General features: G+C 41.2%; 3 protein-coding genes across 3 annotated transcripts; 2 read left to right on the top strand and 1 right to left on the bottom strand.

Annotated features, from left to right (window-relative positions):
- Positions 1-17,143: 17,143 nt before the first annotated feature.
- Positions 17,144-19,464, bottom strand: LOC109199397 (uncharacterized). Its single transcript, XM_019354732.2, has 2 exons — positions 18,808-19,464; positions 17,144-18,355 (listed from the first exon to the last, which is right to left on the bottom strand). The coding sequence occupies exons 1-2, from the start codon at positions 19,462-19,464 to the stop codon at positions 18,236-18,238; spliced, it is 777 nt and encodes a 258-aa protein (XP_019210277.1). The 3' UTR covers positions 17,144-18,235.
- A 14,337-nt stretch (positions 19,465-33,801) lies between these two features.
- On the top strand, positions 33,802-42,157 carry LOC102076921 (uncharacterized). Its single transcript, XM_013266076.3, has 4 exons — positions 33,802-33,841; positions 40,109-41,119; positions 41,285-41,574; positions 41,682-42,157. Exons 2-4 carry the CDS (start codon positions 40,936-40,938, stop codon positions 41,697-41,699), a joined length of 492 nt encoding a protein of 163 aa, XP_013121530.1. The 5' UTR covers positions 33,802-33,841; positions 40,109-40,935; the 3' UTR covers positions 41,700-42,157.
- Positions 42,158-49,296: 7,139 nt separating this feature from the next.
- On the top strand, positions 49,297-50,747 carry LOC102077875 (uncharacterized). Its single transcript, XM_019354742.2, has 2 exons — positions 49,297-50,297; positions 50,391-50,747. Exons 1-2 carry the CDS (start codon positions 49,590-49,592, stop codon positions 50,583-50,585), a joined length of 903 nt encoding a protein of 300 aa, XP_019210287.1. The 5' UTR covers positions 49,297-49,589; the 3' UTR covers positions 50,586-50,747.
- The last annotated feature ends 21,342 nt before the right edge of the window (positions 50,748-72,089 follow it).

The following is a 72,089-nucleotide window of genomic DNA, read 5'->3' as shown; positions in this document are numbered from 1 at the left end:
ACTCTGGTCGTGTCTATCGCGTTCGGTGTGAACACACCGTAAGAGCACTATGGCCATGAGGTGAGCAGAAATACAACCAACAAATATAACAGTTGTGAAAAGATGTTTTAAGAACCCAACCTGAGAGGAATTGGGTCGGGAGCTTCCAAGGCAGTAACAACCAGATCCACAGGTCGGAGGTTTGTTTGGTCCACTCAGTGCCAACACAGATGTCGGAGAGGAGGGGATTTTGCAGAACCCTTCTCGAGAGATCCCACAACAAGAACCAAACAGGAGTCCACCGGGTCCAAAGCACTCAACGGCACCAAGAGTCGCGGGCAGGATCGATAAATGGAGTGAAGCTCATGAGGAAAACAAGAAATCCTGAATCTCAGCTTGACAAGGCGACTCCTGTGCCGCTTCCGCACATCCAGTGACAGTGGTAAGGAACGCCAGTGTGGTGGTGTTAGTTCCAAATAGGGAGGCAGAAAGCCTTGGTTGTCATTTCCAAACCGAGCTTCAAACCAAACTTGGGTAGATAAACCTATTTCCAATAATATCTGGCGATCATAAAACAATGTAGGGCTGACATGTTCCACAAAATTAACTAAAAGCAATAAAATAAAACAAATAAAAGAGAGCGATAGATGGCATGCCAAACACACAGGAGCCATCTTGGATTGTAACATTGGACTGGTTATCCCTTAGTGCAGGGGTCCGAAACCCCGGGCACGCGTGGGTTAACTGATGGCCCGACCATAGCTGGACTGGCCATCGGGCATACCGGGCATTTGCCCGGCACTTCCGGTAGGATGTCAAAATAGAATGAACAGTGCCCCAGAAACAAATAAAAATTGCATGAACTTATATAACACTACATAATGTGTGGGGCGACTCTTAAGGAGACAGAGCAGTCCAACTGGACGTAGCGTTTTCAGTGGGAGAAACGTATCATCACTAGTGATGTGCAGATCGATACTGAAATATCGATTCCTCCAATGCCAGTCATTTATGTTCTAGAATCAATTCTCATATTAAAATATCGATATTTTAGTAATTTGGGGTAAATTTGTAGTTTAACATTAAGAGGGACACAGTGGAAAGAAATTATATCTTTCAGATTGTCTACATTGGAAGGAACTACTTCCTCTTCTGCCTTTCATAGTCATGTGCAAAATACGGCTGTATAAATGTGTTGCAGCCCCTGGCGTGCGCACTCACAACAATGGCTGAGCGTAAATAGAATCATGTGCGGACGTGGTTTGTGATACATGTGGCAAGAAAGTGAGGTGTTGTGGCAACACCACTAACCTCGTCAAACACCTCAGAGTAAGTAAGTAAGTAAAGTTTTCACTTTTCATAGACAGTCACAAAGCGCTGTACACAAAGATTAAAATAAACAGTACGATAAATAGCAAAATGCACAATATACACAATATAAGAGGTTGAATGTAAATTAAAAATGTAAAAACCATTGGTCAATCGAAGGCTTGTTTAAACAGTAAAGTTTTTAACTGCTTTTTAAAGCATTCCACAGAGTCAACCAAACGTAGTTGTAGTGGTAAACTGTTCCACAGCCTTGGTGCCACAGGCTGAAAGGCTCTGTCCCCTTTTGTCTTCAGTCATGTTAAGGGAGCAACCAACAAACTCTGAGTCTGTGAGCGGAGACAACGAGCAGCAGAGTATTTTGTGAGAAGCTTGGATAAATAATCTGGGGCTTGGCCATTTAGTGCTCTGTATGTTAAAACAATAATTTTAAAACGAATTCTAAAATCTATTGGGAGTCGATGTAAAGAATATAAAATAGGAGTAATGTGAGCGCGCTAGCTAGAGTGAGTTAGTAGTCTGGCTGCTGCATATACAGTGGCTTGCAAAAGTATTCGGCCCCTTTGAACTTTTCCACATTTTGTCACATTACAGCCACAAACATGAATCAATTTCATTGGAATTCCACGTGAAAGACCAATACAAAGTGGTGTACACGTGAGAAGTGGAACGAAAATCATACATGATTCCAAACATTTTTTACAAATAAATAACTGCAAAGTGGGGTGTGCGTAATTATTCAGCCCCCTGAGTCAATACTGTGTAGAACCACCTTTTGCTGCAATTACAGCTGCCAGTCTTTTAGGGTATGTCTCTACCAGCTTTGCACATCTAGAGACTGAAATTCTTGCCCATTCTTCTTTGCAAAACAGCTCCAGCTCAGTCAGATTACATGGACAGCATTTGTGAACAGCAGTTTTCAGATCTTGCCACAGATTCTCGATTGGATTTAGATCTGGACTTTGACTGGGCCATTCTAACACATGGATATGTTTTGTTTTAAACCATTCCATTGTTGCCCTGGCTTTATGTTTAGGGTCGTTGTCCTGCTGGAAGGTGAACCTCCGCCCCAGTCTCAAGTCTTTTGCAGACTCCAAGAGGTTTTCTTCCAGGATTGCCCTGTATTTGGCTCCATCCATCTTCCCATCAACTCTGACCAGCTTCCCTGTCCCTGCTGAAGAGAAGCACCCCCAGAGCATGATGCTGCCACCACCATATTTGACAGTGGGGATGGTGTGTTCAGAGTGATGTGCAGTGTTAGTTTTCCGCCACACATAGCGTTTTGCATTTTGGCCAAAAAGTTCCATTTTGGTCTCATCTGACCAGAGCACCTTCTTCCACATGTTTGCTGTGTCCCCCACATGGCTTGTGGCAAACTGCAAATGGGACTTCTTATGGTTTTCTTTTAACAATGGCTTTCTTCTTGCCACTCTTCCATAAAGGCCAACTTTGTGCAGTGCATGACTAATAGTTGTCCTATGGACAGATTCCCCCACCTGAGCTGTAGATCTCTGCAGCTCGTCCAGTCACCATGGGCCTCTTGGCTGCATTTCTGATCAGCGCTCTCCTTGTTCGGCCTGTGAGTTTAGGTGGACGGCCTTGTCTTGGTAGGTTTACAGTTGTGCCATACTCCTTCCATTTCTGAATGATGGCTTGAACAGTGCTCCGTGGGATGTTCAAGGCTTGGGAAATCTTTTTGTAGCCTAAGCCTGCTTTAAATTTCTCAATAACTTTATCCCTGACCTGTCTGGTGTCTAAATCCAATCGAGAACCTGTGGCAAGATCTGAAAACTGCTGTTTACAAACGCTGTCCATGTAATCTGACTGAGCTGGAGCTGTTTTGCAAAGAAGAATGGGCAAGGATTTCAGTCTCTAGATGTGCAAAGCTGGTAGAGACATACCCTAAAAGACTGGCAGCTGTAATTGCAGCAAAAGGTGGTTCTACAAAGTATTGACTCAGGGGGCTGAATAATTATGCACACCCCACTTTGCAGTTATTTATTTGTAAAAAATGTTTGGAATCATGTATGATTTTCGTTCCACTTCTCACGTGTACACCACTTTGTATTGGTCTTTCACGTGGAATTCCAATAAAATTGATTCATGTTTGTGGCTGTAATGTGACAAAATGTGGGAAAGTTCAAGGGGGCCGAATACTTTTGCAAGCCACTGTATATAGCTTGGAGGCGGGAAAGAGATGATTTATCCAAGCTGGTAAATAGGGAATTACAATAATCTAAACGCGATGACACAAATGCATGGACAATTTTTTCCAGTTCAGCTAAGGAGACCATTAGTCACAGTTTAGAAATGTTCCTTAAATGACAGAAACGAGACAGAGATTTCACGTGTGAGTCAAGGCCCAGAGAAGAGTCAAATATTACTCCAAGATTTTGAATATTTGGCTTATCAGAAGGACAGAAAGGGGCAAGAACCTGACTGATTTTAGAATATAGATCAGGAGGAGCTATGATCATGGTCTCTGTCTTGTTCATGTTTAAAACAAGGTAATTGTTAGAAAGCCAGTCAGAAACCTGAGTTAAGCACTGGACAAGGGTGGACAGCCTATCCAGCTGATGAGGCTTAAAGGACATATACACCTGAATGTCATTGGCATAGAAATGATAACACAGGTCACTAAAAGACTGGATAATGCCAGCTAAAGGAAGCATATAAAAAGAAAATAATAATATAAAATAATAATGGATGCAAAACTGAACCCTGTGGAACCGGGTTCCACAGGGTTCAGTTGCTGAAAAGGTCTGATAAATAGGAAGAAAAGCAGTCTAAGGCGGTGCCAAATATACCAGCCAGAACTTTCAGCCTGTTAAGTAGGATTTTGTGGTCAATGGTATCGAAGGCTGCGCTAAGATCAAGCAAAATGATCACAGAAAAACTCCCTGCATCAGATGACATTAGTAGATCATTATAGACCCTTAAGAGAGCGGTCTCTGTAGAGTGCTGCTTTAGAAAGCCAGACTGAAAAGGGTTGAAAATCTGCAGTCTGCATATTAAGGCCCTGAACTGATTTTCTACAATTTTTTCTAGTGATTTACTTATAAATGGCAATCTTGAAACAGGACGATAATTACTAGTTGAGGTATCCATTCCACTGCTTTTGTCGGTAAGCATCCCTCCCTTTTGCATTGAAATGTGAACACTACCCACCGTTCACCGTTTTCCGCTCCCAGTGGCACACACACCAACACAGCACTTCAGGAGCCAACTCACTCTGATATGCGCGTGATATGATTGTCTGTGTGTAAGGGGAACATTTACAGTTAAACATGTTCTGGAAATCCAATTCAGGTTCAACATTTGGGTCACATAGAAACATCTCATCGTATCTTTATGTTGAGCTTTGAACTGTATCATCTTTGGATTTCTGTTCAAAAAAAATGCAGGACTGTAACTAATAATTCCACTCACTAACATGTCTGATTTCCATTTGCTTGCCCTCTGCAGCCATCAGAGTCCTCTCACTGGACATGGATCACAGTCCTTAAAATAACAGCCGTAACATCTGGGATTGCTTTCCTTTTGGGCCGGAAACGGAGTAGAGAACCAAACAGTTCAATGAGGGAGTCGAACCGGTGCCATAGTAATCACTTATTAAGAGACTGTCTCTACAAATGAAACATGCTTGCTCCAAAGCAGAGACATCTATCAGTGAGTCGTGCCAAACAGCAGATAGATGTCAGAGTTATGAATCCCATGTAAAGTGCAGATTAGTTGCGCGTTACTGTCGGACCCTCCGGATCATAGAATGCCGCTCGCGGCGGTAACACAGGCTTGGAGCAAAGGCTCCAGCCCTCCATTCCAGCCCTAACCTTAACCTTATCAGATATTGTTTTCTAAAGTGATTCATGATCAGAATGTGAAACACATTTACATGTATAGATTCATTCCATTCGTCTCCCATTCGTCCGAACACGATTTGTCACATGCTATGTTAGGTGTTGAAGAGTTATTGTATGACTAAATTCTGGGTGCTCCACATTCCACTGTGCTGGAAAACGATATAAATAGTTGACAGCAGAAATAAATAAAATACATACATACAAAAATAAGAGAAAGATGCACATTAGAGAAAATCCTTTAAGTATTCTCATGTGACACCATTGCTATCTCAGCTACACTGGCTTCCTGTTGAATTTAGGGTTCATTTTAAGATTCTGGTCTTGACTCTTAGAGCCTTGCATGGACTGGCACCAGCCTACATCTTCCATCTCCTACAGCCCTATGTCACGAGCAGGTCCCTGAGGTCATCTGATCAGGGCTTACTTGCTATAAAACAGACTAAGATGGGAACTAAGGGTGACAGAGTTTTTGCCACTGTGGAACTCTCTCCCCCAAACCTTAGGAAATGTGGACTGTAGTTATTTTTAAAAAACAACTCAAAACTCACCTTTTTACAACTACTTTTGATTAAATTTGGCCTCTTTTATATTGTCTGTTTTACCTTTTTATTATTTGTTATCTTATGTCCAGCACTTTGTGACTCTGTCTAGAAAGGTGTAATTTAAATAAAGTTGTATTATTTATTTATTTTAACAAGTTCACAGTGTTTGAAGCAGTGCAAAGGAAAGACGTGGTCTGAGTACACAGTCTATGTTTAGTGGCTGCCTGAGTGATGACGATTACTCGGACCATAGCTCAGATTAGTGGGGTGTGGGAGGATGGTGTTTATTGACATTCCGAAGGGTCCAAGGGAAGAAACTAATTTGAAATGAGCTCATTTTGCGCATAAAATTGTCATATTTCCCAACTTAAACATGTCCTATGTTATTTATGTTGTGTTGTGAATAAAATGTTGGCTCTTGTGATTTAAAAGTCTTTTGGTTTTTATTTTGTTCACATTTAAAGAACTTTTGTAGGTTTCGGACGTGTTGGCTGAAACAATGCTAACATATTGTTTACTGTTAGAAATGAAGCTAACTAATACTCCAACTATAAGCTTAGTTTCCACCGGTGTTGCTTCTCTTCTTTGAAACCCTGACGTCACTTTTCACGGAGCCATCCTACCGTCATCAGCTGGCTAAGAGCGCGTGCACCTGGACCAAACCAAAACAGGAAATTTAAAAAAGGGGGCGGGGCGGGGTCGGAGGAGGACTGGGTTTTAATCTTTGTTATCCAAAAGAAAAACTAATGCTAGCAAACAACCACATTGTTTTTGAAGCAAACAATATTTTATGGTGATAAGCTCTCCGCTGCTGGCACGTAGTCTCTGCGCCTGTCTCTGCATAGTCCAATAAACAAACCGTGCTCCTTTCTCTGTTAACTATCCTACTCCAAGATACCAGATTAGGCACCATTGTCGACCTTGAGAGAGAGAAAGTGAAAGAAAAATAGAAACACTGTAGAATCAATCTTTAGTCGATTAATACCACACCAGGACTTACGGCATGTTCCCGTAACAATAGAGCTAAATGTAAATGTTTTGTTAAGAGACAACGCATTTTAACACGTCATTGTGAGGTTGGTTTTTTATGAAACCCCCAGCATGATGTTTCTCATCTCATACACAGTTACGAGGGTTTAAAAACTGTTGAATTTGAATTATTCTTCCCAGGAAGCCAGAAAGTAGATAATAGTAGAAAACAGTTTTATGCAATAAAACTATGATCATCGGGCTGGAAATATATTTCAGCTGAGCAACAAATGTTCTTGAAATTGTTGTAAAAATCACACAAACAACGGTTGTGTCGACGTTGTCTGCATTCTCACGTGGATCCATTCCATCATTTCATCAAAGCCCTCGTTAGTAGCTTCTGTAATATCGGAAATTCCAGAACTCTTAAAATGAAGCTTCAATGTAACTGAACTATATGTTATGGGGAAGAAAAGTATCAGAACTTGTATTTTTAAAAAGTGCAGACGAGTCAAAACACCAAAACCTAACACAGTGATCACTGGCATATCGTGATGTAGAAGGAGATGATAATTTGATGTTCACTGAGTTCTTCCTGCCTTTGCCTTCAAAAATGAGACTCAACACATCAGGCTGATAATCGTTTAAGGAGCGTGGAAAGAAGACTGATAATCATCACTGCTCTGACTGCTTTTCCAATGTTGATGTTCACTATATTCATGCAGTTGATTTTTTTCACATCCAAGGATTGGATGACCAATCAGACGCCAGTAAAGATGAGCTAGTGTGTGGAGGAAGGTCACTCTCCTTAGGTTATATTAATCCATCGTTCCCCTGCTCCACTCAGAAGGACAGAGACTCAGGATGGCCCGGCCTCTGCAGCTCTTTGTCGTGGTCTCCTCCTTAATAGCTGCCTCTCTGTGTGATGTCTGTGTGGAAGCTGTTTTAGGAAGGCAGTTCACATTGCCAGAAAACTGCAGCAATGATGGAGGAAAACTGTTCCGGTGTGAGCCGCATGGGGAGGTGGAGGTGGCTGTTCACCAGCAAGGTGTGTGGACACCTGCTCAAGGCTACGAAGACCGTATCAGTACCAATTCCTCCATTACCTTCTATCACGCATTTTACAATGATAGCGGGGATTTTGTGTTAAGGTGTAGAGAAGGCGCGCAAATTAAAATTAAAGTTAAAGTTCTGCTTCCGTTTAACGTAACAGTCAAAGAGGGAGAAAATGCCACCTTCCCGTGCTTTTATCAAGAGCAAGTCTGCAGCAAGTCCGAGACTGTGCAGTGTGTGAAAAACGGGAAGCAGAATTCCACCACAAACGAAGGAAACAAGTGTGCTGATGGCCAACTCTCTCTGTTGCCTAAAGGACACGTAACAGGGGCTAAGAAGCAAGACGGAGGAGATTATTTTTGTTACATCCAGTGTGAAGGGAAACGGTTTGCAGCTGTTGTGAGGCTAAAGGTCAACGGGGCATCCACTCCACCGCCTGCGTCGGTAAGCAGCCCTCCCTTTCAGGCACGTGCAGAGGGGGGGCGGAAGGGGCTTGAGCACCCGCCCCTTTCCTGATGGGTGCCCAAAGTGCCCTTTTGTTGAGGCAATTTTTTTTTAAATGTTTAATAATTTTTTTTTAAATGTGTGTGTGCGTGTGGAGTCCTGTCTGTGCCCCTCAACAATAATATTTAACTATTAATCACATTTTTGCTAAATAAAAGGATCTGGCTTGCATCAGTCACATGATCACCATTAACCAATGATCGCCCTTGACGGCAGAACGCGCTGGTTACGAGCCGGGAACGAGCTCACAAAGTGCACGCGCATTTTTTGCGGTCCGGAGCTGTAGGAGAAACACAAATTAACTCAGAGACCCAGACTGATGCGACAAAACCAGTAAGTAGGTGTACAGCGTACACTGTAGTGTATAGCACACAGGAGTATTAGCTTATTACGTACACGTTGGTAAGCTGTCTTGTGGCAACTGACGAACTGAAACAAATGAGCGTGCTGTGTGTGCAACAGCGCGACAAACTTTACCTGTCCTTTTATTAACTGCACAAGTAGTGCTGGTCATAGCTGCTGGCTAACTGGGTAAGGCTGTCATGGGTCTGTAGCTCTGTCCACCGTTTTAGGAACATATTTAGTTTTAAAGTAAGTTACAGGGCTTTTCCTGCCTTTCTGGGGGGATTATATTTCACTTAAAACGATCTAATGTGCATGTCCACATAATAATGGATTATTATAATTATAATATTTTAAAAAACACGCTGTATTTTAAAGAACATACATTAAGAAACAGATTATATTAGATTTATATTTTAAATAAGACAAAATGCTGATTTTACAGCAGCAAAATTATTGTATCTCTACAGTTTAAAAATGTAATAAGCTTTCTGCCTGCACAGAGTGGATAGTGAAACAAATGGAATCATCATAAATACATTATTATAAATTTGTTACTTTTTTCCCCTCATTGCTTTATTATTGTAGCTCTAGTAATAAATAATAAGGGAAGGATTCTGGATCAGCACCATGATGGAAACTTGTGCCCACAGTATATACAGTATTCTGAAGAAGGTCTAAAATGTCACTGTGTGTACGTGCATGTGTGTGTTTTATGTATATGGATTTTTGAATTATTACTCATAATATAACATTGTCCAGACATGGCTGGTATGGACATGAGGAGGAAACAGTAGGAGCTGTGTGAGGCTACTAAAGGCAGTGGATCCCTCAGCAGCTGGATTACAAAGAGCACAGGTAACATTAACACATGTACCAGTTGTTGGAGAGGTATCCCAGTATAAAAATAATAATAAGCACAACTGAAATGTTTTGCTTCTATAACATTTTTCTCTCATCATTTTATTATAGATTAAGTGTAAGAGTTGTTAAGTGTGGATAATTAAATAATTGTTTATTGCAATAGCAAGTTGTGCCTTGTTCTCAGATGGACAGCAAGTGGAGAGTGATAGATGAGATGAGGAAATAGAAGGAGGAAGAGAGGCAAAGAGTGATTCACAGGCAGGGTCTAGTTTATTTCTCAGTTTTTTGTTGCCTTATGGTTCCAAGCTTTGCATTTTGTTATTATCTCATGACACTTGTTTAATCAGCTACCATCTCTCCTATGGACTTTTTAATGTCTACAGTCTCAGATCAACACAGCCCTGCCCTCCAGCACTATCAGCAGCAGGAGCAGCAGCAACCCCTCAACAGCAACATTGTACCCATCAGGTAAAACATAGGCTATGTTTGCTTTGCCTCACAACAGTGATATAGTATGATGCGATCCCATATTAGATTCTTGATGAATGTGTGTTGTTGTTATTCAGCCTGGTTCAATGTGCCCCTTTTTAGCTTTGAGCACCCGCCCCTATAAACATCTCTGCACGGCCCTGCTCCCTTTTACACATTGTTACGACCCGGCTCATAGCCGCAACATAAAAGAAGATGGATACCAGATTGTGGGATGAGAAGAGGCTTTATCTTAAAATGGACAACCAGGTTGGCTAAAAATGGCTGAACACGAATGACAGCGAGCAGAAAACAGATGACGGTTGGGCAGCAGGGAAACACACGGACGAGACATGGTGGATACACAGACAGACCGGCCAAACTACAAAGACAGAGGACGCGACTTAAATACACACAGGGAAACACAGGGAGATTACACACAGGTGGGGAACACAGCTGGGAATAATCAACAAGACGAGACAGAGGTAAAACTGAACACACTCACATGAGACGCAGACCTTCACAATAAAACAGGAAACGAGAACAAATCCTTAAACATAACATAAAACAAAACACTGACAACATTAAATCATAACATTTCCCCCCACCCAAAAATCAAACATTTAACCCCAAATGAAAATGTTTGATCCATGACCTAGAGAGCCATGAATGCTGTAGTCCTGGAGGACCAGCGCACAAGGCACTGGCCGCTATTCTGCGGGCGACGCTGATGGCTGGACGGGCTCCTCCAGCGAAGACGAATGGTTGAAGCGGTCCCTTGGACCCTCCAGCGACGACAGAGTGCTGAAGCGGTCCCTTGGGCCCTCCAGCGGAGACAAATGAATGCTGAAGTGGTCCCTTGGACCCTCCAGCGACGACGAATGAATGCTGAAGCAGTCCCTTGGACCCTCCAGCGACGACGAATGAATGCTGAAGCGGTCCCTTGGACCCTCCAGCGGAGACAAACGAATGCTGAAGCGGTCCCTTGGACCCTCCAGCGACGACGGAATGCTGAAGCGGTCCCTTGGACCCTCCAGCGACGACGAATGAATGCTGAAGCGGTCCCTTGGGCCCTCCAGCGGAGACAAATGAATGCTGAAGTGGTCCCTTGGACCCTCCAGCGACGACGAATGAATGCTGAAGCGGTCCCTTGGACCCTCCAGCGGAGACAAACGAATGCTGAAGCGGTCCCTTGGACCCTCCAGCGACGACGGAATGCTGAAGCGGTCCCTTGGACCCTCCAGCGAAGACAAATGAATGCTGAAGCGGTCCCTTGGACCCTCCAGAGGAGGGAAAGAGGAGGATCGCGTGCCGATTGTAATTCTGCGTGACACTGGGGCTGCCCAGTCTCTCATTTTGGAAAGCGCGTTGCCTTTTTCACGTAACTCGTTTTGTGGTGCTGATGCTCTGGTGTGGGGAGTGAAAATGAGTGTGTTACGAGCTCCGCTGCACAGAGTCTTCCTACAGTCACCTCTCGTTTCGGGCCCGGTAACAGTTGGGGTGCGCGCTCGCTTGCCCGTGCAGGGGGTTACTATGATTCTGGGGAATGATCTAGCCAACGGAAAGGTTTTCCCAATCCCTGAAGTAATGGGAAAAACCTTAAACATAACATAAAACAAAACACTGACAACATTAAATCATAACACACATGACATTGAAATGTGAACACCACAAACTCAAACTTGTGTCTGAGTTTAACTGAATTTATGTTTCATGTTCTCTGAAATCCTGTCATTAGAAACCACAACAAGCCTGAGCTGCTGTCAGCTTAACAAAGGAGCAGTGCTGTGCTGTGCATCCAGTCACACGGACCCTCCTTGTCTTTAGCTCATCAGTGCCACCCGTTACACATATTTCTCATTTTTAGCGTCTAAAAACAACAAGTTAGAAGTGCCAGATTAGCTTGGAAACATTAAGGTTTTTCAGACTTATTGTCATAAGAAATGTTTTCTAAGAGAACATTCATATCTCTTTATATTTTGTTCATTTTTTCTTTGATTTTTAGTTTATCATTAGTTTGCATGACTTTTACATTTTATCGATCTGCCCTTGTATTTCTACTCATCCTGTAACTCGTTGGTTTCTCCAGTGTCTTCTTTGGTGCCTTCAGTCTACATACAGTCCTTCTGTTTATATTAATAAATGAGTTTAAAAGCCTAAAGTGTGTACTTGTAGCATTACATAATTACCTGTGTGTTTTCCCTATGTGTAACCAGACTTTATTATTATTTTTTTTAGTTCCATCATAGTTGAAGATTGGAAGATTATGTGATCTTGAAATAATAAGATAAAATTATATTTTATTATTTTTCTTCGCTCAAAATAAGTGTTACACTCGCGGAAAGCGGTATACCGGCCAAAACGCCATGTATTTTTCGAGACTTTCAACCCCAGGTAAGCCAAGTATGGAGAAATATAAGAGAACAAACGTATCTGAAGAAAATAGAACATTTAATGATGCCTGGGCAGATTCCCAGGCGTCATTAAATTATCATTAAATGGTTAAATGATTCTACCAGTACGCCTAATTTGTGGAGAGAGACTGGCTTACAATAAAACTTCAAATGTCGCAAGACATTTCCAAAATAAACATACAGCCTTCGCTGAAAAATAGAAGGGGGGGGGGAAGTACTTTCAGAACTCATGCGGAAGGCTGATCTGAGGATAAATAAATAAATAAATCAATTCAGTTGGATGAATTCTGCAAATTAACTACATATGCAAGTTTTGTGGCCACAAAGGCACGGTAAGCCGTTCACGGACAGAGAATATATGAAAGAATCACTCATTAAGATTTCAGAACACCTACCCCCGGACTTTGAAAGCAAGTGTGAAATTGTGCAGAAAATCTGAGAGATGCCTCTGTGCGAAGACTGTCAATGATGGATATTTTCTGCCAGGGGGAGGGGGCATCTGCAAGGCTATGCTTGATTGTTTAAGAGTAATAAATAAAAACAGTGTCAGTGGCTCACTGATGGGGCACCAGTTATGGGTGGATCGTACAGGCACTTTGTGACCTTGATGCAGAAGTCACTGGATAGTAAGCTGCCGACGTGTCACTGCATCCTGCACATAGACACACTGTGCACACAAACCTTCCCTCCAGAATGCACAGAGATCGTGAATGTTGTCATTCAGATTATCAATAAAATAATGGCAAAAGGTTTAAATCACCGTCACCACTGTTCGCTACTAGATGAACTGGAGAGCGTACTCGGATCTCCTGCTGCATAACCGAGTCCGGTGGCTGTCCAGAGGAGAGGTGCTGAAACGCATTACTGCATGTCTGGGAGAGGTGAAAACTTTCATGAGCAGCAGAGCTGAAACAGCCAGAATGGCTGGAAAAGCTTCATTTCATGGTGGACATGACAGCGAATCTGAACAAGCTGAATACAACACTTCAGGGGAGAGGAGGCACAGTGCTACACATGCTGGAAGAAGTGTCAGCGTTTGAGCGAAAAATGATTTACAGAGAGGCACAATGTCTCACTTCCCCTCTTTGCGGGAGTTCAAACACCCTTAAAGAGTTTGGTTGGTTGGTTTGTTCGTTCGTTCGTTTGTTTGTTACAGGCTGGTCATTTTTAGGTTCTTTTTTAATTCTTCTACGTGTGCCAATGCTGGGCCATCAATCCTTTCCACATTTGCAACAGCTGCATTCTACAAGGAGAGAAAACATGGCCATATATTCAGAAGTTAGATGTTTGGGAGATCACCTATTGACAGAATTAATTTCCATCTATAATTAGCCTACAAATGATCGTTGACCTTAAAGGCATACAGCAAACATGCTGCATGACTTCCACGTCTACTGATTAAATTAATGCGACTGTGACTGTTAAATGTCAGAGGTAATCAGAGACATGTTGTTTTGTTGTATTTTATTTATTTATTTTGTATTTCTTTCATTTATACAACAGGGACACTGCATGTATGCTGCATCGAAAGCTAACTTGAAGACCTTAAGAAATTCAGTGACTCCACAACAACAACAACAACAACAACAACAACAACAATTCAGCTAACAGGCGAGGAAGTGTGAAACCCTACGTGTAAGTATTCTGAGCAGTCTGAGTGTTTGGAAACCAGTGAGCACCACCAGACAAGCTGCTTTAACAACCAACACCTTCTCACTCCTTAAGTGTAACTTTTTACGCTAGGTGACAAATCTTCATTATGTTAAGCGTCGGGAATTAGAACGGTCTCAAAAATCCACATTACTAGATTCAAAATATGCGCTCATCAATCAGGATCTATAACAGCAGTGCGATTGCACTTTTTTTTTTTCAAATTCTTTGTTGTCCCACGAGAGGAAAGTACTTTAGCAGCATGATAAAAATAAACAGAACAATAATATAAAATAACACTGACAATAATAGTGGTGTTTTTTTTTATAACAGGCAGTGGTGTGTCTAGAAAATGTTTGTTGGGGGGGCCAGGTAGGGGCACAGATTTTGAGAAGGGTGGCAGATGTAATTGGCAGATAATGTTTAAAAAAAATCTACCAACCGTTAACCATCATTCAATAACCCTGTAAACCTAATAACCGAATTAGCTTTTGACTCTTATTAGAATGAGATTTTAACCACTACGGTGCAAAGTTTTTAGATACTGCGCTGATGAAGTACAAGAGATACAATCAGTGCTTTGTCAGTGTTTACTCAGCATTCAAGGACAGCAATATTTGCATAGTATTTTTACTGACATATAGTGCACATATGTTTTGGGCAAAAACATTTTTGAATATTAAAATACGAATATTTTTAACATACAATTGGCAAATTAGCCAATGCAAAACTTTATCTGCCTATTAAAAAAAGAAGATAATCTTCCCACAAACTGGTGTTTGATTTTGAAACAGGAAAAAAGTGGGGAAACAAATGAAAAGACTAACATTTGAATAAAACCTGAAAGCAAGTAAATACTTTCTATGCTGCCTTATGATAAACTTTGGTAATATTGATGTATAAAGAACAACATTGGCTGATGATGAAATACAGTCAGCTGACATGGTGACACTGCCAGTATTAACCTGCAGGGCTGGACTGGGACAAAAAATTTGACTACAGACCGGCCCACCAGGTATTAAAACCATAAAGCCTTTGAATGAAAACAAACGCTGTTGTGACAGTGATGTACACGGTCTTGTTGGTATATGTATGATTTCTATACATTTTACATCAGATAAAAACTTTGTTCGCAAGCTTTTTTATAAAAGCTAGATATAAGAAATAAAATAAGAATAAGAAAGTAAAGTATTTCTTTGTGCCCCCCTTCCCTCTTAAGCTGTGAGCCCCTGCCAACTGGCTGAATTCCTGGCCACATCATTTTTAACTAGAACAAACACAAATACAACATAATTTAATTTCTGACAGAGGAAATTTGTTTGGGTGTTCAGGAACAACAAGGCACAAGCCTGCCATGAACTGGAAACTGCTGGAACACCAGTGTCACCGTGGGTGCCCAAAGTAGCCTTTTGTTGAGGCAATTTAAAAAAAAAAAAAAAAAAATTAAAATTTGTGTGTGCGTGCAGAGTCCTGCCTGCGCCCCTCAACAATAACATTTAACTATTAATCACAGTTTTGCTAAACAAAAGGATCTGTCTCGCATCAGTCACATGATGACCATTAACCAATGATCGCCCTTAACGGCAGAGCGTGCTGGTTACGAGCTGGGAACAAGGTCAAAAAGGCGCACAGGTGCATTTTTTGCTGTGTGTGCAACAGCACAACAAACATTATCTGTCATTTTATTAACATAAACAGTGCCATCTATGGCAGGCTTGGCCCATATCTGGATGACGTACCACTTATCATGCCAGAAGTCAGCCAGCAGTGCCGGCTTGATACCAAATCCATGCCAGACCTGCTTGCTATGTGAGATGATGCAAACTTGTGCCCACATTATTTACAGTATTCTAAAGAAGGTCTAAAATGTCACTGTGTGTGTGTGAGTGTGTTTTATGTATATAGATTTATTTTACTTATTACTCATGATTTAACATGAACGGGAAACACGAGGAAGACACAGCTGGGAGAGATTAAGGCTTATGAGACAGGGGGGATGTAAAACTGAACACACTGACATCAGACAGGAACCTTCAAAGTAAAACAGGAAACAAGAAACAATTTACAAAGACGCAAACTGACACTGAACTAAATCTAGAATAATAATCAAAATAGCACAACTAAAGAACCAGAACATAAATCATGATACAGAAATATACCAAAATACAAGAAAGTGAAAAAGCTGGGTCAAAATGACCCAGAACCGTGACAGTATAAGGATGTTTCTATAACATTTCCTATCATTATTTTATTACGGATTAGGTGCGAGAGTTTTTAAGTGTGGATAATTACATAATAGATTAATGCAATACTAAATTGTGTGTTGTGGATCAGCAGCTGGATTACAAAGAGCACAGGTAACATTAACACATGTGCCAGTTGTTGGAGAGGTATCCCAGTATAAAAATAATAATAAGCACAACTGGAATGTTTTGGTTCTATAACATTTTTCTGTCATCATGTTATTATAGATTAAGTGCAAGAGTTGTTAAGTGTGGATAATTACATAATAGTTTATTGCCATAGCAAGTTGTGCCTTGTTCTCAGATGTGCAGCAAGTTGAGAGTGATAGATGAGATGAGGAGATGAAGGAGGAAGAGAGGCAAAGAATGATTCACAGGCAGAGCCGAGTTTATTTCTCACAGTTTTTTGTTGCCTTATTGGTTCCAGGCACTGTCACCGATCTTTGCATTTTGTTATTATCTCATAACACTTGTTTAATCAGCTACCATCTATTCTATGGACTTTTTACAGTCTACAGTCTCACATCAGCACAGCCCTCCAGCACTATCAACAACAACATTGTACCCATCAGGTAAAACATAGGCTACGATTGCTTTGCCTTGTTGCCACCTCACAACAGTGATATAGTATGATGCCATCCCATATTAGATTATTGATGAGTGTGTGTTGTGCCTGGTTCAATGTGCCCCTTTTTAACTTTGAGCACCTGCCACTTCAAAGATATCTGCACGGCTGAGATGAAAATTGTCATGACATTTATGCCCATGATGCATGATGTAAACTCCTGACTCCACATGTAGAGGTCAAAGGTCTATCTCATCCTGGTTGTTGCTCTCTTTTTCATTAAAGATGTTTCTGTCTGTGTATAGGACTCCACTAAGTAGGTGATTGAGTCACTATTTCTAGAAGAAGCTGAGTTAGCCACACATTAAAATCACACAGATTTACTGAAGCATAGAATGATTAAAAGTGGACTTAATTCAAAAGACAGAATGTATGTGTAACTTCATGGTATGGAAAATGTATAAGTCACAGTTATTAAAGAAAAAACAGAATCCCTTAAAGTTTTAAACGTAGAAGAAGTCCAACTGTAGTGTTTTCATCATGCAAGCAAATTCACCACATGTTGTCACTGTGGCCTGTAAACAACCATAAAGCAAACAAATGAAGGAACATAAAACTGTAAACCTTTAATTAGCTAGAAACTGAAACCATGGCTGCTGGTTTATGGTTTCAGCAACAGCCTCTCGTATTTACTAGCAGCCCTCATAGACTGCAACCAACTGACCCACAAACCTCATTTATTTGATGAGCACAGGGTGTCCTCATCAAATAAACTAAGGAACTAAATTAAACTTGTTAGCATCAAATCATAATAGAAACCTTACCCTACAGCCAATAATCTAAAATGAACATTTATATCCACATTCAGTCTCCTGCTCAGTCACACTTGGTGGCACCTGGAACCTTTAAAAGGTCTTTTGGAGGCCTGAAGACTCTTTTCTCCTCAACACAATGATAATAAATTCAACTACTCGACCCAGACTGTTGAATTCATTAACCATAAGCTCCAGCCTCTTACAGATCAATGAAGAAATCAAATAAATTGATTATTTGCTGTTGTTATAACCAAGCTATACCTTCTCTCTCAGGACAGACTTTCAACTGTACCAAGTGAAGAGCTGCCAAGAAGAAGAAGACACAAATAAATCAATAAGTCAAAAGTCAGAAAGAAATCTCTGTATGTGTATTCTTTTATCTTTATACTGTAAGTTAGCAGTGTGCAGATATCTGCTGTTTATTTTGCCATGATGACTTTCATTACACACTGAAATAAAGGTTTGGGTTTGGACTTTGGTACTAAAAGTAATGCACTACAAAAAGCTATTTCTATTTATTTTTATAGGCAGTATAACATCAGAAGGCTTGGCAGGGCAATTTTTAGAGATGTGCTTTCCTCCTGATTATAAATGATTGGTCATTTAGTGGACTGTTTCAGGCACTGTCTCCTCTGCTCTCTTCATGCATGTACACCCTTGGTCTTCTCTCTCCAGCCCCAAAAGAGCTTGAGAGCAAAACCAATCACAGATGTCACAGCTGCTGTTATGATGATTGTGATCCATATCCAGTGGTAGGACTCCTGCAGAGGGCAAGAAGACATGAAAATCAGTGTTAGTCAGTGCAGTTTGTTGGAGCTTTAAATGCCTTTCAGTTTACAGCAAATCAAAGATCACACAGTTTACAGCAAAACATCAAGACGAAATGTTTATGTGCAATCTGTGATCTGAGTAGGGGAGGGGAAAGGGTTAATCCCAGTTTAAGCCACAAAATCACCTGCAGGTGCCTGTTATCTTGTTAAATTCCTGAACGACATAATTAAAACCTGAACTGTGAGTCTTTGCTGCCAGGACAGAGATCAGTGTTGTTGTAATCACTGTTGTTACAGCAGAGTCACCCTGACACAGTATGGTAAAGTTATTCACACGCAGAAAGTCACTGACTGGCAAGGCATCAAGTGCAGATGTTGTATTTAAAGCGTTTCTGCTGTAAATCAATCAGTTTGCCAGATAAAGCAGGGTGTGGTGCACTCACCGGTGGTTTGCGCACTCGCAGGCGGACAGCAGAGCGGTGTTTCTCGGCCTTCTCTATATCACAGTAATAAACTCCTCCATCTTGTTGCTGAGCTCCCTTTATGGTGAGGGACAGGTCTGCCCGTCGGTCCCAGTCAGATGGTATCGATACCCGGCTTCTGTTAAAGTCATTCCCGTATGTGATTCCCCCTGTCCGACCATTCAGCTCCAGCAGTACTTCCCCGTTTCTCCTCCAGCGCGCAGACTTCACCGACTGGCCCGCTGTGACGGAGCGACACGGGAGGATGGCATCCCCACCCTCGGATACAGCAACTTCAGAGGGCACAAATACCTCCAGCTTGTAAGCTTCCAAGTGTTTCCTGTTGCAGGTAAACTCATAATGTCCGTTGTCATTGAAGTTAGCATTTGTTAAGATTAAACAATCGCGTCCTACGACCACACGGTGAGTGTAATCTCGCCCTGGCTTCCAGTAACCATTTAGAGATGCGATGAGCTGAGTGCTGGCATCATCCAGCCGCTGATACAGTGTGCCTTCTCCCTTCCTGCACTCCTCTGAGAGCGGAAACTCGACATCTGCCCCCACAGTGGTTTGGATCAGCGCTCCCAACCCCTCACAGATAAAAGGAAGAAAGAACACAAACATTGATGAAAGGCTCATCCTGACGATCTGACAGTGAAGCGTTTCCGTTATCAACCTTCTTCTGCGTTATCGCGCAGCTCCGTTAGGTTTAGAAACTGAGAGAAATGAACGGTGCGCATGAACTGATGTGATGTCAGGGTTCGTCCAACCGGCGTACGCCGTCATTGTAAATGGTGCTAGCCTAAATACATTTCTGCCCCGTGTAACTGAAGCTGGCAATAAGACGTAACACAAGGTGCTAATATTAAACAAACATATTCTGATCATCACTTTCTGTTCAGTGATGCTTTAAACCAGGGGTGTCCAAACTTTTTTCGCTGAGGGCCACATACATAAAAATATAGGAGGGGCTGGGCCACTTACTAGAAATTAGGTATATAACCTTAACTTTACTGTATTAAAAATCACTTAAAAGTGGTCAAATGTGTTATATTGTTTAATATAATTAAAGACAAAACTGCCTTCATCACAGTTTTCCATAAATGGATCTTTATTGATTTATTCAGAAAAAGCTTTGGTAGCTCATTCTCAGAACAGCAGCAGATTTCTTCTTAGACAGAAGATTTACAGCACAGAGAAAAAACAATAAAGGGGAAAATGGGACGGGTACATTTCAAGTATGTTATTTAAGTTATTAGGCTTAGCAAAACATCTATTAACGTTCGTTTGAAACGATTATCAACATTAACAGACTGAACTGGACTTAATAACAGGAGTGCATATAATTTTAGTAAATTATTCTGGTGAGTATCAGCTGCGCTGGGTATGTAAATCGGGCCATCCAGCCGCGGTGCTGATCGTACGCCACTTGTGGCAAAAATCCGGACAAATGTCACTTGATCAAGGAGCAGATCTGCATCAGATGAGATCAGCTGACTTTGCGTGTGCATGCGCTGTGCACAGCGGAGTGTACTCTGTGTGTTAACAAGATAAACGCATATAAGAAAGTGGTGCGCAAAAGCAGGGTAGTGACAGAATTGATGCGCATTATTGATATTTGAAGCATGTGTACCTGCACATGCATGCACATTAACACACGGGTACTGTGGAATATATTTTTTACTCACCTAAAGCGCTCGTGCTCTCATCCACTCCCCGCAAAAAATTAGCAGCTGTGCGGTGTCTGTGGCATCGGTGCTCGGATCGCATGCGATGGAGTAAAAATCAAAAGCACAGTTTTATCAGACAGTTGCAGTTTAATGTTGGCTGACTAGTCTTCAGTGCGTCGCACAACTGGATTTCTGGACATGCTGACGTTGTTGAAGTCCTGCATTTTTTCCAGGCACGTTATTTCGGTGACTTTAACGAGGCAGCGTTTTATGAGGTCTCCATCTGAAAAAGGTGTGCCATGTCTTGCGATGAGTTGGGCAACCTCATAGCTGCTGTTGGAGCCTTTTCCTGGACAATTTGAGCACGAAAAAAAAATACTGTTGCTGACCCCGCAGGATAGCTACCCTTTGCTTTAATTTCTGCTCTCGCTCAGCACCAGTGTAGGATGCACAGGCCTGATGTTTGGTTTCATAATGACGTCGTACATTATACTCTTTCATAACTGCCACAGTTTCAGTGCAGATCAAACAGACACACTTCCCCTTGAATTCTTTGAAGAAATATTCACTCTCCCACCGTGTCTGAAATTTTCTGCACTCACTTTCTACCTTTCGCTTCTTTGGTTCTGCCATGTTTAGTAACTTGGGGTAAATTTCTTCTGTGATTGTCCTTTTTGGTGGAGCAACTGCCTTGATCAACAGCAGCTCCCCCTGGTGTTAAAACTAAGAAGTGCAATAAACTCAAGCAAAAGTTGAAGTGTGGGCCATTTTCTATTCTATTTATAAAATTACTTGCGGGCCAATTAAAACTGGACCGCGGGCCGGACTTTGGACACGCCTGCTTTAAACACCGTAGACAATACTACTACTACTACTACTACTATAATAATAATAATAATAATATTTGTTATCATGAATTTACGTGGGAAAAATCACGGTGAGCCAACTTTTAAAATGTGTTGGCCAGACATGACTGGAGGAGCCTGCAGTGCGAGATTTTCGATGCTCTATTGGGGTGATACAGTACTATGAGGTCATTGATACCACTGAGTCTGATTAATCAAGAACGTATAGTTTCACGCCCCATTAGGGCAAAAAATAGGTCATGTGACTTCTGCTAATGTGTTGGTGACTGAGGCTCAGGAGGTCAGCAGATTGTCTACTAATCAGAAACCAGTAGCGGTTTTTGGTATGGGCGATGTGGGCGGTGGCAAAGGGTGGCATCCAGGTGGGGGCGGCATTACGAGCAAAAAAAAGTTGGTCGCACACGTGCTGCCCCGACATCATGCCAGCAAATTGTGGGGATGGAATAGGCACCGGTCGGTTTTGCAAGGAGTAAGGGCGCCTCCGTGTGCGAGGTGCGCCTGCTGCTTGCGGCACAGGGAGGAGAGGGCGGGCACCAGGGGATTCTCTGGGTGGCTGAAGCGGTATCTTATAACTTGCTCGCAAAATAAATAAAAAAGTAAAAACAAACCAAAAAACATAAAAACACCATGCATTATGATAAAGACTTATAATTTGCACTTAATGTGCCCTTGCATTGTATGTTTTTCTAAATTCTTTTTGCGTGAGCGGCGCGAGAGCCCTCGGTGCGCCTGCTCGCTGCTGAAGTCAAAGTAAACTTTATTGACATCTCCGTTACATACAGTCCAGTATATAGAGAGACGAGACGACGAGGCTCCAGTTACAGCAGTGCAAGTAAACATTAAATATAAGAAGAGTAAGAAAATAAATATACACTTTAGGACTAGGGGTAAAGAGATTAATAACAATTAATAATTTACAGTTTGATGATTTCAATTCTCACACACAACCTGTTGAAGCGGGGTTGGGGGGCGGCTGCTTCCAAATAGAGCACATTTCATTCCTAATGTCGTAAATCCAAGTCCATTATGTATTCATGATTTGAATCCTGGGTTGTGCGAAACAAGCGAGTCTGTGAACTAAGGTGTAGGTCTATTAGGTTATGTTGTGGTGATCCTCGGGTTGGGGGATGGGTGTTCATACTGGAGTGCAAAATTAAAACCAATGGAAGATGGACAAGAAAAGTTCAAAGCCATCAGGTCCTCAGAAAAAAGAGAAAAGAGGAGGAGAAGAAACGAGCAAAAGATACAGGTAAGCAGATGTGTGATTGGATAATGGCAGGTCATCCTGAAACAATCAGAGTCAGAATACTTTATTAATCCCTAAGGAAATAATGTGGGTTACAGTTGCTCCAAGAAGAAATGGTAAAAATAGTAACAGTAACAGACTAAACTCCAAACAATACATTATTATGGCCACAGGCAGGAGTGTTGAGATGTAATTATTTGAAGTGCCTCAATAATGCTATGCTTTTTATTAATAAGTGCTATAAAGTTATATGGTGTAGTATTAAGTGGACACGACCCTGAAAAATAAAGGCTTTAGACTACGTGTCCTTGGGGGTTGAATGCTGTAGACTCTCACTCACGCTTGTCTGGGGAAAAGTACATAACATGGGACCATCTTCTAGTGGAAAGTTACTGGAACACTGTTGTTTAGACTAGAAAAAGAGAGCTGGTAATAAAACTGTTAAGCGCGCGTCACGATTTTGAGATCTGTGGCATGCAGAACGCATCTCCCTTCTAGAAGTAAATTTGTTTTAGAATAAAGTGTGAAATGGCCTATGAGCAGTGTGTCTTCCATCGGATGCCTCTGAGAAATCAAAAGAACTCGGTGAAGTGTTGATATTTAACAAATGATTTCCTGCATCGGTCAGTGTTGCTTTTTGGTAATCTCAGTCTCTCACTGAACGTGCTCCTGTGATAGCCAAACAGGCCAGGAAAGCCCCTGAGAGAAAGTTGGTGTCTCATGTCCTTCAGTCCACATGACAGTGAGCCTTGAGCAAACAAACATCTTTATTTGTCACATACACAATCATACAGAGTACAACATGTAGTGAAATGAAATGAACAGGTGAAGCGAGGAGAAAATAAGAACTCCCCCCAGACTGAGCTTCAACAGGGAAATCAGTCTGAGAACAGAAAAAAACCACCTCAGCACATAGCACATGAATCGTCACATCTCACAACATAGAAGCTTCGAAGGCGTTTGGAGGGGAGGAGTGAAGGTCTGTGTCAGTGTACACGTGTGTGTGTGTTCCATGTTTAGCCAAGAGAAAGTGTCCCTTCACCCGGTTAGGCAAAAGTCAATCTTCGGTGAATGCAGGTGGCCTGGAAGGAAGATCGTCACAACAACAACAGTCTTGTTATCTAAGCGAGAATTGTTATTCCTGTCAGCTTTGGCTGTGAGCATCCAGCTGGCGCCAGGGCAGCTGCATGAGATGAAGATGGTAGTTATTTTGGTAAGTGCAAACAAACTGCATCCAATTTTAACATTGATCTAGTGTCCATCACTGGTGATCAGGTCTCTCAATTCCCAATTGCTGTGAGCAGTTGGGTTGAGAGAAGAAAGACAGGATAAAGACATGCTGTGGAAGAGAGCCAGAGATTAATAGCAAGTATGATTCAAGGCAGAGAGGTCTGTTAACACATAGTGAGTGAGGAAGCTGACTAAGGAGAAATACTAAGTGCATCATGGGAATCCCTCAGCAACGATCTTAGCAATCTGAGGCCCCACATCAGGTCAAAGCTGTGCTGATCTGTTGTTCTCACTGCTTGTTTTCTATGTTTTGGTCCAAAGCTGAGCTCGGCTCTAAGCTGGTTCACATGTCTGTGCTCCCTCTCTGCAGGTGCTGTATTCAGCTGACACGATGATGCTGCTCATCTTCATCTTCAGCTATGTAGGTGGAGAGGCAGCAGAGGTGGAGGCTGAGGATGGTGTGGCTCATCAGGTGTGTTTGGCTGCTAAGACACATACATGTGTCTCATTCGTGTAGTCTTCACAGCACCAGTATGAAGATTTTCTGTCCAGTTTAAACATGAAAGCAGTTTGTGATTTATACAGCAGGACAAACAGAGGAAATACACAATAGCAACTCTGCTCAAGCTCTGTCTTGTGGTCACATTGCCACACTGTGTTGACTCAAATACTTAAAAAGGAAACAAGGACTCATGCTTTCTCGTTTTTGAAGGTCTGTATGTTTAAGTCAGCAACGAGTTTTATGTTCCATGCCCAAAATTCAAAAGGAAGGTTTACAAGATGGTGAGAGCTGCTGTGATGTTTGGTTTGGAGACTGTGACATATAGAAAAAAACGGAAGGAATAGCTGAAGGTGCAGAGTTTAAAATGTTGTCATTTCATGTGGAAGGCCACAGTGGAGAATCACAGATGGAGGGAAGGAGGACATGCAGAGGCTTGGTGTGGCAGAGAAGCATGCTGGGATAGAGCGAGATGGAGTGGTGACCTTATGAAGAAGAAGAAGATTGGGGACATTTCTAACACATTTTATTCGGAAAGAAGGGGGACAGATATTTTCAGAAACTGATCAAAGGAATCCTGACTAGGAAGACATGAGTAGATTATTGTATTAACATTGATATCATCAAAAAAGAAACCTGATACTTAAACAATGCACTTGTCTGAGTTTTTCGTTTTTGTTTTTAATTAAGAGAAACATGGCATCTCTACATTATAAGATTTCCCTGCATGGTTTGAGCTAGTTTGTTAAGGAGCGCTCGTGTCCAGTAGCGGTTTTAGATACGGGCAACACGGGCGGTTGCCCGGGGCGGCATCACGGGCATCGGCAAAAAAAAAAAAAATGCTCGTACTCATGCTGCCCCGACATCAGCCAGCGCATATTGGGGATGGCACAGGCACCGATCGGTTTTCTATCGCCCATTTGCTGGGAGTAAGGGCGCCCTCCGTTTGCGAGGTGCGCCTGCTGCTTGCTGCATAGGGAGGAGAGGGCGGGGCGGCGGACGATTCTCTGGCTGGCTGGAGCGGCATCTAATAACCAACTCGCAAAATAAAACAAAATAAAAACAAACACGAAAACACCAGACATTATGATACAGACTTATAATTTGCACCGATGTTTTTTCGAAATTCTATACGCGAAAAGTGAGCGCGAGAGCCCTCGGTGCGCCTGCTGCTGAAGTCAAAGTAAACTTTATTGTCATCTCCGCTACATACAGTCCAGCTATATAGAGAGACGAGACGACGAGGCTCCAGTTACAGCAGTGCAAGGAAACGAACAATAAATATTTAAGAGTAAAAAAATAAATATACACTTTAGGACTAGGAGTAAAGGGATCAATAACAATTTAAAATGTATATTTTATATTTTGTTGATTTAAAGTCTCACACACAACCCGTTTTTAAAGTTTAAAAAAAAGAGAAAAGAAGAGGAGGAGTGGAGCGACTTCCACAGTCGCTAGAGGCCGGGGACTGAGCCTGCCTATTTGCCTGACGCGCTGTCAACTTTATGCGAGAGGTGGAATTGCTTGCTTGTTTATTAAAGTGCTTGAAAAGTTTACAGAGTAACGTGATCGGCTCGCGATTCAGACTCTTAAAACATCACAGGCTCTAATGCAACAAGGGGAAACTCGTTGTGCTGCGGTCAACAAAAACTACGGCTACCCAGCCCTGCTCTGTCAAAATCAAACCAGTGAATGACAGACTGACAACGTCCTCTTAATGTCACCGCTAGCACCCACGTGACTCCCGTTACACATCACCATAGCAACCAAACAAATGAAAAACCAGTGATCATTAAAATTCAACACATTTAATTATGACTCCTACAAGGAGAAACGAGCAAAAGATACAGGTAAGCAGATGTGTCATTGGAAAATGGCAGGTCAGAAACAATCAGAATCAGAATACTTTATTAATCCCTGTGGGTTACAGTTGCTCCAAGAAGAAATGGTAAAAATAGTAACAGTAACAGACTCAACTCCAAACAATATATACGCCAGAGGGAGTGTTCGCCCAGGACCGCCACTGCTCGTGTCCATGCGGTGCCCACATTTGACTGCCTTTTTAAGATGTATTTATTTTTATATCAGGTTTGAGTTAGTGTTTACACTCTGGAGTTACTCAAGGCGTTATCAGTGACCTGAACCAGGGGCGATTTTAGCCCATTTTTGGGGGGTGCTTCAGCGCCCCCAAAATGAATCAAAGCACCCCCAAAGATTTATTTCTTTTTTTTCTTTTTCTTTCTTTTTTTTTTTTTTTTTTACAATATTTGCTGTTTTTGGGACACACTACTAAAAATATAAAAGCATACAGTACTTAATTGAGATGGAACATTTTAACAACAAAAGTATAGATAACCCCCCCCCCTCCCAAAATGGTTTGTTGCAGCTCGCCTCTCCCCTACTCTGGCTGTAGCGCCGTTGCTGCCAGAGCGATGGTGCTGAGACACAGCAGAGCGGAGGTGTAAGTGCCTGGCTTAAAACAGGACATGTTAGCTGCATTTAACCTTCAGTAACTCTTTATATAGTTAGGTAGGAGTCAGGCCATGTTTCATTTTAGCTGAAAAACGTTACACCCAGGTAACCTGCAGTGTTGGAAACGTGTTTCCCTACGATGTTTGCTACCCTACAATCCGTCCTGCTCTGTAGTAAAATCAGCGATATTTGACCGTCCTGTTGCTCCCATTGAAATTTATATAGCCTATTTAAAAATCTAAAACTTAACATTGTCCGTAGCCAACTGTTGTTACCACTGTCCTGTTTGAAATGTAGGCCTAATGAGAGAAACTGGTTATTTTGTCCTATGTGTATGTGCCGATATTGAACCCAAGGTACTAACTAGCTGACTGACTGGATGCCCATTAACCTTATAACTCCTGTTGTGTGTGTGTGTGTGTGTGTGTGTGTGTGTGTGTGTGTGTGTGCAGAGAGACAGCCAGGTTCATAATGGATATGAGGAAGTTTTTTTCAAAAAAAGGAGCCACATCCAGGTAAAAGTGTAAGATCATTAAAGGATAATGTTGGATCAGTGTTTCAATATTTATATCCTTTATTAGATGTACATGTGGTTTGGTTATTTGCCTTTTGGTTGAAAGTACACTGAGAGAGGACTTTTTTATTTGTGATCTTTATAGTATTTTTTTCTTTAATCTAATTGAATACAATCTATTTGTGTATGATTGTCAGTCCAAAGAGGGAGAGAGGAAAGAGGGGAACATGAGGAGAAAGTACAAGGTCAGGAAGAACCAGGTAAGAAAACAGGCAGGGAATACTAACAGGCAAAACAGAAACTGTTAAACTGGCAAAGAAAAAAACAACAACTAATTTTACTCATACAATCTGGACGTTGTGTTCTCCCTATATTAAAGCTGCTGTACAGAATCTGCAAAACAAACTGGGTTGTCAGCCCTGGCACTGCATTACCACATTGAACTTCAGTCAGAGGAAGTCATGGTTGCCAAAAACTTTTTGAAGCTCAAGAGTGAGGCTGGTGCCATTCCAGATATGTTAACATTGTACAATCTTCTGGATAATCAGATCTTCCCCACACTGAAAACTGTTATTCAGGTTGCCCTACCAAACCCAGTTAGCAGCTGTAGGTGTGAAAGGTCTTTTAGTGTCTTGAGTCAGCTCCATACCTGGCTGAGAAGGACCATGGGTCAAAGCAGACTCCAGCACCTGGCTGTGATGTCAGTTGAGAAAGAGATGCTTGAGAGACTTGACCACCAAAATGTGATAGACAGATTTGCCAACCTCAAGGTGAGGCGACATAGGTTAAAAGAAAAGAAAAAATCTGCAGAGCCATAGTAGTATCTGCAGTAAAGACCTTTTCATACACTGTATACATTGTACCATAGGCCAAGGTGTCTCCATTTTTCTAATTTTTTAATAATATTTTGTACATTTGTACATTTCAAGGACTCTTCTATTTTTGGAGTGTATTTTTTATGTATCTGTATTATATTATACATACACTTTAAAAGTGAATCTCTGTCCAAAAAATGCACTCAGTTTACTTTTTACTGACTATGAGCATCATTCATTATTCTCCCGCAGTAATTAAGGTTAGGATATGTATTTTTTTTTTAAATTCCAATCCATTCTTCTTTAGCAGCATTTAAATAACCTTTATCAGATTTGATGGTTTTGTTACAGACTTTTCAAAGAAGTGTTTTGCTTTTCTTTCACAAATGTGGGGATGAAATTGTGTTAAAATGTACAAAACGGTGATGTCATGTTTTGTGACGAGGACCCAGGCACAGAGAGACTTGATGAATTTAAGAATCATATGATTTAATAAAGAAATTTGCAGACTTGCACAGAGATGGTAAAATTATGATGACTGATAATGGAGATGAAAACAACAGACTATGAGGACAGGGAGGAACAGGGGTTTAAATGCACCAAGGAGACAGTCAGAGAGAACTCAGGACAACTGGAGACATTTAAGGATGCAGGAACTGACAGAGACAGGGAAGAAGTCTCATCGTGACGAGTAAAGTTTACCTTGATTGGATGGGCAGCTCTCTGGGTGCTCAGCACCCCCAAAGCTCTGATCCTGGAATTGCCCCTGACCTAAACAATTAACAGTAACATCTGTCCAACGTGTAGCTCAGCGACAGTTGATCTTTTTATCTTTGTCTTCTGTCTCTTCAGTCTCACACTGATGTAGGTGATGTAAACATCAGGACTCTGCTGCTGGTGCTGAGACATTTTACATGAAGGAACTTTGCAGTAAAGACAAACAGAACAAAGGAAATTGTGGGTGATTTCATTTTTAAATAATAGAAAATGAGTAAATTCAAATATGAAATATTTGTTCTGTGGTTGGCTCTTTATTGCAAACTTGTTTTAACAGGGGGAGAAAATTCTGCGCAGCAGAAATTAGTAAATGTTAAAATAAGGAAATGAACTGTTGAGAGTATTTTATTAAATTGTTTATTAGGTTTGTTCACTGAAGGCGGTTCTGGGCCATTTTCCCTTGTAATGTTTAGTTCATGCTTCCAGTTTACATCTGAAATTCATTTTTAAATCCTCTTCAAAAATGTGATTCAAAATACTAATTCTGTGAAATCCTAAAACACTTTACATTATTATTATTATTATTAATATTAATATTAATATTAATATTAATGTTAATAATAGCTGTTGTTGTTTGTTATTATGTTCGCCGAAAACACTTATTATTATTATTATTATTATTGTTATCATTATTATTATTATCATTATTATTATTATATGTTGGTGTGATTTCATTTTTCATGTGTAACCTTCGTGTGGACAGAGGCTCTGTGATAGAGGTGCTAAACACTCCCTGACTAAATAATAATGTAAAGAGAAGGACTGCATTTAGACTGAAGAGAGCAAAGAAGACACTGGAGCAGCCAAAGAGTTTATTTAGAGACAGAATAAGTAGAAATACAAAGGCAGATGGATAAAATGTAAAAGTCATGCAAACATGGATAAACTGAATATTTGACAAAGGAAAACCTAAAGATTAAATGAACAGAATAACACCTGGATCTCTTTAGACGCTGAACATGAGAAAGAACAACTCTGACCTTGGGGCTCAGAGTTTCTCTGCCTGTATCGATGCTGGAATGTTACCTTGTTTGACCACTTGACTGCTTTCCTGTTGGACTGTATCACACAGAACGGAGATAAATGGACCAGTGGCCAGAGTGTGTCCACCCTCCTCTCTCTCCTTCACCCCAACATTAGTATTGGAAACCAGCATTAGCTCAGAGTGGATTAGATTTTAGTATAGTGCAATTAATTTGGCTATATGATTATTTGATTCAGCTTTTGCTTTGCTCCTGCTAAATTACTTAAATAAAATATCTTGCATTCAAAAATTATAAACAGTGGACATTATTTTTAACCCTTTCTGAAACACTACAGGTGTATAAAAGTTTACATAGATATAAATAGCTCTTACACTTCTCTCCACCCTTTTAAATGACCAGATCCCTGGGACCTGTTTTCCAGGCCACTAAATTAAACTCAGCCAAACCAAGTGCACAGATCACAAACTTAGGGGGCACACTGAAAGTCCGAAAGTAGACTAGACAGGCAGGTAATTATGTGGGCCACAGAAAATAATTAAGTTATAGACTGTATTTATATGAAATGTGTATACATATTGCATTTGAATCATTTTAACCACATGTAACACCTGCATGTTTTTGTTGTTGTTGTTGTTGTTTTGAAAAAAGGCTTTGATTTTGCCACCCCATTTGATTTCCATGCAACCCTGAGAAAATGTCTGTAGATCCACCCCTGCACATGCTACTGTGGACAGACCCCCATGGTCAGCAGTGGGTGGGTTATACCCTTGTGAAACACTGTTAAATGTTGTGAAAGTCTGTTGGGTGGGCTCAGTTATTCATAACACCTATCATAGCTTAATGTGCTCCCCTATGGTTTTTTTTCTTATTATTTATTATTTCACAGAAAAAGTGCCAGTGTGTGAAGGGTTGATGATTAAAGGATACACCAGTGGTGCCTGTGGTGACAGGTTCAGGCTGTTGTGTTTGTGCAGCACTAAAAATACCTTGGCACTGTAAGTGATTCCAGCTACCTCTTATCGAAGGAGTTGAAGCTCTTCTGCCTGACTATACAACACGCCAACACACTGGACAAACAGATTCGAAAACTCCCTTGGAGCTGCAATTGATTTTTTTTTATTTTTTATTAACTGGTATGTAACTGCTATACAATGTTTCATTCTGGCTTTTAAAGTCCTAGTCTGTTTTTTTATCATATATGTGTTGTTTATTTATGACACATCTTAGTTATGATCAAATGTCAGTGTGGATGTGCACTTGTTGTCTTTACTGCAGTAAACTGGGTTATGATCATGCATGAAACCGCCTCACCCCTTATGCAGATAGATAAAGTTTATATTTAAGTATTGAGTATCTTGCCCAAGGATATTTGGCATGCAGACCAAATATGAGGGAAAAAAAAACCCAGAGTAAACCCTCTGACCCCTCTCACAGTGGGAATTTAGGGACTGCTGCATCTTTGATTTCACAGAAACATGGCTCAGTTACCGGGTTCTGGACACCACGATTCAGCTACATGGGCTCACTGCATGTTTTGGTGGTAGAAATGCAGCTCTGAGCGGTAAGACTCGTGATCGTGGCTGGTGTGTCTACATCAACTTGGAAAGGTGCAAGAACTTTTTAATTACTGTTCATAGCTGGTAGAGTTTATGATTGTTCAATGCAGACCCTTTTATCTACCTTGGGAATTCACTGCTGTGCTCATTACAGCAGCGTACATCCCACCCAGCGCGAACGCAAAAATATAGTGACAGTTAACCCTTGGTCACTCTCTAGCAATGGTTTTATAAACAGGAAACAGAAAAAGGGAGTTATATAGAATATTCACTTCAGTAATGGTTTGCAGTGTTGGTGTGGTTTTCGGTGTCTGATGTGAATCATCACCGTGAGGGATTTTTGGTTGCCAAGCTGTGTTTGCCGGTGATTTTGTGGCTTTGAAATTATTTGTGAATGTACTTGTGTTTGCCTAAGAGCAGACTAAGATAGCAAGAAGACACTGAAATGATGTTAAATCAATATGAGGTAATTCTGTTAAATCAACATTGACATCTGAGATTGATTTTACATCACTTTTGCACCCTCAGCTAATAATGAAACAATGTTGAATTCTGGTGTTTATTTTCCACAACGTTTGCATGGTTGGAATTTCAATCAATACTAAACCAGTGGAAATTAACCAATCAATACTTCAACCTGCAAAAAAGACAATTGTGTATTATCTTAAAACAGGAATACCATTATATGTTAGACATTATCTTTCAATTTACAATGTCCATTATAATATCCCTATAACATTAAGCATCAGGCATTATGTAATTAACAAAATGATAATAGACATCTTTGCATCAAGAAAAAAAATTATTCTATAAAGACATTTTTTGTTAAATGTTTTATTTACAAGTCATTGTCTTTAGTTTACTCCAGGATCGGGCTGAATATCGGGCAACCTGCCCACCGATCCGATCGGGAGCATAGCGGAGCAATTTCTGCAGAAATTGTGTTTACCCCCACCTGTTGAGTCAGGCCATCTAGGACAAAAACAAACAAAAAAAGTTTAACAGAAAAAAAGAGGCTCAATTAGAGCTTATATATAAATAACCTCTTGTCAAAAGTCTTTAGCATGGAGAAAGCCTATAAACTACTAGGCTGATTACATGTAAGTCACAGGGCAGAAATCAGCAAACTGCTGCCTCACTTTGTTCAGCTGTGTGCTATATTCCACAGTCTGGTTGGCTACCAAACACCTGACACAGGAAATGACAAACTCATCTAGCACTTTAATTGATCCCTCAATTGTTCACTGAAGCCTCATAAAACCACAATAAACAATAATACTTACCAAAAATCCATCTGCAGAGCACTGTCTTTTTAAATGCCCTCTTTTGCTTGGTATGGTCCTTATTTTTCCTCCCAAGTCCAGCTCATTTGTATTGGCATAGACGGCCTCGCACCTCCAGTGTGGTCCCTCCAATCAAAGAAAAGTGTCACACCTATAAAGATATTTTTTAATTTTAAAAAAATTACATTATCGTGAGTTATGTTTTAGACACGTGTATGAATATGCTTGTGTGTTGACATCATGAAATAGAGGCTCCAAAAGTCCTACAGATAAGATGGGAGTTTAGCAACAATTATATATTCTGGAGAAGTTTGACAGTGTGTGCTGCTTAATTTATATAAATAAATTGCAGCTTAGATGTGGGTTTTAAAGGTGATCTAAGGCAGAAGCCTGAGAGCTGTTTCCACACCATGTGCCCAGAGGGCGAAGAAAGCCTTAAGTTTAGGAGCCGTATGGGGATTGAGGTTTTTCTCTGTCTGACTCACTCCTGTTTATTTCCACATGTGTGTGGACCTGAGCCGGTGGCTGATCTTACTCTTCGTCAGTCTGAGGGGTTTTTTTTTTCTTCTTAGAGTAAAAAGGCTGTGAAGGTTAACTGTTTCAGGACAAAGCGTTAGTGAGGAAATGGGTCATTCAGCGGGAGCATGCTGTCAGTAACTCAGAATTTCTGGTTTGCTGTTACATATCAAGTCCAGGGAGAGGGGCTGAGGGTGTCATTCGGGGCATTTAGGGGGCCATGAGACTTGGAGCTATATTGTGAAGCAGTACAGTGTAAAATCTAATATTGTGTTTAATTAAAAATATTAAGTAGATTGAACTCAATTTTTATCAATTTGTTATTAGAACTCAGTTTAAGTAAGTTACCAGTACTTTTTATTCAAAAAAGATGATCAACTCAATTTATTTGAGTTTTCTGAACTTAGAAAACCTAAGTAAGCTGGAAAATGCCACGTCACTACCTTCCTCCTCCCTCGCATGGATCAGTCCGCATGTTCGTGGTGCCGCATTTTTTTCTGGAATATGTTGAGCAAACCTGGAGAAGCTTCAGCTCAAGAGATTATTGTTGTCATTGCTGTGGATCTTTACCCGATACACCGATTTGGTGAGTAAATGTTTACTCTTATTCAAACTGATTTTGTGTACCAGGTTTATAATCTTGCTAGCTAGCTAGTGTTAGCCTAGCATTTGCTGCTGCCTCTGGGTTCATGTTACTTAAAAAATAACCCCACAGCTTTAAAAAGCTTATATAAAAATCTGTCTGTGAAATTGTCTGTTTAATGTTTGAAATAAAAAAGTGAGCAGCTACTAGATAAGAGCCCAGACAAACTTTTTCGGAGGTGCAGCCATTAGGGGTGGGGTGTGGGGGGATTTTCAATCCATAACTATAATTTAATTTAAATCCATATCTATATATATATATATATATATATATGTACGTATATATATATATATATATATATATATATGTAAATAGTGATAATAATAATGTATACTTTATTGATCCCCGTGGGGAAATTACTCTCTCTGCGTTTGACCCATTCACTCAGTGAAGCAGTGGGCAGCCACTAAGCAGTCGCACCGGGGAGCAGTGTGTGGGACGGTACCTTGCTCTGGGGTACCTCAGGGTAGCCGTTCAGTGGATTCGAACCCCCGACCTTCCAATCATGGGGCCACCACTCTACTGAGCTATCCCTGCCCCCCATATACATACACATATATATCTCAGTTGTTCTCCTGGCTTAAGTTTGGTCCATTTACAGCATCCTGCCATGCCATTGCATTTGTCCCTAACCATCGGGAAACTTCACATTAACTTTTATCGAGTGGAAAAAGGTTAGCGTTCATCCTCCAGCTTTACTGTTTATGTTATGCTAACGTAGCTGTGTCGCTAGTGATCATCTAGCACATCATTATATACCAGCTAGCCAAACTTCAGTAACCCTACAAACATCACTGCTCTTTACCTTCCTGCCTTCATTTATGTTGGAAGTGATAGCAGAGCTCTACGTATTAATTTGTTTCACAAATCTCTCAGTCAGAACATGATATGTCATGTTTAGGTGGAAACTAGTGAGCTAACTCCTTGCTAACTTCTAACTCTGTTAAATTTGATAAATTCATGGATGCCTGGAAGTTAAAGTTAATTGTTACACCTGGTAGAGCAGCCACACCAATCATTTTATTACAGATGAAAGAATTTAGATAGGTTTTCAACTCTCAGTGACGCCGCAGTGTTTGTTCGGCTCAGGGACCTGCAGCAGAGTTTGGGCCCAGACACAGCTAATGACGTCAGTGTTTTTGAAAACGCTGATTTTTCAATGCGTTTGCACCGTTCGTCAACACATAAATGGTGTTTTTGGTCACTGAAAATGGAGATTTTTAAAAACTCCTGCCAGGGTGGAGATTTTCAAAAACTCAGTTTTTGCGTTTACGTGTGGACAAGGAACACTGAGATTTAGTCACACGATTTTGATGTCATGCTGTGCGCCACGTTATTGTTTACATGGGATTAATACAATAAATAAATACTGTTGCTGTTAATATTACTATCTTCACTTTTTACACGCTTACATATACACATGCAGTTACTGTCCCTCCATTTAGAAAGACAGAGCCGTCAGAGTGAACTTCTACATTCAACACAGACACTCTCACAATCCGACTCCCGACGCTGGTTTTGAATCGAATTTTTAAATTAAATTATGTATGCTGTATGCATTTTGTTCATTCCTAAGTTGCGAGTCTACACCAACCAAAATACTGTCTTTAGTTAATAACATTTGAAATGATGAAGGCACTTGAAAAGTAACATAAAATAAGCTGCCTTTTTTAGAAAAATACAAAAACTTTTCATAAGTACTTAAGGTTTTGTGAGGTTACAAAACCCTGTTTAATTTTTCCCTCCCAGGCTTCTAGACTTCTGATTGGCCAAAATTTAGTTTTTAGCGTTTACATGTGTGGACAAAACTGCACGTGAGCACCCAGCTGCTTAAAGCCGTAGCGCCCAGATTACTTATTACTTACTTACTTATGTAAACAGCTACTTTCGTGCAACTGATATAAGACGCGGTAAGCTGAAGACAGCTTTAACCGTCTATTTGTTGAAAAATAGTAACAGGACCGCAACCGCATTTTCTTGTTAGTAACAGTAACGGCGTTGTAACGATAGAAAGAGTAATTAGTTAGATTACTCGTTACTGAAAAAAGTAACGCCATTAGTAATGCCGTTACTTGTAACGCCGTTATTCCCATCACAGCTGAGTGGTAAGTATTTTGGTTTTCCAATATATTAGTAATCGTCAGTAACATTCATCTGTAACTCAGCTCTAAAAGAACGTACGTACCTGGGCCTGCTTACTATCCTTAGAAAGGTAAAATGTTTGGCTAGAATCCAAAGTGTATGACATCTCAGGAAAAAAAAAGCACCGAAATGTGCGCTGCTTTTCAGTCAGGTTACTACCGTTGATGTCAGAACCGGTGCCATAATGGCACCGGATATCGGTACCCATCCCTAATGTTGAATGGCAAAACCTACCAAGGTGGTTAAAGGATAACCATTGAACCTGCACAGCAGTGCAGTGTGTATCTAGTCCCATCAGTATTCCTAAATAAATGTGTCATTGCATTTATCTTGAGCTTTACTCTAGTTAAAAATGAAAAATGAAGCTCCAACGAAGTTATGAGTTGTAAATTGAAAGTAGAAGCAAAACCTCTAAAAGTCATCCAGAACATTCAAGCAGCTAAAAGGATTTTTTAATGAATGACTCTAAAAATCTTCCAAAGACTGTTCTGGTTAGGGCTGGGCGATATATCGAGTTTTTTAAAAATATCGATATATTTTTATACGACATATAAGATGTGACAATATCGTTTATATCGATATAGTATATGTTACGTTATAACTATACTTGTGGAGCCGCAAGTTTGCCTCTCTTTCATCCACTTTTGTCTCTACGCAACGTTACTCTGCCTCGCCTCTCTCCTTCACTGAACACAACTCCCCCTCCTCCCCCATCGCTTCACCTGCAGGCAACGACAAGATGGACACGGCAAATCTCCGTTAACGAGTTACCGCACATCGCCCCGTGCGTGGGACTGGACGGCGTCAACGTGTTAGCAAGCTAACCGCGCTAACGAGCTAACCACGCTAATGCCATGCAGCCCACAGCGGCTGCACGGCCTAAAATCCTTTCATTTTCTCAAAAGTTGACAGTGCGCCTTATGTATGAATTCTGGTTGTGCTTACTGACCGCGAACCGATTTTATGTGGTACACGGCGCTCAGCAATCTGTCAATAAATGTTTTAGTACGACTTTGGTAAGCTACGGACCTGCACCGCTTGATGGATTGTCAGAGCATTACGGCTACCGAGGAGCCTCGCGGAGTAATACTTACCGTATTGTGTGTGTATAAGGACCATAAATGGCACCTGTTCAGAGACATGGTTACGAAGCGGATTTCAAACTCCAGGCTGTCAGTCACGCAGTAGAACTTGGGAATAGAGCAGCTGTGAAATCTGTCTATGTTATTATGCTCAGTGTCTTTTAATTTACATTTTGACTGCACAATTGTGAGCTCTTTGTTATGCACAAAACAACATAGTTTTCTTTTATTTATAGAGCATCATTATTTAATAAATGCTCATAATTTATTTTTGAGTCATTTTTTCATGTACATCTATGCTGTATGTTAGTAAAAGTGCCTGTGTGACATCTGGGACACAGCTTTGACTAAGAACTCTCTATTTGTTCTTACTTTATGGCTTTAAAAAAAATATCGAGATATATATCGTATATCGCCATCCAGCTACAAAATATCGAGATATGAATTTTGGGTCATATCACCCAGCCCTAGTTCTGGTTATCTGCTACAGAGAAGGTGTGCAAAAAAAAAAAATATGTACAACTATAAAAGAAATGGGGTAATTGGTAAACTTCCAGTTGTGTGCTGGAAATACTATGGTAACGCCTTGTGCTGTAATGTTTTTGGAAATAAACTCTTCTATGACATATCACCGCATATTGGCACCTCTTTACAGTCTTTTGGCTTGGCTGTAAATCTGTCTGGTTTACGACACCAACTGTCTGCCATCTATAATCCAGTTCTGAGATCCCTTCCCAGACGCCTTAACGCCCACTCACATCCTGGGCCATCTGACCTCAGGAAATCACATGATAAGGTGGGGCCAGGTTTCACAATGAGCTCACCTGAAACCTTGGATGATTGTGACCCACACCCGCTTTCACACCTTGGCTCATGTGATTAGGTAGAGGATCATCAGGGGGTCCTTTTGTCCCTCTTTGGGGGGACACTCCCACAATGTTTAAATCTGGGACTCTCCACCATTTGATCCTTAGAACTGAAGAAGCTTCTCGGATGAGAGGTGAAACGTCTTCAAACAACTCAAAGAAGTCCAGACGCTTTTCTTTCCAAGCTCCTTAGGCTGTAAATCTAGAAAACAATAAACATGGTTTTGTCTTTTTATGACTTGTGTGATTACCGGAGGCAGAATGATAGTGTAGTGGCGTTGAGTGGAAAAAGCCAAGGAATGCTGCTGCTTTTCTTACAACCTGCTTACAGCAGCCTGTAGTCATTATAGTAGAGCTGAAATCCTTTAGCATTCAATTTCCACCATACACCGAGGTTTCCCTCCACATGACATCCACAGATGTAAGCTGTGTTAAACACTACTAGTGGAAAACATGGAGATTTGGGATTCCTCATCATATAGGAAACATATATTTATCAATTAAAGATACCATACAATAGCCTACAAAGGTTACTGTAAACCATTACTTTCCTTATAAGGGGTCACCAGAGTGTATAGCTTCTCATGACTTGGCAGGTTTCTAAACCGCAAATTAAACATTTGACATCATTACGATAACAATAAAAACATACATCTTAGGGTGTTTTTTTTCTTCTGATAAGTTTAATAAAAAACAGTCAAGTAAAGCACATTTGCTTGTCTGACTCTCATTTGAACTTGACCTCCCATTTCTAATCTAGAGGGTTTAATATGATGCCGGTCCACCTTTTGCACTGATAACAGATTCGTCTCTGTTTACACGTTTACATGTATTTATGGGAATTTTTTGACCATTATTCAGGAAGGTCAGACACTGATCAAGATCTGGCTTGCACACCAAACTCATCTTTGTCCAGAGGTGCACAGTCATGTTGGATCACGAAGGGGCCATCCCCAGACTGTTCACACACAGTTGGGGGCATGAAAATGTCCATAATGTCTTGGTATGCTGAAGGATTTAGTTTCTTTCAATGGAACTGAGGGAAATGCAGTCCCACACCATGATCCCCCTCCACCAAACTTCACACTTGGCACAATGCAATCAGAGAAATATCACCTCCTGGCAATTGCCAAACACAGACTCGTCCAGAGCACATATTTCCATTGCTCTAGAGTCCAGTGATGGCATACTTTACACCACTGCATCTAATGCTCTGCATTGCACTTGGTGATGTAAGGCTAATCTCAAGGTCACTGAAGTTTGGAGGTCTGTAGCGACTGACTATGAGAAAAGTTGGTGACCTCTGTACATTATGCACGTCGGCATCCGCTGAGCCCACTTTGTGATTTAATGTGGCCCATGACTTTATGGCTCAGTTTCTGTCGTTCCCAGACACTTCCATGTTGTTATAATAACAATAAGAGCTGAATGAGAGCAACCTGTTCTTTCACAAATGTTGTTTGTAGAAGCAGTCTGCATGCAGGGCACTTGATTTTATACACCATGGAAGAGACTGGAAGACCTGAATTCAATGATTTGGAAGGGTGAGAGAATACTTTTGAAATATAGTGAATGGGTCATTCATGATTAGTTTTCATCAGTTTTGGGGTTATGTATTTTATATATTCCACTTCACTATTCTAAAAAAACAAATGTATGCAGTCTTAAAATACCCTGGCATGCTGAGGAGTGTGATACCCCTTTGGCACACCGTCTGGTAAAAATTGAGAACCACCATCCCAGTCGGTGTGGCTGGAAAAAAGTACAGCATATATTTGATATGTCTAGAAGCTTTGGGTTAAGGAATACCTGCCTCAATTTCAGGAGCATCAGAACAAAATTTTCCCAAAGATGTAGTTGTCATTCTGGAGGAGTAGGAGGTGCTTTAGAGGGCATGGGGTATCTGGTCCATAGCTAGGAGCCATTTTGCATCTGTACAACTGAGAATTTTATCCCCTGGCAATAAGTTGGACTCATTCTGGTGATTGTTGCACTTCTCCAGGTTTGCCCTTTCTCACTGTTTCAGTTGATAACTTTCATGATTCGAATTTCTATGGATTGCTAAGTAGCAGTAGACTTCCACATTGGCGGTCTTAGGATCTTATCTCTGCTTTTTGCAGATGATGTTGAATGTCTCATCAAAGAAGAGGGGAAAATGAGCTTTCTCCACATGGTGGCTGGTTCATTCGAGAGGAACTCCAAGCCCCATACTCCTCCACATCAAAAGCAGTCAGCAGAGGATTCAGGCATCTGAATAGGATGTCGCCCGGATGCTTCCTAAGTAAGGTGTTCTGGGCATGTTAAACCAGGAGGAGCCCCGAGGAAAGACCCAGGACACACTGGAGAAATTATTCCTTTTGATTGGCCTGGGAATGCCTCAGTGTTGTCCCAGATGAGTTGGGTCTTCTCTGCTTAGGCTTCTCTCCCCACTGTCCAGCCTCAGATAAGTAACAGAAAATGGCTCAATGGATCCATGGATAACATGATTTACTCATGTCTTAAAATGAAGCTTCAATGCAACTGTATTAGATCTTATGGGAAAAAAAGTATCATAACTTATATTTTTTTATAAATTGAGTCTGCACAAAAACATAACACAGTGATCATTGGCACGTCGTGTGATGTGGAAAGAGATGATAACGGTGTGGGCCGTCCAGCTTTGAGGTTGTAATTGCCGGAAGAGAATTTTGCTGCTGAGGATGACGTTTGGCTCCAAATTTGAAACTCACCACAAGAGAGTGACTAATAATCATTTAACTGCTTTGACTGCTTCCCAAGGTTCAAGTGGACTATGTTCATACAGCTGATTTTTTTTTTTCCACATTCCAGGCTTTGATGACCAATCAGACGCCAGTAAAGATGGGCTGGTGCATAGAGGAGGGTCACTTTCTTTAGGTTATATTAATCCATCGTTCCCCTGCTCCACTCAGAAGGACAGAGACTCAGGATGGCCCGGCCTCTGCAGCTCATTATCGTGGTCTCCTCCTTAATAGCTGCCTCTCTGTGTGATGTCTGTGTGGAAGCTGTTTTAGGAAGACAGTTCACATTTCCAGAAAACTGCAGCAATGATGGAGGAAAACTGTTTCGGTGTGAGCCGCATGGGGAGGTGGAGGTGGCTGTTCACCAGCAAGGTGTGTGGACACCTGCTCAAGGCTACGAAGACCGTATCAGTAACAATTCCTCCATTATCTTCTATCACGCATTTTCCAATGATAGCGGGGATTTTGTGTTAAGGTGTAGAGAAGGCGCGCAAATTAAAATTAAAGTTAAAGTTCTGCTTCCCTTTAATGTAACAGTCAACGAGGGAGAAAAGGCCACCTTCCCGTGCTTTTATCAACCTACCTGCAGCAAGTCTGAGACTGCACAGTGTGTGAAAAACGGGCAGAATTTCACCAGAGACAAAGGAAACAAGTGTGCTGATGGCCGACTCTCTCTGTCACCTAAACGAGACTGTTGCCCAAACGTAACACGAGCTGAGAAGCAAGACGGAGGAGATTATTTTTGTTACATCCAGTGTGGAGGGAAACGGTTCGCAGCTGTTGTGAGGCTAAAGGTCAACGGGGCATCCACTTCACCGCCTGCGTCTGTAAGCATCCCTCCCTTTTACACATGACATTGAAATGTGAACACCACAAACTCAAACTTGTGTCTGAGTTTAACAGAATTTATGTTTCATGTTCTCTGAAATCCTAGAAACCACAACAAGCCTGAGCTGCTGTCAGCTTTACAGAGGAGGCGCTCGACCTTGTGGACTGGATGATGAAATCAGCGGTGCTGTGCAACATCCACACCCGATGCATTGGCACGGACCTTCCTCCTCCTCTTCAGCTCATCAGTGGCTGCCACCCGTTACACATATTTCTCATTTTCAGCGTCTAAAAGCATCCAGGTGTGAAGTTAGAAGTACCAGCTTTACTCTGAATGTGCTTTGGGATGTTTAGTGTGAAGCTTAGAAACATTAAAGTTTTTCAGACTTATTATCATAAGAAATGTGTTCTAACAGGACGGTCATATCTCTTTATATTCTGTAATTTGTTCTTCTTTGATTTTTAGTTTATCATTAGTTTGCATGACTTTTACATTTTATCCATCTGCCTTTGTATTTCTACTCATTCTGTCTCTAAATAAACTCTTTGGTTGCAACAGTGTCTTTGGTGCCTTCAGTCTACATACAGTCCTTCTCTTTGCAATAATAAATGAGTTTAATAGCCTAAAGTGTGTACTTGCAGCATTACATGATTACGTGTTTTCTGTGAAACACTAAAGTATAACCGAACCTAAAACTCCTTTCCAAAGATGAACATAAATGAAGGATCTGAGAGTCACTCAGAGTGAAACATCTGCAGCTGTAACAGGACTTCATTATTTTTTAGCTCCATCATAGTTGACCATTAGATCGTTTAATTGATGCAACAAAATGAGTTTGTCTACAGGACTGAATTAAAACCATGAGGGATTGAGTCTAGAACAGGGGTTGGCAACCCACAGCTCCCGAGTCACATGCGGCTCTTTCATCCCGCAGCTCCACGTGACTTGGGAAAATAAATTATAAGTATTTAATTTATGTGTATTTTATTTGTATTAGTTCTTTTATTTTAGAAAAAAAATGTAGTTCTAAATTGGAAGATTATTGTGATCTTGAAATGTTAAAATAAAATTACATTTTATTATTTTCCTCACTCAAAATAAGCATCACACTTGCGGAATGCCGCATACCTGCTAAAACGCTATGCATTTATCGTGACTGTCATGCCAGGTAGGCCAAGTATGGAGAAATATAAGAAAACAAAAATATATGAAGAAAATAGAACATTTAATGATGCCTGGTCAGATTAATTTGCATTTACCTCTGACGAGAGTGGCCTACCAGTATGCCTAATTTGTGAAGAGAGACTGGCATTAACCTAACTCGTGTTTCTTCATTATTATTATTTTTTAAGAGTTCATAATGTTCAAAATGGTTTCATTACATAATTAAAATTTGATTTTCTCTGTAGCACATCATGGATTTCATAAGCAGGACATTATAGTTGTTTATACAAACCTTAAACGTAAAACAAACAAACAATATATGCAGCGTTATCTTCATTTTAGATCTCAAAACTTGGCGGCTCCCAGTGTTTTCTGCGGAAACCAGGTTGAAATGGCTCTTTGGGTGTTAAAGGTTGCCAACCACTGGTCTGGAAACAGACAAGGTGCTTTTTCAAACCACACGGGGGAGCTCTTCATACATTTTTAAGACTATAAGTGCTTTAGTCTATAGCTGTGAACATGTGGGGAGAAAAAACATCAAGGGTCAATGGTAACTTTATTGTCCCCAGTGGGAAATTGATTTGATCTCTATCCATACAGAGAGACAAAAACAAACACAACACACAAAGCCCAGAGAGAACAGCCCAAATTTTATCATCAAAAAAGTGCAATGGCAACAACCCTTATGGTTTAGTGTTATTAACCATGATTATAGCAGCAAATACAAAAGACACTCTGTGTCTCTTTGTCTTCACTGCAGGCACTTTATACTGACGACATGAGGGAAGCAGCTGGAAATCATTAAAGAGGATGGTCTGAACATAACATGACACAGGTCGCCTTCCTCAGCACCTGCCTGTAAGTCCACATGCTGGACCCGAGACCTGCCTGAAATCGAAACAGCCACTTTAACCAGATCTTATTGGTCTCATTGTTCAAAGACATATTTCCATATCAAGCAATGATACAGAATGTTAAAACAGATAATAATCCCTTATTGTAACAAATGTACTGGATTTGAAATGTGTCACTGTGCTCACTGTGTTTGTTGGCAATAATATGACACACATGACCATTAATCTCCCCAATCATATGTAAACCAGGGAACATAAAGACAACCACAGGAAGTGAAAAAGGAAATAACTATATTATTAGCGTCTCCTCTTATTAGCAGCCTTTTAGGCTTGTCTCTCTAACACAGGCAGATCTACAGTTAAAACATGTTCTGGAAATGCAATTCGGGGTCAATAGTCAGGTCACCTAGATACATCTCATCATACCTTGAGCTTTGAACTGTGCCATTTTTGGTTTTCTGTTCAAATGAATTCATGACTGAAACTGAAACTTCCACTTACTAACATGTCTGATTTCCATTTTCTTGCCCTCTGCAGCCATCAGAGTCCTCTCACTGGACATGGATCACAGTCCTTAAAATATTAACATCTGGGATTGTTTTCCTTTTGGACTGAAAACTGAGGAGAGAACCAGAAGATGAAGAGACTGGAGCAACAAAACAGTTCAGTCAAACTGGTGTCATACCACCATGCAAAGAGAGAATTATTGAATTTTATTTTATTTTATGTTTTTTTTTTCATTTATTTTTGCATGTGTGTTGTTGCTGCCTGTGTTTAATTGAGTGTGAGACACTTGCTGCTGCCTATTTTGGCCAGGTCTCCCTTGAAAATAGGTTTTTAATGTCAATGGGATCTTCCTGGTTAAATAAAGGTTAAATAAAAACTATATTAAAATTACGCCACTGCCTACTACTACTACTACTATCAGTACTACTACTACTACTACTAATAATAATAATTATTATTATTAGTAGTAGTAGTAGTAGTATCATTATTATTGGGTGATGATGATGATTAATAAAAATATATATATTTGTTTTAAAAATTAAATGAAGAAACTTTGATATCTTTACTTATGAGTCAAGTAGTTGGCTCACAGTCAAGTAAACAGTGAGTGTCCTGTGAACATTTGCCATTCATTACTTAGTTGTGAGTCTTGTTCAGTAATAGTGTGTTGGACAGTCTCTCTGCCCCTCCCTGATCTTATCAAAATCAGTCAGAGCTGATTTTTATAGACGCAGTAGTTTTCTACTTGACCAGCAGTAGAAAACCTCCCATACTCGTGTGTGTGTGTGTGTGTGTGTGTGTGTGTGTGTGTGTGTGTGTGTGTGTGGTTTCTTTACAAACATGACCTCTGCTGTGATATGCTTTTTTTTGTCATGTTTTATTTTATTTTTTATTTATAAATCCTTTCGTTGCAAACCCTGTTACCATAGTTGAAGAGCTTTATGAGACAAGAAATGGGCCAGCTTTGCATTGCCAATAATTATTTCCTCAAAGCCCGCTGACATAATAACACTTGATTATGGTCTCTGTGAAATCAGGGGTGTGGAAATGACAGCACCCAAAAAGAGCAAACAATGAAAAAAACAAAGTAGAAAGGGCCTGAAAAGATATCAGGTGTAGTCCTAATTTTTACAACAGGCCTCTGGAAGTGGTTAAACAGTTCCTTTATTACCCACACACAACCAAATAACCTAAGTTTCAAACTCATGTTCCGCCTCTCAGACTGTAACATGAGACCAGAGGGACATGCCTCTCCTAAGACGAGAGAGAGCTCACACCACGCACTGAAGCTGTGAGAGTGACGGTCAATGAAAGGAGCACCAACACCAGCAGCACCTCTGCTCCTGTGTTACGACTGTTGTCGTAATTAACATATGTAAATTTGAGTGTGCAGGTGCTCCTCCGTGATTGGTGCATCCAGGGTGGATGGCTCGCACCGATTGGCTGAGGACCTGGAGGCAGCGGATAAGAAGAGACCGCCAGGGACTGCCATGTCATTCATCCTCCGCCCAACCCAGCCGGCAGACCGTTCACCGTGTCACTATGTTTGTTGAATGTAAGAGCATGTAGGGGTGGACCGCCTTTTTGTTTGATCAGTTTTCTCCTGTTTCTGTTAGGCAGGGAGGAAAGTGATTGTCGTTTGGTTTAGTTCTTTTGAGTAGGTAAGTTGTGTTTATTCCTGAGATAGGCTATCTTTTGTTTGTTGTTTTGGCCTTGGGTTCACCCTGAAGTTATGATATGCTCCCTCCCTTTGTTTAACTGCACTCATTGTAAATAAATCACTGTCACAAAATATTAAGTGTGTGACGTGCTGCTTGGGGTTGGACGGGGATGGATCACCCTTTATGTTGTGGTCTGGCCGCGCCTAGACGGGCCATAACACCTGTGAGTACACCTTACTGCTAAACACTGAAGCACATCACAGCTGCTGAGTCAGCGCAGTGGGTCTCACATTATTTCATGTTTGTCTCTCTGCAGCCCACACGTGAAGCAGAGACACACACGACAGCTTGTGTCACTCCCATCATCATCACAGCCGTCATAACCCTGCTGCTCGCTGCTGCTGCTGCTGCTGTGTGGTTTGTTTGGAGGAGGAAGTCCCGCAGATCTGGATCCACACCTGAAGGCTCTGATGGAAGAACTGCCAGTGATGTGGAGACGACACCTTTCACTGAGAGGAGCCCTGACAGTGGGACGTTCATCGGATAACTGAAGCCTGTGTGTGTGTGTGTGTGTGTGTGTGTTTTCTACACAAACACGACCTCTGCTGTGATGCTGTGAGTTTTATAAGACATAAATCTCAGCTTTTCTGCTAATAAACATCTGAGATTTGAATGTTTGTGTCATGTTTTCATGTCTTCCTGAGTGTCCCTTTGCCCCTTCTCCAGAAATCTGGCAATATTATTTTTAAAAAGCAAGTGAAACAAACAAATAAAGTAGCCTGCAAAAACAAAACAAAAGAAATAGTCAAATGGAAATTTGGAAAAACTGATTTAAGAAACAAACAGGGGGAGGAGACAAAGCCAGACAACAGGTTGGTGGCTATGACTTCGACAAATCAAAGGGTAAAAGAAGAAAAATATTTCCCAGCATGCCCCTCTGCCATCAAAACCTCCCATGAATGTTTTTTACTTTAAGCAATGCTGTGAATGATTGAATAAATAGCTTCATATCAATAATGAATTTTAGCTCAGCTTAAAGTTAGACTTGTTAGTTTCACAACAAACAACCGTGACTTAAACATGTTAGTCAAACTTTCACGTGTCACCTTGTACTGAAAGCCAATTCATGTACGCAGAGATGTGTCTGACGTCACTAAATCCTAAAATGTCCTACGATGAGTCACTCTTTATTTGAGACAGAGCCAAACAATGAGTGAGGGAAATACTGCTCTTGTACAGGTTTTCAAAATAGGCCACACCTCCTCCCAGGACATTGTTTAAAAGATTGGGCAGACAGTGCACATCCCAGCAATCAGTGAAATCATTTGGAAAGCAGTGAATTTTCCCATCCATGTAGTTTGTGTCAGGCACACAGGCAGTTTGTTGCCTGTCCTGGGGTTTCTTCTTGTGTCATGGATGGTTATTGTCTCTGTGGTTTTCGGCTGTGATGTTTAAAATGCTTTATTTAGCTATGATATAGGTTGAGCTGTCTCTCATTTGGGGACAGTTTGTTGAGTTATGATATTTTGTTAAGTATTTATATGAGAATTCTGTTTAACTGACATCTTTTATGGACCAGCTTAGAGCTTAACACAGTTTGTTTCCATTACACAATCTGTCCCTGTGGTTCCTGAAGGGGAAAAACAAGCATGGTTGCTAAGTATAAATCTGGCAGCATATAGTAGTCCCATAAATGTGAGAGCTCCTGCAGAGGGGTGTTTTTCTCCCACCGCAGACGTGCTCCGGTGCAGTCCTTCAAAATGCCAACTGCACATCGCTGGACACGGATGATCTAAGCAATTGCTCATTAAATGTAAGTGGACCAATTTCACATTATATACCAACACTAACAGCACTCTGTGTTTGAACAACTAGAAACTCCATCATTGTTTCCCTCCAACATAAACAGTAGATATGCAGGGAAGATAAATGATGGCAGGTATCCATACATAACTAATGGTTATGGTTGCAAGACAGAAAGCATCAACTTTGGAGCTGGTAGCTAATGAGGGAGCAGCTCCTGCTCAGCTGATCACTTCCCGCTGTCATTTGAGTTTAGATTTATTCTGGAGCTTCAATTAGAGTTTTATTCTGTTTATTTATCAACAGCACAAATACACAGTAAAATGTAGCTGAAAGTAACGGCAGCTGTATTTGTGATTGTTGCCCTGATTGATTAGCTTTGCTGGTGTCTGAGGAACAGGAAATTCAAAGAGGGCACACAAGTTTACTTTATTTTGATGCATATGCTGCTTTTTTGCAAATTTGCATTATAATATTTATTTTCGTTTTTCCTGCAGTATATGTAAATTGGTGTATTTCAGAAATAAAACTATGAAGACACTTAAAATAAATTTCCTGTGGTGGGAAACTAGTTTGTGCAACTTTTTTGTATTTACAGTTTTGAGGGATAAGCCTCTTAAATTTCTCTAACTAGAAATATATGTTAAAAAACACAAAAACGATTTTCAAATTTTTTGTAGTTTATTGCACTTTTTTGCAATTTATGTAATTACTATGCACTTAATGCATACATATTATTAAAATTTGGGCTATAATGGTTGTATTGATGTATATCAACTTGAAATGCTCCCAAAAATGGCACTACAACATGTAAAAATATAATATAAGCTCTGGCGGACTTGGTTCTATGGTAGGTCTTAAAGGGTTAAGCTCACTAATACTCGAACTATAAGTTTAATTTCCACTGCTGTCGCTTCTCTGCTTTGAAACCCTGACTTTACTTTTCATGGAGCCATCAGCTGGCTAAGAGCGCGTGTATCTGGACCAAACTAAAACAGGAAATGAAAAGGGGGTATCCAGGGTCGGAGGAGGACTAGATTTCACTCCTTTAAAAAAAAATCTGATGCTAGCAAACAAACACTTTGTTTGTGAAGCAGATATTATTTTTTAACTTATTATTTTAAGTTAATGAAAACTAATTCCTTTTCTACTGTTTTCTAGGGTCCCTGTCAGTCATGAGCCCTTATAATCGTCTTCACTATTTTGCTCTTAATGCACCGCCAGCTTTGTGCTTTTTCTGATAAATAGCCTACAATCCCCATGATGCCATTTATCAGACAATTAGCTCTTGTACATTGTAGTCTGTGGTTACTCTGGAGTGGAACTTTTAAAAAAGTTTGAATCTGAATGATTATTTAAGGAAAAAAGCGTTTAATACTGTTTGAATAAAACTATGATCATCGGGCTGGTAATAGAACAACATAGCCTAGCAACAAATGTTCTTGAAACGGTTTTGAAAATCACATCAACACCAGTTGTGTCATCCTTGTCTGCTTTCACTCCCTTTCTGCTGTTCTTCTGCAGCTGGCACGTTATCTCTGGGTGTGTCTGCCCATGGTTCATTACACAAACTGTGCTTAGGGTCCTTTCTCTGTTAACTATCCTACTCCAAGATGCCAGATTAGATACCAAGATGTCAGCTTGTGTGTGAGAGGGGGAAAATAATGACGGTGAGAAATGTGTGTGTTTGTGTGTGTGTGTGTGTGTGTGTGTGTGTGTGTGTGTGTGTGTGTGTGTGTGTCTATTCAGCCATTTCCTCAAAGCCCAAGTTAGTAGGCTCTGAAATACCAGAATGCCTGTCAGGCTTGTCACACAATCTAGCAAGTGTTTGTTTTATTAGGCTTGTAGAGGGAAAGAAGAAAGTCGTTGAGAATTTCTAACCAGGAAATTCTGACAGCCTCTCCACCAGCCTTTAAAACGCAGAGTCAGAGCTCAGAAAGCAGCACGCAGAGACTTCATCACCAATAGAGAAGTTTCCAACCTCAACTTGCTCTCAGCACTGAGATCATCCTTCCTGAGCTACGATGTCGGGTGGTGCAGTCTCCGTCTTTTTTGCTCTCTGTGTGCTTTTAGATGGCTGCTGTGGAAAACTGGCGATTCTGGGAGAGTCTGTAGAGTTAAAAGCTGATGTGAAGTGTGACGCGCAGGAATTCAGTCTGATCTACCGGCTGAGGGATGACAGTCCTCGGACTGTGGCCCAGCTGGTAAACGCCTGGGAGAAGCTGGGAGAGAGCTACAGAGAGCGGGTGGAGCAAAGATCCATGCTCAGCTTGTGGCTAACCTGTGTGAACTACAACTACGAGTTCACCTTCGCCGGGCAGCTTGTCACCACCATCCAGCTGGAGGTCCTCATCATCTCCAACAACAACCTCTCTGTGCCTGAAGGAGACACGCTCACGCTGCCGTGTTATTTCCACACTGAGGGGGACGCCGTGGAATCTCTTGTGTGGGAAAGAGACGGAGAGCTGGTGCTGAACCAGAGCCTCTCCTCCGGGGAGGTCAGACACGGCACTGGATTTGAGGGCAGAGCGTCTATGAGGTCTGACTGGTTTGTACTGGGAGACCTGTCACTGACGGTGGAGCGAGTCCAGCTGGAGGACCGAGGTGACTTCTTCTGCTGTGTTAATAAAGGCAGCAGACAGAGGGGGGAGTGGAGAGAGAGGGGCAGCCCTGCAGCTATGAGAGTGACTGTCAGTGAGAGGAGCACCATCATCAGCAGCACCTCTGCTCCTGTAAGTACACCTTACTGCTAAACACTGAAGCACATCACAGCTGCTGACTCAGCGCAGTGGGTCTCACATTATTTCATGTTTGTCTCTCTGCAGCCCACGCGTGAAGCAGAGACACACACGGCAGCTTGTGTCACTCCCATCATCATCACAGCCGTCATAACCCTGCTTCTACACAAGCACGACCTCTGCTGTGATACTCTTTCTCTATATTTTTTTAAGGGTTTTTTGTATCTCACTGCTTGTTTTAGCTTCACTTCCTTTTCCTGTAGTTCATTTGATAAGATATAAATCTTAACTTCTCTGCTAATAAATATCTAAGATTTGAACGTTTGATCATGTTTGTGTCATGTTTTCATGTCTTCCAGTGTCCCTTTGCCTCTTCTCCAGAAATCTGGCAATATTATTTTTTTAAATAGCAAAGGAACAAATAAATAAAGTAGCCTGCAAAACAAAAAGATGGAAATGTTGAAAAATGGATTTAACAAACAAACAGTCAGAGAAAGAGAGAGAAGAGAACAATGACATCAGCAGCAGCAGCACTCCCAAGAAGCCAAAGTCCTCCATGAAGTCCTGAAGCTGGACATTCTCACTGCTCTGCAGCTTTAATGAGAGCTCTCCATCACCCTGGGGCACACAGAGAGAAACCATTGGGAGGATCACAGATAAGGTCTGATGCTCTGCAGTTAACAGAGAGACCTTGGCCTGATTCTGCAGCATGACCACAAACACATCATCAGAGACACAAAGAACCACCTTCAGGAACAAGAACGTCAGTCCTCTTCTCTTTTTGTCTCTTTTACAACTCCTGGATTCTATACACAAATTACTTTTCTGCCCCACTATATGCAGACTGCCAGGAACGATAAATGCCCCCACACCCACTCACCTCACCAGTCTGAGCCATGGTCTGAATAAACCTGAGTAACATATACATGTACAATGACAATATAATGACAGTATAGGGTATCCTTTTCTATTTTATATGAATAAAGTAGCCCCTGTGGGACAAGCCTGATGAGATTTGACAAACACATTTAGTTGATGTTGGAGAAATGTGTGGTTGGAGAGCGCTGGATTGTACAGACATTTTTTCTTCATTAGTTTATAGTTGGATATACTCACCTTTAGTGAGATGGGATTTTATGACACCAGTTTGTTTGTTAAAGACAATGAAAGAAAGAAAAGGACCGAGGTTTTTCTGATGGTAACTTTTACACTTATGCGCCTCAACACTGGTCTGCCACTTTGTGCCTAAACACTTCCACTTCACAATAATCATGGAATGTGTAGGAAGGAAAGAATTTTAACAAGCTGGCTTATTCAAATGGTGGCATCCTATTATCACACTACACTTTAATTCAGCGAGCTGACCCGTTTTTCACAAAGGTTTGTAAAGGCAGACTGCATGACTGGCTGCTCGATTTTATACACCTGTTGAAGTGCATTCAAAGAATATGAGGGTCTCTGCTTCATCGACTTAGGTCTGAGACTCCATGGAGACAGACATTTAGCCCACATACTGGGATGATTTCATGTAACCAGTCTAAAAGGTTCGGCGATATGTAAAAAATTTCCAACCGACATTCTTCAGTCCAGAAAATGACGATATGCGATGTATTCGTGCATGCGACATTTTGATCGCTGGAGCAATGTAATCCTGCACGGACTGATTTGTGCATTTAGAAGAAAGTTTTGTTTGGAGTGAATATTTTGCCTTTATTTCTTGTTTATTTCAGTATTAATATAGCTAATTGTTGGATTATTAAGTTTTTTTGTTTCAGATGCGCCAAATCGCACAAAAGACTTAACATTATGTTTGAGGTTTTTTACTGTTTGCTGGAAGAGACATTTTGATTTTTAACTTATTTTTTGTTTCATTTTGTATTTGTTGTTTGGTCGAGTGTGTGAGAGAGATAAACACGGGAACGGCCTGTAAACACGGTTATAGTGGGAAAAAGAAATCACTTTCTCTTTGTTTCCCTCCCCACCGTTGTGTTTTTTTTTTTTTTTTATAAAATGTTTTTGTTTTGCATGTTATCCTCATCAGTCAACGGAAATATCAATTCTTCTGTTTCCAGTAATTTATGTTCTGGAATCGATTCTCATATTAAAATATCGATACTTTAGTACTTTGGGGTAAATTTGCAGTTTATCATTAACAGGAACACAGTGGTAAGAAACTATCATCCAGATCTCTAAATTGCAAGTAACTACTTCCTCTTCCGCCTTTCATAGTCATGTGCGAAGTACGGCTGTATAAATGTGTCGCAGCCCCTGGCATGCGCACTCTAGTGATGGGATTTCCGGATCTTTTTAGAGAACCGGATCTTTCGGCTCGGCTCACTAAAAAGAGCCGGCTCTTTTGGCTCCGAACCGGCTCTTCAGGTTGTTTTGTTGCTTTAATTAATTTATTATTAACAATAATATAAAATTATGCACAAAAGGAATTACTAATGTAAAAAAAAGTGGTTTTATTTATATATTTTTATATATAAATATATGCGGTGGCCCCTAGAGACAAAGCACGTACAAACTCTAAAACACATTTCTAGTGTTAACTGAACTTCCAAAACAGAGCTACCTAGATCACTTAAATTACACAATTGAAAGCATATGTGTATTGTTTGTGTATTTATACACAAGCACTCATATATATTCAAATCATTTTTTTAAAAATGTACATTTACCTGCTACTACCACACACCAAATCCGGTCGTTGGTACTTCCTGGCTTGTGTAGCCACTAGGTAACAAAAGCTCAACACTGCGCCGAGCATCCTGGAGCACTTCTGTTGTCTTTTGTACATGCTTCTGAGTTTTTACGTGTTTTGGAGTTTGTACGTGCTTTGTCTCTAGGGGCCACAGTAAATATACTTTTATTTATTCACTCCACATAAAATGTAATAAACAAATCATATAATGCAAAAAACAACTATTCACAGTTCAACTTTTAACTATTTAAATTTTCTGCTTTTTCCTGTTAAACAAATTTAAAGTGAAACAGCACAAAACACTGCAAAGCACAACACAGGGGCGATTCCAGGATCAGAGCTTTGGGGGTGCTGAGCACCCAGAGAGCTGCCCATCCAGGCAAGGTAAACTTTACTCGTCACGATGAGACTTCTTCCCTGTCTCTGTCAGTTCCTGCATCCTTAAATGTCTCCAGTTGTCCTGAGTTCCCTCTGACTGTCTCCTTGGTGCATTTAAACCCCTGTTCCTCCCTGTCCTCATCGGCTGTTGTCTCTGTTATCAGTCATCATAATTTTACCATCTCTGTGCAAGTCTGCAAATTTCTTTATTAAATCATATGATTCTTAAATTCATCAAGTCTCTCTGTGGCTGGGTCCTCGTCACAAAACATGACATCACTGTTTTGTACATTTTAACACAATTTAATCCCCACATTTGTGAAAGAAAAGCAAAACACTTTTTTGAAAAGTCTGTAACAAAACCATCAAATCAGATAAAGGTTATTTAAATGCTGCTAAAGAAGAATGGATTGGAATAAAAAAAAATGCATATCCTAACCTTAATTACTGCGGGAGAATAATGAATGATGCTCATAGTGAGTAAAAAGTAAACTGAGTGCATTTTTGGACAGAGATTCACTTTTAATGTGTATGTATAATACAATACAGATACATAAAAAATACACTCCAAAAATAGAAGAGTCCTTGAAATGTACAAAATATTATGAAAAAAATTGGAAAAATTGAGACACCTTGGCCTATGGTACAATGTATACAATGTATGAAAAGCTCTTTACTGCAGACACTACTATGGCTCTGCAGATTTTTTCTTTTCTTTTAACCTATGTCGCCTCACCTTGAGTTGGTAAATCTGTCTATCACATTTTGGTGGTCAAGTCTCTCAAGCATCTCTTTCTCAACTGACATCACAGCCAGGTGCTGGAGTCTGCTTTGACCCATGGTCCTTCTCAGCCAGGTATGGAGCTGATGCAAGACACTAAAAGACCTTTCACACCTACAGCTGCTAACTGGGTTTGGTAGGGCAACCTGAATAACAGTTTTCAGTGTGGGGAAGATCTGATTATCCAGAAGATTGTACAATGTTAACATATCTGGAATGGCACCAGCCTCACTCTTGAGCTTCAAAAAGTTTTTGGCAACCATGACTTCCTCTGACTGAAGTTCAATGTGGTAATGCAGTGCCAGGGCTGACAACCCAGTTTGTTTTGCAGATTCTGTACAGCAGCTTGCATATAGGGAGAACACAACTTCCAGATTGTACGAGTAAAAGTAGTTGTTTTTTTCTTTGCCAGTTTAACAGTTTCTGTTTTGCCTGTTAGTATTCCCTGCCTGTTTTCTTACCTGGTTCTGGTCCTGACCTTGTACTTTCTCCTCATGTTCTCCTCTTTCCTCTCTCCCTCTTTGGACTGACAATCATACACAAATAGATTGTATTCAATTAGATTAAAAAAAAAATACTATTAAGATCACTAATAATGTCACGGTTCGGCATGGCAGACCGTGGGGATATGGGGAAAGGAGGACCCATGCGCGGTGCTCTGTGTGTAAACAGTGCGTTTATTTACAGTGTATGGAACTAAACAACAATAAATCCCCGTGCTTTCCCCAGACTCCCGTGTGTGTCCTCCTTGTGCTCTCTGCTCCCGTGTGTCTACACTCCCGGTGCTCGCTGCTCTTCAGGCTTCCCACGCTCCTCCTGCAGGAAACAATAGCGGCAGCTGTCAGGACACTTAACTATAGCAGGCATGCACTCAAAGACTAAACCTAAACTGGATGACTAACGTGGAGTCTCACGCAATGATCCTGCGTCGGTGGGAGCTCCAAGGCTCTCTTAAGTAGCTCCCCCGACGAGACCTGATCAGCAGCAGATGCGTGGCTTCGGGTGTGGCCAGTCCGCCAGCAGGACCACACCCACCAGGCCTGAAGGCGCCCGCAGAAACACATACACAAATCCACAAACAGGGAGAAGAGAGACAGCAACACCAAACATACACACAATTTAACAAGTCCATGACTACTCAGGGGTCCTGGGTCGCCCAGTCCCAGGACCGTGACAAATAAAAAAATCCTCTCTCAGTGTACTTTCAACCAAAAGGCAAATAACCAAACCACATGTACATCTAATAAAGGATATAAATATTGAATATTGAAACACTGATCCAACATTATCCTTTATTGATCTTACACTTTTACCTGGATATGGCTCCTTTTTTTGAAAAAAACTTCCTCATATGAACCTGGCTGTCTCTCTGTACACACACACACACACAACAGGAGTTATAAGGTTAATGGGCATCCAGTCAGTTAGCTAGTTAGTGCCTTGGTTTCAATATCGGCACATGCAAATCAGAGGCGGAGCCAGACATTTGAAACACCCGGGGCTTAGCCCTAAAGGGTAGTATTGTGGGTAGGGTAGGTTGTGGGATTTTTTTTTTTCAACCCTGAAAGATTAATTGGCTCTGTTTTGAGTTTTGTTCAAAAAAGAATGACTTCATATAGGGAAAAATATATATCACATATGCAGGACACCTTAAACTAGTGTTTTGATTAAGCAGCAAGGCAGAACAAAGTCGGGGCAGTATCAAAACACAGGGACTAAACCCCAATTCAACCAAGACAGAAACAGAATCAGAACTAGATGATAGTCGCACTAAAAATCATCATAGACCTGCACTACACTTATTTTTTTAATTTTACCAAAGTCCACTATTTGGATTCAGAAAAGTTTATATAATTATTTAGCCTTGTTGTGCAAACAAGCCTGCATAACTTAATAAATATATAACTTGAAAAATAACAAACCTAAAAAGAAACACTAGGTACGAGATACATGAGTACCTATGATACGGTGATACTTTTGTTAAACAACCATTTGACTAACATGTGTGTCTCACCTGCTCTTGTTCCATCTCTGTTCTGTCCTCATTCTCCTCTCTCTCTCTCTGTTCCTCTCTCTCCCTCTCTGCTATCTTTTTAGATTGATAAATATAAAAACCACATTTGTTAACTTTAAGAGTAAAGAGAGAAACTATCTGTATTTCTTAATTGCAAATGGCACCAAATTGTATTCAAAATTGAGCCACACTTATGGAGCTCCACAATTCTGTTCCTGGTGTTTTGGTTGACATCTCTTGATTTTCCCATGTCAAAGAAACAGGCTCTGTGTTTTGCCTTATATGCATCCACAGGTGTGCCACCAATTTACTCACATGGACTCTACTAACCTATCAGAAGCTTCTTCAGCTCAGAATGGAATCGTCTGGAGTTTTCTTATTAATGAACAATAAACTTAGTGTATATGTTCTCCTAAATTTGATGAAAGTGATAAAACATAGACGGCTCTGTCTCTCTTTATTCTGTCATTTAACTAATTCAAAAGATATTTCAATATTTATTTATCCAAAACAAAACAAGTTTACTCTAAATTGATGTTTAACAGTAAAAAAATGTTCTTGTGTTTTCCATAAAGTGTATGTAAATATCTGGTTTAAACTGTGAATATACTGCTGTGTATTGAAATTCCTCTTGTTTTGCATAGAAATATACTGAACAACATACAAATAATAATATATAAAATACTACCTGAGATTTTTCTTTGAAAGAAGCTCCTAATGTCCATTCTTGTATATCAGAACATTACTGAAACAGATTTATTTAGCCGTGGAGGGTAACAACTGAAAATATGAAATAAACACACATGTAAGCTAAGACTCTCTAAAGAAACAGCATTGTTGTTGTTCGGCTTTTCATTTCGCCATTTGTTGATTCACTTGAAGAGCAAGTAACGTAATATGGGTCACGTGATCAGTTTGATATCAATCTTTCGTGATACACCGTCATATTTATATTATTTGTACAGTACGAATGATTTGCTTTGGTACTTGGTCGAACTTCAGTTCTGTCTGTCTGCCTGGCTCCGTTTCTCCAACAGCGCACTCGCAGGCAGCAGCTGCCCGCCCCGCTTAGTGCCTGAGCTCGGATCATACCAATATTAGGGGGGATTTACGCACAGTCGTAAATTCCCACAGTGTGCACTATGTGCTCTGAATATTGTGTGCAGTTTTTGTTTTATACAGTTGTCAGACAGGCATCTAACTATGAAAAAATTACATTCCAAAAGACCCCGGGCTTCTGAAAAAACAACCCGGGCTTAACCCCAGTAAGCCACCCCCCGCTCCGCCACTGATGCAAATATGACAAAATAACCAGTTTCTCTCATTACATTTCAAACAGGACAGTGGTAACAACAGCAGGCTATGGACAATGTTAAGTTTTATATTTTAAGTAGGCTATATAAATTTCAATGGGAGCAACAGGACGGTCAAATATCGCTGATTTTACTACAGAGCAGGACGGATTGTAGGGTAGCAAACATAGTCGGGAAACACGTTTTCAACACACCAGGTTACCTGGGTGTAATGTTTTTCAGCTAAAAAGAAACATGGCCTGACTCCTACATAACTATATAAAGTGTAACTGAAGGTTAAATGCAGCTAATATGTCCTGTTTTAAGCCACGCAATTCCACCTCCGCTCCGCTGCGTCTCAGCCACTATCGCTCTGGCAGCTGCGGCGGGAGACGCGAGCTGGAACAAACCATTTTGGGAGAGGGGGGGGGGGGGGGATCTATACTTTTGTTGTTAAAATGTTCCATCTCAAGCCCAAAAATGGGCTAAAATCGCCCCTGTGGAGTACAATGAAACATTAAGTTTTTGTACACAGTATTGGTATCGGATCAGTATCATCGACACCACTCTGAATTTTACTTGGTATCGGATCGGAAAAGAAATCAGTGGTATTGCACATCACTAGTCAACGGAAAAAATAACAGCGCTGTTTTAACGGCACATTTTTTTCCAGCTACGAACAAATGCAACCTCCTCAGAGTGCACCCAATGGAGACTACTCTACATTTCTGTCATTTGCTGTGAGAACTAATTGATTTTTTTTAAATAGGCAAGCCATTCTAGCATGTGGCAGAAAAGTGTTTTGGTGTATTACGTGGAACATTTTTGGAAGAAATGAATCACTGCTCCTGATTCTTAATCCAAGAATAAGACTGCTTTTGTAATATCAGTGAGATTGGTCATGCAGACAGATGGACCTGCCGTTTACAGACAAGCACACTGTTTGGAGGCTCTGAGTCAACAGATGGAAGTGATGTTTCAACAGCAGCTTTGCACAGAAAACAGAAATATGTGTGCATGTGTTCAGCGAACCACACCCAGATACAGAAAAGTTACACAAAATAAAGTTTTGTTTCTCCCTATTTGGCCTTTTTTAAATGTTCCCAGACACTATGAGATGTTTCATTTTTTAGTCGGCGCCATTGTCTGTCGGAAAGTGTGTGTGTGTGTGTGTGTGTGTGTGTGTGTCCATTTCCAAAATTAATTAATAAATAAATAGAAAATAGCAAGTTATTGAGTCACCTCTGCACGCCTCAGAGTACGAAGCAAGACAGCAGCCTCAGCTCTCTCTCTGACTCATGATTAGGCCCTGGAAGGCTTTCAGACTATCACCAACCTGGCGGTGTCCCAGTGATAGCCAGAAAGCCTCTCCTCAAGGCTGTGTGCTCTGCCTTGTGTGAGGGTTCAGTGATTCGTGCTTTTTTAGGCTCAGGGAATAAAGTCGCTTAGACTATAGCTGGCTGTGTGCCAGAAAAGCAAACCGATCGATGCCTTTGCAATCACAAAAATGCTTGGGCATGATGTCGGGGCAGCATGGGTGGAAGCAACTTTGGGGTTTTTTCCCCCCATGCCGACAATGCCGCCCTGGGGAACTGACTACGTCCCCCATATCGAAAACCGCCACTGGGTACAAATTATAAGTCTGTATCACAATCTCTTCTGTTGTTGTGTTTGTTGGTTTGTTTTTATTTCGTTTTATTTTGCGAGCTGGTTATTAGATGCCCCTCAAGCCAGCCAGAAAATTCCCCGCCGCCCCGCCCCTCTCCTCTCTGTCGAAAGCGCACCTCGCAAACGGGGGCGACTTTACTCACCGCAAATGGACAGCAGACAACCGATCGGTAATGGCGTTATTTTTGTGCCACTATTCTGAGCGTATGTAAAAAAAAAATGAGCGCACGTAAACAAAAGTTTGCAGGTGCAAGTGTTGCATTTTGAGGAGAAATTTATTTTGAGCGAAGAAAAGCTGAGTTTGAATATACAAAATTCATTGATGCGTGCAATAAATCTATTTCAGTGTTTGCTATTATCCATACACACACACAAAAGCAGCCCCTCTCGCGCTCAATTCTGTCGCCCAAATCAAAAACCACTGGGTGGGGTGCTGTGGTTCTGCTGAAGTTTCATCCAGTATGAAAAGTGATGCAAATAAGCAGCACACGTCAGGGCCCTTCTCCACGCAGGCCTCCGTGAAACCCAAGCATGGGACATTTCTGGCCTGCTTGTGTCTTAGTTTTGGGAGCCCAGACTTCTGCTAATAATTCTTAGTACTCGTTTTAATGTTTGATCGTGTTTTACGGAATTTTCTTTATCTGACAAGTGTGTGGCAAAGTGTCACCGTGCTCCCAACGCGTGCTTCTTGTCCCGCCAAGAACATTTTATTCATTTATTTTTACTGTACAAAAACTATTCAAACATAAGCACGATTGCGAATAAGTCAATTGTAGAAAAATGAAACAGAATAAATGAAGATCAAACATCAGACTTGTACCAGATAATTCTATCATTTTCCTCTTTTTTTTTGTGCGGCTGTGAAAGGCTTTAGGAGTCAACTTTTTATGAAGTTTAGACGATCGCCTTTATGTGTTTTAAATGGCCGAGCACTGTTTTCATTATCTGTAAAACTATGACTCATCCATCCGTCAGCTCCTGGACAGAATCTGACACATGATTGTATACATATGTTAAGTGTGTGTCTCACACCTTTGAATAAAGTTCATTAAACATCCCACGCTCCTTTCTGTGTCATGTAACCGAGCCGAAAAGGCATCTGTGTGTGTGTGTATGTTTGGTTTCTACACAAACATGACCTCTGGTGCGATTCACTCTTTTGTCATGATTTTTGTTTTTAATTTATGAATCATTTAGTTGCAGTTCCTGTTCAAATTCTTGATAGGACAAGAAATGGGCCAACTTTCCTTTCAGTTTTTCTCAAAGTCTGGAGACGTTACTCAGTCCATGACTCAGATCACTGGGCAGATTGGACAGCGGTGGGGGGGGGGGGGTGTATTGGCAGTGTGAAGGGCCCAGAGGAAAAAGCAAATTTAAAATGAGCTAATTTTGGGCATTAAATTAATTAAATTAAATTGTCAAATTTCCCAGTTTAAACGTCTCTTATGCTATCTATGTTCTGTTCTGAATAAAATGTGGGCTTTTTTGATTTGAACATATTTGCCACTCACGGGCACTTTTGTTAATTCTAATACGGACAATTCTGTAAATTTAAACTATATACTGTCAGGTTCCTGGGTCTGTTGACCCAGCGTTTTAAGTTTTAGTTTATTCGGATGTTGGTTATGTTTAAGTTCATAAGGTTATCTAAGCTCATTTGGTTATTTAGATTCCCCTTGTGTCTTCTACCCCTGTGTTTTAGTCTCCTTTTGCCCTTGCCTATGTGTTTCATGCTGCGCGTCTTATGTTGTCAAGGTTATATTGTCTTGTCTGTGTCTCCTGTTTCCTGTTTTATTTTGAAGGTCTGTGTCCTATGTCAGTGTAGTCAGCTTTGCTCCCTTTGTCTCCTTGGGCGTTTATCAATATGCGTACTTGTGCGTACTTGCGTTCTCGTGTACTCGTGATACGTCATCAGTCGGAGACCAAGTACTGTTCCAATTCGAAGTACGCATCACGCCGAGAACGCGAAAAAGTCCCGGATGTGTTCTCGATCCGCCCATTTTATCGAGCATGCATCGGTGTAGACTTGGGACAGCTATATATCCCAGAATGCATTTCGTCCAAAACTCAACAGCGGACTCCCGGCACATCGCCCCCCCCCCGCTCGCGGTCTTCTCACTACTCAGGTTAAAGAAACCCCAGCAGCTGTCTATAGTATTGAGTGTCCACTAGAATAGAAATAAAAGCGTTCTAACATCTCACCTGCTTGTTTTTATTAAGGTATGTACACGTATGTACATGTACACTATTTTTATTAATAGAGGTTTCACTACTGAGGTTAAAAATGATATATAAGTCACTTAGATCACTTCTAAATGTTAATGTTTGGTTTATTTCAGTGTGTTATTTGTTCCTGAGTAAACCGGTTTGGCTGTGATTAAAGGTAAGCTTCATAACATGTTACTCACAGTTACATTAAGAGGGGACGGCAGTAAAAACTCCGGACCTGTGACATCATCACGTACGCTGGTGTTCCGACTGTACAAATCACGAGTCCGTGCTCGCGTACTTGAGAATTGAGAAACGGCCAACGAGTCCGTGCTCGCGTTCTCGGCGGGTACGTACTCACCGAGCACGCGAGTACGTACTCGCGTACTTGGGCATTGATAAACGGCCCTTATGTCAGACCAGTGTCAGCTGTTTCCCCATGTGTTTCCACTTCCCCTTAATCACCCTTGTGTGTATTTAGTCTGTGTGTTTCTGTTCATTCCTTGTCAGGTCGTCTGTTGTTCATGCCATGTTCTTTATATCAGGTTTCTAGGTTTCATGTCCAGGTTTTTTTTCATATTGTTTGTTTAGATTTCCCAGTTTAGGTTTGTGTTAATTTTGCTTCAGTTTGCCTTGCCTTTTGTTTGTATATTTTACCAGCCTCATTAAACGGCTCGCTTTTTGTTAACATTCACGTTTTGTTCCCTGTTCCTTGGAGTCTGCATTTTGGGACCTTTTTTTATAATGCATACAGTCTGCTTCCCGCCAGACTGTGACATATACGGGCAGTTTTCTTAACCCCTTTTTTAAACAAACAAACAAATCATATTCCAAGGATTTACTGAGAATTTCTTTACCAGAAAAAAAGATTCTATCAAATTAATCTGCGCCAAAATGCTTATACAAATGACATCCCATACCTGGAAAATGTTCTGTGATAAAATGATTCAAAGAGACAATTGGGAAAAAAAGGACAAACATGCTTGCGACGCTCATTTTGTTGTATTGTTTCTTTATATCAGTGCAAACCTTTTATTGGCTTTTCTTTAACCAAGAAAACTGAGTAACATACATGAACTATGTTGTAGTTTCTGCTTACAGTGGATACATAAATAACAGCTGTAAATGGCAGGTGTGATCAAGCCCCTGCCATTGGTAAAACTGTAATTAAATCTGTTTAAACAAGTCACTGAAGACCAAAAATCTGAAACACTAATCCATTCATCAATGTGCAAAACAATGTTTTACAAAGATGCACTTTAAACAATAAAAGAACTTGTGAATGTTTTAACACAAGGTTGAAATAACCCTTTCAACTGAAAACTTTGAAGACCAATAACCACCATCAGCTCTAAACCAATACAAATGCTATATGCATCCTCTAAGTGGTTCCATTTGAATAAGCTACTAAAAGCAGGCCGAAAAGCTCGATTTTGATTTCCAGTTTCATTTCAAATTTTCTAGGGATTTTCAAAGTTGTTGAGTTCAGACAGGAACTTGAACAGTCTTGGTTGAATGTGTAGTTGCCTTATTCCCTTCCTCTCAGCCTTTGACCCTCATTCTGGATTTATTCCCAGGAACACTCTTTAGGAAACTGAAAATAGTTTTTGATTAAACAAGTCATGAAATATGAATGTCAACTACAGGCTAATGTGTAGGCCAAGCTACATACTTGGGAACTCTTCTACTAATGCCAAGGCTAAAGCGGAGACCCCCAAAATTGCTATAGCTGGGTGGAAACCTTGAAAGGGAGGCATCTAGCAGGCATCCTAAGCAGATGCCCAAAGTGCATCAACTGGCTCCTTTCAACATTTAGAATCAGTAAAGGACTATGTTTAATCAAGATGGTATGTTTACCTTGAGGTGTGTACCTGCTCTTCCTCCTGAGCTACAGCCACCCACTGGCAAAGATGAGTAAACTTTCTCTAGATTTTGGATAAAGTGTACACTCACACACCTGTCAAACCTGCATTTAAAACGTTGGCTACCATAGCATTATAGTACTGCAACATGGCATTTGGGTCTTCTAACTAAAATAGGAAAATAGGAACATAAATAGTGCATCATTGCCAGACCTGGCGCACATCTAGTTGACATACACTCTGCCATGACACCAGTCAGTCAGAAGTACCAGCTTGATGCCGGATCCCAGCCAGACCCGTTTTCTATGAGCCTGGGCCACGTAACCCAAACCACAAGGGAGCATGCCATCACAAAGGCAGTGCCATCTATGCCAGATCCGGGCCAGACCTGTCTGCTATGTGGGTTGGTGCCCTGTGTTAGTTTAAAAGGTTGACATAAAAAAAGAATGTTTTGTTCATCCATTTTAAAAACCTTATAAAAAATCATGCCTAGATTTCTTACAGCAGGATGACAGTTGCTTGAGGGGTCAACTTTACCAAAGCAACTAATTCCAGTCTTTTTTTCATTAAGATCCAATCACCTCCAGTCAAGCCACGAGTAAGTCCATGAGGTCATTGCTGAGCAATTGCATAGCTTTTTAGCCAACTCTTTTACTAGCTCCATAGTGGCATATTCATAAGTGGGAGAAGGAACCTTGCACCTTTCTGATAAAAGGAAAGGGTAGAAAAATCACCAAGCTTATCAATAATTTTGCAAATGAGCTTATTAGAACAATTGTTCTCAATTTCATAGACTCAAACCTCAGGCACCCAGCTGCTGTTTTTTTCCCCTCAGCAATCGTTTTATTTTTAATAACAATGCTTACTATTTGTCTTAACTGTAGCTGTCTCACATTAGGACAACGAAACCATCCTCATATGAAGTACCTCTAACTTTATTTGTCACAACTGAGTTACTTGAGGTAATGTCAAAGTCAGCAACTGCTTTTATACCACTGTCATACAGACATGTACACATTAGTTTTTAACTGCTGGTGAAATTGTTTTCTTTCTAAATAAATCTCTCACTGAACTAACTCAGCCTATCCCTCAGCATGTTTGTACTCTCTTGTTACCTCCGACAGGTCCGAACCGTAGTACAGGGTCCTCTGGCTAATACGTCGGGTTCTGTGTCAGGCTCGTAGCCGAACACTAGCTTTACTTGCTGGATCAAATTTGCTAGCAAGAGACAGAGAGAGGCATTAAAAGGATGCTGGAACGGAACTTATTGTTTCGGAGGAAAACACAAACACAGTGTCCAGTCGAGTCTTAATAGCTTACTTACAACTGGGCTCGTCAGGCACTCTTTTTGGCTGCAGTGGTTATTATATTTACATGCTACCATCTCCCGTCTCTGGTCGGTGACAACTCCTACTTTTTGACTCTCTTTTTTCTCCCTCCCTCACACTTGCACACACACAATGGGAGGAGCACACACATTCTTCCTACAGCACAGACTACACTGCCCACCAGGCTACATTCTTAAAGGGCTATGCCTCTAACACTCTGCTCATATTGTCTTCATATATGCGGGCTGCAAGTAAAGGTGACGGGGGCCGTGAGTTTGTGACCCCTGCTAAACCTTAATGCACGGTGTATTTCCCTAGTCTCCAAAAGTTGATTCTGTTCGTCTGGAAGTAGCATCTTCAGTGGGAGAAACGAGACTGAAGAAGTCACTTGGATGGGTGATGAAACATTTTTCCCACGGAAAACACTACGTCCAGGTGAACAGAATCAACTTTTGGAGATTTACATACCTGGATGATTGAGCACGCATCAAGATGTATTTCCCTAGAAACACATGTGAGATAACTAGTTATACACAGACATCTATGGGTGCACTAAGATTCGTTACATGGAATGTAAATGGAGCTGGCTCCAGAGAAAAGAGGTTAAAAATATTTAACCAACTCAAAAAACTACAGGCAGATGTTGTCCTTTTACAAGAGACCCACAGACCTCTTAGAGGTTCGAATGAACTTAAAACACCTGAGTTTCCTAATGTGTTCTCAGCTTGTTATAATTCTAGACAAAGGGGAGTAGCAATTTTAATACATAAAAATATTAATTTCACAGTACTCGATACAGTTATAGATCCAGAGGGCAGATTCTTAATCATTAAACTATCTATACTTGATAAAAAGCTATGTATTGTAAGTGTATATGGTCCAAATGTTGATGATCCCTCATTCTTTCACAGTTTTTTCAGTGCACTCTCTGAACACTTAGATGGCACACTTGTTCTTGGAGGCGACCTCAACCTCGGACTAAATGAAGAAATGGATAGGCTCAATACAACAGGAACTCAGCGTAATTGGCAGTCCACAAATATAATCAAACAGTATATGAGCGACTTTGGTCTTTGCGATGCATGGCGCTCCCTTCACCCCACCAGTAAGGAATATACTTTTTTCTCACATGTTCATCACTCCTACTCTCGTCTGGATTATCTTTTGGTCAGTAGCTCACTGCTGAGTGACATTTCAGACACTGAGATTCATCCTATAGCTGTCAGCGATCATGCTCCTGTATCTTTAACACTAATGCACAAGAATAATACTACGCCAAGTAAAAACTGGAGATTTAATACATCGCTGCTTAAAGATGAAGACTTTATTAAATATTTTAAAAAAGAGTGGACTTCATATTTAGACTTTAATGACACTCCCGGAACATCAGCTTCTGTTTTATGGGAAGCAGGGAAAGCTGTGATGAGAGGTAAAATAATTTCTTTCTCATCACATAAAAAGAAAAAAGAAAACAAAAATATTCAGGAATTAGAAAAAACCATCAAATCACTAGAAGAAGCCTACGCGTCCCACCAAGATCAGGAAACACTGAACAAAATACGCAAAACAAAACTAGAATTAAATGAGATAATTGATAAAAAAACAAAATTCTTAGTACAAAGACTACGCTTACAAAATTATGAACATGGTAATAAATCCGGTCAATTTCTAGCAAACCAGCTAAAAATAAATAAAGAAAAAACAACTATATGTGCTGTTCAAGATTCATCTGGGAACACAATATATGAACCAAAACAAATAAACAACATTTTCAGGGATTTCTATAAAACGTTGTATTCACCACAAATAAACCCATCTAAAAAGGAAATTGATCAGTTTTTAGACAACATAACTCTCCCAAAATTATTAGACACTCAAGCAATGGCACTGGATTCGCCACTGACATCAGGTGAACTCCAGGAAGCCCTGATAAGTATGCCCAATAATAAGGCTCCAGGTCCAGACGGCTTTCCTGCAGAATTCTACAAAGAATTCTGGACGATTCTAGCACCAGTTTTTTACAGAACGATGTTGGAAATCAAAGAAAATGGCAGACTTCCATCAAATATGAATTCTGCAAACATTAATCTCCTGCTAAAACCAGGCAAAGACCCTGTATATCCCTCAAGCTATCGTCCAATATCCCTTATAAATGTAGACCTTAAAATAATCTGCAAAGCTCTCTCAAAGAGACTAGAGAAAATAACCCCCCTCTTAATTCATCCTGACCAAACTGGTTTCATAAAAGGTAGGCACTCATCAACAAATACACGTAGATTACTTAATTTGATAGACTACTCATACAGTAAAAATCTTGAAACTACAATATTTTCTTTAGATGCAGAAAAAGCGTTTGACAGAGTTAACTGGAAATTTCTATTTGCAACTTTACATAAATTTGGTTTTGGATCTTCTTTCATCAACTGGTTAAAAATATTATATAATTCCCCAACAGCTTGTGTCAGAACAAATGACCAGACATCCTCCAGCTTCTGTCTGCTGAGGGGCACCAGGCAGGGATGCCCACTCTCCCCTTCACTGTTTGCAATTTTTATTGAACCACTAGCAGCAGCAATTAGACAGAATTCAGTAATTAAGGGCATAAAATGCAAGAACGTGGAACATAAAATCAGCCTTTATGCGGATGATGTGTTACTCTTTCTCCAAAATTCACAAACCAATATCTCTGGGGTGATTGAACTGATAAACTCTTTTGCAAGAATATCAGATTACTCAATTAACTGGTCAAAATCTACAGTCCTTCCGATTAATTGTTCCTTCCATAATTCCTCTTCTACACCACTGCAATCGGGAAATATAAAATATTTAGGTATTAATGTTTCTCCCAAGCTTGCAGATCTAACTAAATTAAACCATATCCCACTTTTAAAGAAAGTAGAAGGTGATCTGGCTAGGTGGAAATGTCTACCCATATCACTCATGGGAAGGGTTGCCGCTATAAAAATGATGGTATTACCAAAAATAAATTATTTATTCTCAATGATCCCAACTAAACCGCCGCAAGATTGGTTCAGATCTCTAGATTCATATATGTCCAAATTCCTTTGGAAAAATAAGCCCCACGTATAAGCTTAAAAACACTACAAAAGACCAAGGATAAAGGAGGATTAGAACTACCTAACTTTCAGCACTACTTCTTAGCCAACAGGGTTCAGTTTATCTCAGGATGGCTAAAACATACCCTCTTAGATGAACCTTGGCTAGATGTAGAACAAGCACTTTGCAATAATCTAGAGATTTCAGATCTACCATTTATCAGCTCAAACATCCAACGACATGAATGCTTCAAAAAGCATCAACATCAGCTCCTCTCTGACAGCATGGTGGGAGTTTCTGAAGTTGACTGAGTCTTCATTAATCCCATGCAAACGTACACCTATCTGGAACAACCCTGACATATTACAAAACAATAATATGATAAACTTTTCAGATTGGAGTAGTAAAGGAATCAAATATTTAGAACATATACTAGAAGGAACAGAATTTATTTCATTTGACAGACTAGTTACACAATATGGGATCAACAAGAAAAGATTTTTAGAATATCAACAAATTAAATCCATAATAAAAAAGAGATTTAAACCGGGTCAAGTTGAACTACAAACACCACCAAGTGTGGTTCAATTTCTTACTCTTAAAACCCCCAAATTACTATCCAAAATATACAGAATGCTTTCTAAAACAGATGAATCAATATCACTTCCTATTGCAAAATGGGAAGCGGATTTATCAGTTAACTTTGACCAAAACTTCTGGTCTCAGATTTGCTTAAAAACCTTTCATCTAATTAGAAATCCCAGTCTTCAATTAATTCAATACAAAATACTACATAGAGTGCACTATACAGGCCATCGGATGTTCAAGATGGGCTTTACGTCTACCAACAACTGCTCACACTGCCAAACCAATTCACCGGACAATTATATCCACGCTCTTTGGTTCTGTCCACCAGTTCAGAAGTTTTGGCGCGAGATATGTGAAGACTTATCAAAGTGTCTGAAATGTAACATTCCAACTTCCCCTTTAGTATGTTTGTTGGGCAGCTTAGATAATGTCACTTCAGAAAAGAATATAGCCCATATGGTTTTCACTGCCCTATGCATAGCCAAGAAAACAGTCCTCATGAACTGGAAAAATAAAAATAATCTTAATTCTAACCAATATAGAAATTATCTATTAGATTACATTAGTCTTGATACAGCCTCTGCCACCACATCAGATCAATTGCTCTGGGCTCCTTTGATCAGCTCCATCACCTAGTGGGGGTGGGGGGTCTTAGTTTGGTCCCACCTTCACTGTTGTGATTGGTGTGGGGGTAGGGACAGGCTTAGGGCATCGGGGGGTTCCCCGGGAGCATCTTCCTTGGGGGGCTCAACCCGGGGTAGCGGTCATGGCCAATTAGGGGCTCTGTTGGCTCTTAGGTGACGGTTTCCTTGTGGCTGCGTGCAGCAGGGTTAGGGGAGGGTCTGTGCTGACGGACGTGGGTTACTGACCTGGTAGCCTGGCTGCCCCTGGGTGGGTCCGGGATGGGCGTGAGGTTCTGGGGGCACTCCGTCTCTGGGCTGGGGCCCTGGCCAAGCCTCAGGGGCTTGGGTCCTGGTTGGTGTGTTGCCGGGGTTGTGGGCGGGTGGGTGTATGGGGGCCCAGTCCTGGCGCAGGGTGCCGCCGGTGCATCGAACCACCTGGGGGGCTCTTCAACTGGTGGGGGAGGTTGTCACGTCCTGCAGGAGCTTTCCTCTCTTCAGGAACTCTCTCTGCAGGAGGGGGAGATACAGGAGAGGTGGAGGAAGATCTCAGCCTGGGCGTCTATTGTCTTGTGTAGTCTGGAAGATGAGTGGATGATGGGGTGGGTGCAGTTTTCTCTGTGGTGGGGTCAGGTGGACTGTCCCGGGCTCTGTGGGGCCGGGCGGCGCTGCTGCACTGGGCCCCGGTCTGGATGGGCCTGGGCCCCCCTTTCCCTGGCGGGTTGCAGAGTATGGGGGTGCCTACTGGGGTCAGCGGGGGAGCTGGCCCCAGGGAGGGGTCACTTGCCCCTCCCTTCCTTCCCTCCCCATCTCCAGCTGCCTCCCTCTTCCCGCTCCACCACAATCACCCACACATGCAGGGCCTTGGGGTAGGGGTGTGTCACCAGGGTGCAGAGGAGACATCCCCCCCCCTCTGTCCCCTTCTGGCTGCCTCTGCCTCAATTTTATCCCACAACTTAGACATTCACATTACTCACACTCTCATTACACATACATATAGGATCTTGGGGGTGGGCACGTTACACGGATTCCAAATTACCATCAGGGTGTACACCTCACCCCTGGCATCGTTGCCCACCTCTCAATTTTAAATACACGTAGACATTGAGGGCTAGCAGGAGGGGCTATACGCTTACCTGCTCCTCTGGCAGGTAGCTCCATGCCCTCCTGGGTTTTAAATGCACCTTAGAACACACATACATCAACACTACATATGAGCGGGTGGAGGGAGGTTTGGAGTCTTCCTACACCCCCGTTCTCTGCGGCCTGCTGGAGCGGGGGGGCTAGGAGGAGGAGTTGGCCGTCCGACTGGGGTCTGGAATGTGGGCCTCCCTGCTGCTGCGGAGTCGGGGCGGTCTGCTTCTCCCCACCGCAGGGAAAAGGGTAACACCACCTGGGTCTGGGCGCAGTTTCCCCCTCCAGGGGCAAGGGTACCTAGACCCGGGGCTTAGAGTACGCTTGGGGAGTGTGATTGTGTGTACAGTGTCTCTCTATGTCTGTCTCCACGTTGGGTGAGTGTTGAGTAATTGTATATGAGAGCATGAGGGTGGGAATGGATGTTTGTATCTGTGTGTGCCTGTTTGTCTGTATCTGTATGTCAGGTTGGGTATCAGACGCCACCTCTCTGGGGACATCTCAGGCCCTCCAAGGTTTGGAGGCCCATCTCCCCCACCACTTCCCCTGCCGGTGGCAGACGCCCTCAGACATCGGTGCGTTGGTGGTTCTTTGTGTCCGGGGGTGGGCGCCCAGGTACACACCGGCTCACTCCTTGGCAGCTGCTTATCAGGGCATGGAGCCTGGGGCTCGCTCGGGCCACTTCGGGGATGGGTGCCCTCGGCCTCTCGGCCCGGGGCTCGGTCACTCAGGCACAGCTGGCTGCCGGCGGAGCTCACGGGCACGTCACTGCAACCCCCCCTGGCTTCTGCTCCGCGGCTGCTGAGTGACCCCTCATCTGGGACTCTCCTCAGCTCTTTCTGGGATAGTGGCGCGGCTGCCCTTCTGTTGGTCTTCCTTGGTCTCTTGTGTTCTGGGGGCCTCTGGATGTCTGGAGTTTTGATCTCCTCCATACCCGCTTCATGCCCTGGAGGACGGGGCAGTGGCCCCCCACACCCTCTAGCAGATCATTACATGAAGGAACCTTTTAAAAACAAGCGCGTTCATGCTCACAGGTGTACACACGGGTGATCACACACACAAACTACACCCTTTTTGGCTCCTACCTCAAAGCACACTGTGCGCTGTCGATCTCACGTGCTGCACAATAATGTTTAATATTTAGTATTTACTGTCATATTCCCATATATCATTGTGATCTTGTTTATTACTCTCGTTTTCTTCTGCTTGCTTTCTTTTTTCTTTCTCAACAGGTGATCCAGGTGATCGATATATGTATTTTTTGTCTGCTTATTCTGTTGGTTTTTGGTTTTTTTGCCCTTTTTCCCCGTCCCTCTTCTCAGGTTTTTTTTTTCTTCTTTCCCTCTTTCTTTCTCCCCTTTCTTTCCACCAGTCAAGTCTGTCCCGTATTCAGCAAGTGAAAATAAAATAAACAATAAAAGGTGAATCAAATGGACCATTACGGCAAGGCTGGGATGGTCCATTTGGTAAAGTAAATCCGTTGGGCATCTTTCTTCGCCTTTAGACAATAATTCTGATGGCAAAAGAACCAAATGGGACAGGTTAAAAAAAAAAAAAGAAACACATGTGAGATCAACACAGCTGGCAAACATTGTAATTGGGCTCTTAAGCAAAGTATATTCTTCCTGTGTATTTTCTGCTTTTTTTCCCTGCAGAGTCTTTAAATTCATCACCAACAGAATAACAAACATTATTCCTCATTTTGGGCCAATGACCATAATATCAACAGAAGGCCAAAGTGTGCGCATTTTCGTGCCTATAAACTGTGTTTACGACAGACGTTCCAACAGAATGACTTTAGCTGGCCAACCAAAGCTAATGTTAGCCTTTTTGATCCCTAGGCTAAAAGGAATCAATTACCCATAGTCAACAGACTCCAACTTTAAATTAATTCAGTTAACTGACCACAAAATACAGAAACTGCATTTCAGTTACAAACTTTGGCTGAGTTCTGTCAATTGGGCAAAAGTAGTCACTAATCAGTTATATACTGAAATTGACAGATTTTACACATTTAAGAAATAGCAAAAATATATACAGATCACTCAATTATAAATATCAAGGATTAACAGAGGTGATTATAAATAAATATCAAGAAAATTGACAAGAGTATTGTCAGAGAGGGCGGCAGAGCACAAAACATCCCAGGACC

Source organism: Oreochromis niloticus, linkage group LG3 (genome assembly GCF_001858045.2).
Source record: "Oreochromis niloticus isolate F11D_XX linkage group LG3, O_niloticus_UMD_NMBU, whole genome shotgun sequence".
Lineage (NCBI taxonomy): Eukaryota > Metazoa > Chordata > Actinopteri > Cichliformes > Cichlidae > Oreochromis > Oreochromis niloticus.
This window is presented reverse-complemented; position numbering and strand designations above follow the sequence as displayed.

What these genes read in the sequence shown, in the direction of transcription:
- LOC109199397 (XM_019354732.2), bottom strand. Translation starts at nt 19,464, where the DNA reads ATGAGCCTTTCATCAATGTTTGTGTTCTTTCTTCCTTTTATCTGTGAG. An exon ending in TGCGAGTGCGCAAACCACCG is followed by an intron (nt 18,356 to 18,807) that starts GTGAGTGCACCA and finishes TGCCCTCTGCAG; the next exon opens with GAGTCCTACCACTGGATATG.
- LOC102076921 (XM_013266076.3), top strand. Translation starts at nt 40,936, where the DNA reads ATGGCCCGGCCTCTGCAGCTCATTATCGTGGTCTCCTCCTTAATAGCT. An exon ending in GGTGGCTGTTCACCAGCAAG is followed by an intron (nt 41,120 to 41,284) that starts GTGTGTGGACAC and finishes TTAATGTAACAG; the next exon opens with TCAACGAGGGAGAAAAGGCC.
- LOC102077875 (XM_019354742.2), top strand. Translation starts at nt 49,590, where the DNA reads ATGTCGGGTGGTGCAGTCTCCGTCTTTTTTGCTCTCTGTGTGCTTTTA. An exon ending in TCAGCAGCACCTCTGCTCCT is followed by an intron (nt 50,298 to 50,390) that starts GTAAGTACACCT and finishes GTCTCTCTGCAG; the next exon opens with CCCACGCGTGAAGCAGAGAC.